Source organism: Hippocampus zosterae, chromosome 13, assembly GCF_025434085.1.
Source record: "Hippocampus zosterae strain Florida chromosome 13, ASM2543408v3, whole genome shotgun sequence".
Taxonomy (NCBI): Eukaryota; Metazoa; Chordata; class Actinopteri; order Syngnathiformes; family Syngnathidae; genus Hippocampus; species Hippocampus zosterae.
The window spans coordinates 12,572,130-12,627,500 of NC_067463.1; the positions used below are offsets into that span (position 1 = coordinate 12,572,130).

General features: G+C 41.8%; 1 protein-coding gene and 1 long non-coding RNA gene across 3 annotated transcripts; one reads left to right on the forward strand and one right to left on the reverse strand.

Moving 5' to 3' along the window:
- Positions 1-1,201: 1,201 nt before the first annotated feature.
- On the forward strand, positions 1,202-3,763 carry adra2a (adrenoceptor alpha 2A). Its single transcript, XM_052083550.1, has one exon. It carries the CDS (start codon positions 1,641-1,643, stop codon positions 2,904-2,906), a length of 1,266 nt encoding a protein of 421 aa, XP_051939510.1. The 5' UTR covers positions 1,202-1,640; the 3' UTR covers positions 2,907-3,763.
- A 24,343-nt stretch (positions 3,764-28,106) lies between these two features.
- Positions 28,107-28,559, reverse strand: LOC127612799 (uncharacterized). Of its 2 annotated transcripts, none has more exons than XR_007965947.1 (2): positions 28,446-28,559; positions 28,107-28,250 (listed from the first exon to the last, which is right to left on the reverse strand). It is a non-coding gene; the product is annotated as an uncharacterized LOC127612799 (long non-coding RNA). The 2 variants fall into 2 exon arrangements; XR_007965948.1 differs by having other exon boundaries at positions 28,435-28,516.
- Positions 28,560-55,371: the final 26,812 nt, after the last annotated feature.

A 55,371-nucleotide genomic window follows, 5' to 3' on the forward strand; every position in this document is an offset into this window, starting at 1 on the left:
TTCATTTGAACTGGAAAAAAATGAGAATAATGAAACTTACAATTGTCACTTGTCAAAAGAATAACAAGACATCTTTGACTGGTTATAGCTGCACTTTTTAGTGACCTCTTGGCAAAGCAAAAACACTCACAGGCAGCCGTGACAATTTCAGTCAATTTCTAGGTTCAATTTCTAGTTTCAACCATCAAAGCTAACCGAAGCTCCTCCCTAAAATACAGAAAGAAATCCTTGGCTTTACACAATCAGGATTTTGAAGTAGATAAGCGAGTTTTAAAATAAAAGTCAAGTAAAAAAATATTTAAAAATAAAATCTATAAATGCCTGTTAACATGATGATCAATTCCATCGCATTTCACTCATCACGGGGCCGTGACCAAATTTGGGAATCCTGTTGTTCACTTCTGGGGTGTCCTCAATTTGTGGTGACGGTCGGTCAAGTAAATGTTTGGCCGTGGACCGCTACAATCGAGGAACAAAAGCGCCATTAAGGCAATTACTTCCTTCCGCGTTTGCAGTCAGCTTCCAGGCAGCGGTGATAAAACAAATATTCTCATGGATCAGCTCGGGTTTTATTTTTTATTTTTCTGAGAGTTGGGGGGCGGGGGGGACCTCGGTGGCACACGTCAACGCGCCCGCACGTAGCGCGGAGCTGCGTGGCGGGTCACTTCTTACAGCGTGCGGGCTATAAAGCGAGGGAGTGGCGCCCGGCGAAGCGCACTTGGAGAACAAGAAGCCCACAGAACGCACACCGGAGCTCAGCAGCGGCCGCTTAGCGTAACAACGCAATAAGAACATGATTAGCGCTTTATTGGCTCCTCAAATGTTGGGCACGAGTACGTTCCGTACTCCCGTGGAAGGTAGTCCGGGCAGAGATGACTTTTTAGCCGCCTCCTGGATGGATCTTCTTCGCTTCGTCATGATCCGCTTCAAGAAGTTTCACGCCGACAGTTGTTAATGTCACTTGACCACCGGGAGGGTCACTCCTGCCTCAGGTAACGCTGTTTCCACTTTACATGCTCTTTCAAATAGGCGCTGACGTCATAGATTGGGAATCGTAGTTTGCATCATATAAATACGGAATATAAAACGTTTTGCGTATGTGTTCCTAATCATGATTTCAATCGCCGCACTTTTGAAGTAAATACATATCGTAAATATATATAGTTAAATATATGTATTAAATATATATATACATATGGAGAGAGATTTTTTTGAAAGAAAGACTCATAATGGAATATATTTATCTATTAAGAGTGTAGGATATGCTTGATATAGCTTTGCGGAAGCAGCAAATGAAATGGTGATGCTCGTGTGCTTCCTTGAGTGCCGTCAAGATTCCCTTGACCAATGCAATGATTCCCCCACAATTCAATTAAAGTCACACACCTTTTCATTATTAGGAAGGGGGAGGAGTGCCCTTGCCTTGATAATTCCCTGCGCATGTGTGGAACAGAACAATAATGAACACGGACTATTATAGTTTGATCAATTCAAGTTAATATCAATTTAAAAAAAACTGATTAAACTTCATGTTTTCAGGTGGAAAAAAAACACCTTCTCCGTGACCAGCCTGTCCCCAAAGGACTGATTCATTCCCTCCGTGTCCCATGTTGAACGTGTAGCTGTATGCATCCTTGCGGATGATAATTGTCAACCTGGCGTTTATCGCACGGGAAGCAGGACAATCCGCCAGCATGGAGTTCGACAACAACACCAACCAGACGCTCCCAGGGGTGATCCCGTTGAGCCTGCACAGTTCCCTGCCACTCATGGTGCTGGTGAGCATCATAATACTGCTCACTGTGTTTGGAAATGTACTGGTGGTCATCGCCGTATTCACAAGCCGGGCTCTGAGGGCTCCACAGAACCTCTTCCTCGTGTCTCTTGCGTCGGCGGACATTTTAGTGGCCACCCTGGTGATGCCCTTCTCCTTGGCTAATGAGATCATGGGATATTGGTACTTTGGGGAGATATGGTGCGAGATCTATCTGGCCCTAGATGTTCTTTTCTGCACCGCCTCCATTGCACACCTCTGTGCCATCAGTCTGGACCGCTACTGGTCCATCACGCAAGCCATCGAGTACAACCTGAAGAGGACGCCGCGCCGCATCAAGTGCATCATCTTCATCGTTTGGGTCATCGCAGCTGTTATCTCCTTCCCGCCGCTAATCACCATGGAGAAGGAAAACAGCAAGGAGGACCCCGTTTGCAAGATCAACAACAAAAAGTGGTACGTCATCTCCTCCTGCATCGGCTCCTTCTTCCTCCCCTGTGTCATCATGGTGCTGGTCTACATCCGCATCTACCAGATCGCCAAAAAGAGGACGCGGGCGCCCCCGGGGGACCGCAAGCGGATAGACAAGTCGAACACTGTCGCAACCTCCAACCAGAAGGCGAATGGGGTGGGCGCAGGTGAGGCAGAGAAGCTGAAGGAGCACGAGGACATCGAGCTGAAGGAAGGAGTCGGAGGCAAAGAAGGCGAGGTCAACGGTGTGGACATTGAGGAGTCGTCCTCTTCTGACCACAAAGTCAACAATCCCTGCTCCATGAAGAAGAAAGCCGCCAAGAGCAGAAGTAAAATCAAGCCGGGGGACGGCGAGGTGCAGAAGAAGCGCTCCAAAGGAAGCCGCTGGAAGGGTCGGCAGAACCGAGAGAAACGCTTCACTTTTGTCCTGGCGGTGGTCATCGGAGTCTTCGTCATCTGTTGGTTCCCCTTCTTCTTTACGTACATGCTGATGACGCTGTGCAACTCGTGCCCCATCCCAGACACCCTCTTCAAGTTCTTCTTCTGGTTCGGCTATTGCAACAGCGCGCTGAACCCCATCATCTACACCATCTTTAATAATGACTTCCGCAGATCCTTCAAGAAGATACTGTGCAAAAGGGATGCCAGACGATATGGATGATGGACTGCAGTTCTTGTAGATACCCCCCCCCCCACGCCCACACACACTTTCTGCACACATCTGATATATAAAAATGTGAATATGCTCCGGGTGTGACTATTGGGGAGAGGATTATTGTAGCGTTGGTAGCCAGCGTCCAGGAAAATCTTTGTGTTCCTATGACTCGGTTCGCTCCCATCAATCCAGCGCTGAGCCATTTGGGTTAACGTAATTGAAGCTAATGCTCCAGAAGTGGAGCCAAAATTTGTCCAGTGTTGGTATAATTTACAAAACACATTGGGTTGTTTGTGGCACTGCCCATCACTCTGTCCATTCATCAGTCTAAGAAAGAAAATGATTTTGGTTAGTGAGAATGCTGACCGGTATCGGAAATAATCTGATCTGTGCTACTTCCATGACGATGCAATGTATATTACAGTATTTTTTTTTTCCAAATATGGCCCCCAGCCCCACTAAATTTTTTTTTCACCCGAGGAGGCCACACCTTTCCCTCCACGCTGCGCCACTACCGAAGAGGCTTTAGCCAAATGGGCTGTACATGCACCATTAGCTTGATTTCTGTTGATTTGAAAAACATCTTCCGCAACAGCTTCAGCACAGAACTTGATAACACAAGGGAGCACTCAGCAGTAAATTCATTGTAAGTGTATTTGTTTTTTTTATTTTTATAAAGACATCCGAGTCAATGGCATGGTTTTATTTTGCTATTATTTGATGTCGAAAAGCTGTCTAAATATTGCTATGGATACTGTATTGTGCCATTTTGTACGATATGAAAACTGTCTGGTGTTCATGATGCTGATCAAAATATTGGGGAAATGGTGGCACTTGAATAAAACTCATTCCCTGAAACTGTTTCCGGGCTGCACATTAACTTGTGATATCAATTTGGTGATGTAATCTCGCATCAGCTGGTGTGTGTGTGTGTATGTGTGTGTGTGTATATATATATATATATATATATATATATACATACACACACATAGTCTGACATTTTTATTCCAAAAAATGATTCGACAGAACTCTGGAAATGAAAGCTGCGGTTTTATCTCAGTCATGCGATAAAGAAGTCCACTTTAATGAATGATTGTAAATTAGTGCCCATGACTGACCTTCCACCAAAATGTAAGAGGAAAAAGTAAACTAGCAGTGAGTCCGACCTTTACAAGCAATTAAAAAAGGAGCCTTTTTAATGCGCCTGAATTCAACATGTGTAAATATTCTCTGGGCCTGAATTAATCATGTCTGGGATTAGATAGAAGATGTTTTATTTCATATGGCCGATTCTCCACAGTAAATAACATTTCTCATTATCTGAGAGGCTTCAGGGTATACAGAGCTTATGAATCCAGTGCGTGCGCGAAGCACTGAGAAGCAAGAAATCACAGAGGTAATGGTTCGGTTTCACTTTTGTGTTGTGGTGTAGGTGTCATAAAGTAACAAGCTCGTCAAACCAGAATGTCTTTCCCTTTTCGCGCCTGGCTCTGTCAAGCGTAAAGAGACGGGTGGCGGGTGAAACAAAAGAGCCACGGTGAATCCACAGAACTCCGCTTTTCCCAGCAGAGGGAGCGTAAGTAAAAGTGTTCCGTCTACCAGGCGCAGGATTTTTAACAAGGCCCTCCTCAGGAAGATCAATTATGCTTCTGAGAGTTCCTCTGCTAATCCGTCTAGCGGCTGCTGTGTGCCCAGTTTCTTCCTGCGCGTCGACATCATTTCAGTGTGTGGGCCTGTGAGAAAGAGAGTGGGGTGGGTGAAAATGTGTATTTGAACATGTAAACAGTTGGCAGATGCTTCCCTGGCTTCACAAGTTCACCTTGTTACAGTAGCGGACTAAACTTTAAATTTAAAGGAGATCCCCCCCCCCCAACACACACAGTTTGGAATGGTTAATGCATGCATGTGACATGTGTTCCATCCGGACAAGCCGCAAGCAAGCTACTACTTGCCCGAGGGTCAAGAAAAAAAAGCAAATGCCCACATAAAGACAGCACGGGTTCCAATCTTATTTGATGGCGCATACAGCGGAGAGATTGCGCACAACACCTACCAGCACTGAGCCCATCGGCTATTTCATTGACCGGCGACTTCATTGATCGAACTTGTGGCACTTGACACACATCAGAATGTATAATAATATATAATATATATAGAATACATATGCTGATCACTGTGCAGCTCCGCTTAGCTTTTGGCTGATACGATCAGTGTAGTCCTTGATGATGGTGCTTCCTGGGGCAGAAGGAGCTCAGGCTGCAAGAAATTGGGCCACGGAGTCGGAGGTGACTAGTTGGAGTCCCAAAATTGAAAACATTTTTGGAGCGTGCACCTCCTTCACTCTGAATCTTTCCCTGCCTGCCTGCTTGCATATTTGTGATCTGGTTTTTCACGTGTGGTGTGTCACAAATTGCATACATTGGAATGTGAGGTGAATTTTCCCCTACTAGGCTATAATGACTCAAAGTGACTATATTAAATAAGAAAAACAAAACAAAATAATCTTCAGCAAGTCATGTAGGGAGAAACTCAGCGTGGGGGCTACATTCTAAAAATTAAGTGAGGGAGAGGGATGGGGGCAGTTGTCTCATAGATAACATGCGACAACTCATTTTTATGTACCTTTACTAGCAGTGCCAGCACCAGGTAATTAACAAAAACATGCAACAGATTCGACAGAACAAATACCTTAAATGAAGTGGATGGATAATACGAGCAACACAAAAACTGAGGTGTTTTGTAGAAATAACAAAAGTGAAGCCGCATTTTTATGTCACCATATTGGCGGCGCTCTCCTGAAATGCTCCACCATAAGTCACCACAGAGCAAATATCGTGTTGCTAGCTTGTGGCTTTAATACAGTATTAGCGTTACACGTCTGAGACGATTAGCTTCTTGATATGTCCGTCATAGATGAATGTAAGGGAGAGAATGCGGTCAATTTTCAAAATAAAATATTTTTTCTGCCTTGGATGCTGGATAAACCAGAAATATGGTGCGTTAAAAAAATAAAATAAATCAATTCTTTAATCTATACCAGGGGTCCCCAAACTACGGGGTGTTAAAAACGCCCCAAAAAAACCCTAAATGATAATTTTTTAACTTGAAATTTTATGACTTTTCCTAGATTGTCCCCAAGTGCAGAAAAATTGAAATGTTGTTTTTATTCACATTTCCATGGAAGCTGTACAAAAAAAAGTACAAAGGTGGTCTTCGGGGCAAAATGACCCATGACGCAAATAGGGTTCAAATCAAGGTCACAAAGTTATTTACACTCCATAGCATGTTTCAGTGTTTCAGTTGTGTCTCAGATCAAAGGAGACACAAGGACAATTAGTAGAACACGTGAACAAGACGGTAGCAGACATAAACAAGACAAGATAGGTGGCGTTCTCGTAGATGGCAGAACTTTTTTTTTTGTGGATTTCAAGGGGCTATTCAGGGAGAGAGTTGTTTAGTTATTATTTATTTCCTGTTTTTTTCTGTGAAGAACTCAGAGAGGGTTTTTCAGTTATTATTTATTTTATTAATAGTGTTATTATTTGTTTCCTGACTTTTTTTCTGTAAAGAACCTGGAAAGGGTTATTTGGTTATGTGTGGCTTTCTGGAAAACAATAAATTTTTTTAAGCTCCCCTACGATCGTTGATGTAACAAACTAACACCGGCCCCCCATCAGAGAAGGGAAAATTTATGTGGCCCTCACAGGAAAAAGTTTGGGGACCCCTGATCTATACAGACCTCCGCAGCCTGGTCAAAAAGTGTCCCGGTGGGTGGGGATCAGTGATCAAAATCACTTGTGGCACCAGTGTCGGCTTTTTTTGCTTGGGTCATCTTGGTCACCCACGTAGTTTATGCTTTTTCTAATATCTTTACCATATTGTCTAAGGGAAATTTGTATATTTTGCCTTTTGGATCTCTATCCAGTTCACTTCTATTAGCTTCATCAGCTGTTTTGCCTGCATCACGGCTGTTCCTGCCTCCGGTGCCCTTTCTTTTGCTTGGGGCAGAGAACTCACATCAAATATTCTCCTCATGTCGCGTGTCACCTTTGTGGCCAATTTTGCTGGAGTCACCCATGTAATCCATTTATGCTCCTACAATATGTTGCCCGCATTGCCCCGTCACCTAGAATGCCTATGTTTTCTATATATCACGGCACATCGCTTCGGAAGACTATTTCATCTCTTTGATTTTGGACTCCTTTCAGTGTGAGAAAGCCCGGCTGGGCAATTGACATTCATTGATGAATGTGTCCATTTTTGCTCGTCTTTGCTCCCACTATCTCTTTGCATCTTGGTAACCGATTCCTCACCAAGTAACAGTGATTACTTACCGAGAGCCTATTGGAGGAAGCCGGCTGATGAAGTCAGAAGATCCCCCCCGCCCCCGTACGCAGACACACACGCACGCGCACACACGTCGCCTCTGGGAATCGAATCGAAGCATGGATCATCATGTTAGAGTGCACATCTGTCACCAGAAGGCTGAGCTGGGTGGCTGAGCGGGGCTACAATTCAAAGAGACGTGGATAAAGTGTCAACAGGAGCCGGCAAACTTTGAGGACTGGCGCTCATTTGTACACGTGAATGAGACAAGGCAGAAAAAGTTGCATTTGTAACACATCTGAAAGCAAAGGCCGATTTCATTTCTTTTGCGCAAAGATGTGGGAGGATGGGTGTGTCGGCTGTGTGCAAACGCTACGTAGGTGTTGGGGTGAAAAGGACACGGTGATGATGAGTGTTAAGTGTGGCACCCACATACGACAAACCGGTGTGCATGTGTTTTGTAGAGTGACATCCACCCATTCGGGAGGATTTCAATATAACTATTTACAGAGTCACCGATGACTCACGCTTGTTTTTTTTTTCCCCCTACTTATTAGTCCCATTTGAATATGGCAATTTCACAGGGGTGTCTTTGCAGTCTATGTGACCAGCGTCATCCAGGAGTGTTTGAGAGCCAAGCGGCGTCATCGCTAGCTACTGGCTCATTTTTCAGACAAGACTTTCAAAAGTGTCTCACAGCTATCATTTCAAATGGGATTCCAGTCTCATTAAGAGGAGCTGATTAGCTGTCAAGCCTCTGGGTAAGATTGGAAACGCAAAACAATGCCGGGCCAGCAGATATTTCCCTGGAAAATAATTTGTCGAGACAAATTTATTTTCCAGGAGCTCATTATGATCGAGAGCAATCAGCTCAGATGGTCCCAGAGACCGCGCTGCACTATGCAACGTGTTTATTAGACCTGCCAGGCAATTCATTCTGGCCGAAGGAGGGACATGTTGCTGGCTTTCGTGTCCCTGTTTGAAAATGTTTTCCAAAGTTAGAAGATTGTAGGCAGGGGTGGGTGGGGAATGGTGGGGTCTGTTTTATGCCTGAAACAGTTTAGGGACAATATAGACGAGAAATGTATCATTAAAGCGCAGACATAAAGAGTTTCTCAATTGAATGCAGGCCACTCCCAGGGCAACGGCAATGGAAAACCCATCGGAGCATGAGGAGAGATCACAGACAGCCTCAGTCAGGAGCAGCAGAGTAAAGTTGTACCTCCTGTTTACTTTTATTCAATCAAATGATTTTTAACAGTCTCCATGGTAACTCGGTACGTCCACTGCATTCATGTCGCGTCCCTCTCCTTAGGATAGAGCCCAGCTACTTGATATCACCTGACTAAAGTGCGGAACGTCAAAGCTGGAATCCATTTATGCATTTGTAAATGAGACTCATCAGTATTTTTTTTTTTTGATTGAAGGAAGGCCTTTAAAAAAAGATGGAAATCCTGACATTAGATATGATGTACACAGATGAACAGCAATGAGTACACCCTGTTTGAAAAGCAAGCTTTTTAACCATTTCCCAGTGAACACAAATAATTTTCAAAATTTTCACTTATCTTGAATAATTATCTGGTTGTATGAAAATGTGTATTTTTTCTTGTTGTTTTCCCCAAACTGCCTTTTAGAAGTGTGCAGAAGGGAATGAAGATGCGCAAAAAAAAAAAAAAAAAACAAGAACAAAGAAAAGGCGACTTAGCTTATCAAAGAAGCCAATCACTTTTATGTAAAATATAGTTCAGAAAGCACAGTTCCCGAGAGAGTAGAAGAAATACACTTTGAGATTTTATGAAGCCGATGTGTTTATTTTTAGAAAATCACACGAAATATTTGTCAAATGTTATGGCCTACTTTGCAACAGTGATTTTTTTGCTCAGGATCATGGGAGGATGAAGGGGATTTATATCGGTCAAGGGACTGTTGCTCTTTTTGTAGTTTGACAATTTTAGATGCTATTAATAGCTCTTTATGTTAAACTGTTTGCTCTTGAGCCTGGGTCAAGGATAGTTCAAGGGTTTCCACTCTTCTGGAATGTACTTAAAAGCAAAACACATCGGTCCTCAAGACATTAAAAGTGCTCCGGTTTATTGAAAAGAAATGTTAGAATAGTTTTACTGGAACCATTTTGAATTGACAAGTTAAAGTCACCTCAAAATGCCATGATCATAAACGTTTTTGATTCAATTTTGTCTTTTAGGTTCATGTTTGACTGCAATCTATTTGGCAGCTTGATGAACTCTGAATGGCACACACACACACACACAATATGAAATGGAATATTTCTATGACTGTACTTATGTTTCTCATCCACCCAATTCCTAGCGCCACGAGGCTCCGTGTGAATTATTGGCTCGGCTTTCGGTATGAACCAGAACGGGCATAACTGGTAGCACAAGTCCAATTTCTATGATGGTTAAAGACTTAATGTGTGAACGCTTGTTGTTAAAGTTTAAAAGAGAAAATATTTCAATCCCGCTTCCTCCTCATGTAGCGGATGAAAAAGTAGCTTGCATAGTTAGCTACTTTTTTTTTTAACTCTGTCACTTTATACTGTGAGGCAATGCGCAATCTCAAAAGCTCCGAGGCGTTTGAGTACCTACAGAGTTAAAAAGTCGCGATTCGTTAAGATGTTTAGGTGATGCTTTCAAATGATGGTTTTCAGCCTTCTGTGTTCCTCATGCTCGAGTTGATGCTGAAAACTGTACCAATGTCATAATTCGGTTTAGGGACTAACAGGTGGCACTGTAGGGCTGCCCTGGCAGCTGCACACCTGTTGGTCATTTGGTAATTAGTGGTATAAAAGGACTCGGTGTCGGGTCATTGTTGCTTATTGCTATTGTCATGTGTGTTGCTGTTTGCTCTTGTTTTCTATCATGTTTAGTTCATTCAAGTTTTAGATTTAGTCATGGTTTTTGTTTGATACTTTGGACTTTGTGTGTTTTGGATTTAGTTTTCTTTGTTTTAAAATACACCCCGCTCCTCCCTCCTGCCTGCTTTTTGGGGTCCACCACCACCTTGCTACGTGACAACCAATTGTCTCCTCGTCTGGGGTTTATGTTCAAAGCATTGCTCTTGTAGCTACAGACTCAACTTTGTCTGGTTGTTCGTACAACTGCCAACAATTTCCTAATCTGTGCAAGACATTTTGAAACGCTATGGGGACTTATGATTGTTTTGAAAAGGAAAAAACAAATGTTCCACTCCTGGGCATGAAAGCGCTGTCACAAATTGCTCACGGCTATTTTCGATGTCTTGCAAGGAGTCACGTCCATATTTTTTTTCCTCTTCATTAGAGCCCTCAGGAATAAGGTGGATATATAGGCTTTAGCACATGTTGCCCTGCTAGCCCATACTCCCTTATTAAGCCTCCTTCGCCTGCTGGATGGTCCTTCAAAAAGAATCAGTCAAAACTGAAACATCCAAACAAAAATAAAAGACTTGAGTCATTCGTCAAATAATCAGTGGCGGGCATTTTACAAAATGTTGCCGGTCCATCATACGTCAATGGCTTGCATACCCATCTGTCATCATCAGTCTGTCATTTTTTTCAAGCCAAACTAAACTGTAATCTTCAGTCGGTCAGAACGTCATCTTATTTTTACCGCGGTTCTATCATTGTTTCCTTTGCTAAATTCAATTGGTCTGCCACTCAGTCCATCAGTCAGCAACTCCCATCATTGGTTGAGGTGTTCCGTGGAGGAATGAAAGCACGTAAATTGCGTATGTGATCTTGACGGAGACCCCTGACGGTCAAGTCAAAACCAAAACCTCTTAACTGTGTTTACGCCTTGGGAATCCTCATTCTGTCTATTTTCTCCAGATATATGACAGTTCTTTTGGCCCTTTGGCAGATTACAGTTCTTTAGTGCATACAGGCACCTACAGTACATGAAGTGTAAAGGAAACAAAATTAATATTTTGGTAGAGATTTTCACCCAAAATGAAACAGAACATTTAACAAGACGCTCAAGATATACACAGCCATCTTGTTACCTCTGCGTCCCGCGTCCTTGACGCATAATTCTTCCACGGGACGCACGGTTCCAAATAATGTGCGTTTTTGGAACGCAAGGAAACTTCTCCGTCAAAAAAACAAAACAAAACAAAAAAACTGCGGTACATCTTTTTTTCCAGCAACGATAGCAGTTTGACAATCGTCACCATTGTTGTTTTGATCTCGCGTTAAGTAATCTCGTGTGACGAGATTTCCGTTCTCGCGAGACGAGTTTGGCGGCAGACGATTGCCAAGTTGTGTAACGTTAAAACTAGTGTTGCGAACAAGTGTTGCGCAAGTTTATTGCGGAGATATCATAGAGGAAGCAGCTAAAGTTGGAGCATTTGTTTATAAGAAATAAACCTATGATCAATGTTGTTGTTTGTGTTATTATCAAATGCAATTGAATAAGTAGACCATTTCAGAATTCGACATTTGGGACTCTTTAAATGCATAACGGTACTCATACTTTTCTGATCAGCAAGTCCCTGGGACTCGCAGGGCTCAAACTGTAAAATTGTCACTGTATACATACTTCATTTGCTGTAGGGGGCTGCTTAAAATGATATGGCAAGCCCAATCTGGCCCCCGAGCCTTGAGTTTCACACCAGTGCTGTATTGTATTGTATTCAGCAACATGCATAGGAGAGTAGCGGGGGCTCAGTAAAAGTCTAATTTACCTTTGATTGTAATCAGTACAAATACAACAAAAAAAAGAAGTTGACAAGTTTACCTAATCAGTAAAAATACAACCAAAAAAAAAAGTTGACAAGTCTACCTATTTTTGGAGGGACACACACAAGACACACCAGTGCACTAATCAGGAGTCAAGGGCTGGTTGGGCTGCTGATGATGGGAGAGTAAAAATTCTATTCAGGAGCATGTGTGGCTCCATGGATAAAAGCTCTCTTTGACGACTCTGTCTGTCATCTCCACAGATGATGGACAGCCCGGATGAATAGAAGTTTGTCAGGGTGAGAGCAGCAGTGCCAGCGCGGAGGAGAGGGCAGCACAAGTGGGAAGCTCTCGTGTCTGTAATGGTTGTCTAGTGCGCGCTGATGGGCGGGCCGGTGGGCGTTTGAAGGAGTTTACATGTAAGCACTGCTCACTGCAGCTCTCGCCTCTTACTTCATGGACACGACTGTTTGGTAAATAGCTCGATGTTTGTCATGCATATGCTTGAAAGAATCATACGCACGATTATAATGTCTCCTACATCTGTTGGCTTCATGAATCTTTACTCCTTTTAATGAGAACTTTTGAACGATTGCACAGTGCATCCAGAAAGTTGCTTTACTTTTCCCACATTTTGTTTTGTTTAAACCTTGTTTCAAAATTGAGTCAACTACACTGGTCAAAAGCACATTTTAATCAGAGATGTCTTGATGTCTTCCTTAACGTATTTTTTCAACACTGATTTAAAAAATGTCCTTACTTTTTTTCCCTAGCAAATCTGACTTTTCATATAAGTGTTATTAGATACAGTATATCACAATATTATTGTTATTGTTATTATGTTAGCGTGATGAAAACCTGATCCACCAGAGAAAGAAAAATGAGTGCAAATTTTGAATCAGTGTAATAAAATTAATCTTGAATTTTTTTATTGCAACTCTGATTTTAAAAAAAAGTTTTAAAAGTGTTATTTTATTCCTCCAAATGCTAAACCCAACTTTTCACGTAGTTTTTGAAAAAAAAAAAAGAATAAATAAGTAAAGTTGTGGAACCTTTCTGGATGTGCCGTGTGCTCGCAACTATGCACCAACAGTTTGGTGTGGATCCTTTAATTTACCAGTGAACTGAACACACTCCAAAAAAAGCTGCTTTCATGAGTTTGGTGTGGAAGATATTCGTCAAAGTAAAATATTAACTGTTTAGAGTTGAAGGCCAATTTAACCCATTATTGGTGCTTCATTAAAAATGATTCCCTGAAAGTCCCTTTCAGTACACTTTACACAAACAGACAAAAACTGAACAAAAGTGCATTTGAGAGGATAATTCCACCCACTCCTTTCAGGCACATCAAACACAATTTATTTAACCCAAATGAACTAATGTCCTTTTCTTCTTGTGTTTTATTCTAATGTGTTATGATGTTAATATTTTATTCAAACTGACAAACCGCTTTTAGGAAACATGTATCGTCTAATATTCAGCACAGGACTCTGGGTCTTGCCTGATCAAATGGCATGATATTTATTTATTTTTATTTATTTTTGCATAGTCCCCACTCTAGTATGGCTTTCGGCTTCACTTCCGGAGGAAAAACAAAACAAAACAAAAAAACAATAACTCATAGTACCAGTAAAATAAAAAACAAAAAACTCAGTCAATATACCTGAAGGACCAAGAATTACAGCAACATTTTGACCCTCTGGTAACAGCCCTTTTAAGAAGAGCTGGGCTGTCTGTGTCATGCAAAAGAGCCTTTGCTCATCCTGCGGCCCCGAAATGGCCATACAGCCCAGCCCTCGCGCATGCTAAGCTGCATCCAACAGCACTGCAGCTCTGCTTAGCTGTTTGCTTTTCATCAATAGTGGTTCGGTATAGTCTGCTTTGCTTGTGGAAAAAAACCCAACCCAAAATGGCAGCTCGAGAGTACTCCCTGGTAGCTCAATCAAAATGTACTTGATTGTGTAATTTTGCATTGGATAAGTGGGGAGGCGCCCCAAAGACATAACTATTTGGGCAGAAGCAATTGAAAAGTCAATTTTCTCCCAGTATGTCCTCTCTAAGGAAACCATCCAACTATACCTGTGTCGATTTCTGCTGCTCCGTACAGAATCCTTTTTGTTTGCGCTGACTTGTTCTGCACGGGTCCCTCGCTAAGTGATGGGTTTGTCCAAATGGAGCCATTTCAAAGCAATGTAGCTATTGTGTGAACGATCACAAGCCATTATGTTGCTCAACAGCTTCCAGTAACTGTAATCTGATAGTGTTCTCCTTTCACAGCCCTTTCCCTTTAGATGCCCCACTGAAGCCTACTCCTTTTGCCTAATTCTCATGCTGTGCACACTAGTGTCCAAACTCGCCAAGCTAAAAGACACAGAAATTCTGACACACAAATCAGGCTTTTGTCATCACATTTGTCAATTTAGCCATTATGGACCATGTTAGTTCATGGTCCGTAAATGTTCAGCGTGGAGGAAGTGAAACGCGCCCAAAAGAATGATCGTCTATCGTCAGATTTTGGCCTCCTTAAATAAGGGATGTTGTGGCTATTTCGTCACCAGTAAATGAAAACCCCTCCTCATATACGGGCATTCGAGCAGTAAAAATGATCAGGTGTGAAATAACTTAATGTCTATCTATCTATCTATCTATCTATCTATCTATCTATCTATCTATCTATCTATCTATCTATCTATCTATCTATCTATCTATCTATCTATCTATCTATCTATCTATCTATCTATCTATCTATCTATCTATCTATCTATCTATCTATCTATCTATCTATCTATCTATCTATCTATCTATCTATCTATCTATCTATCTATCTATCTATCTATCTATCTATCTATCTATCTATCTATCTATCTATCTATCTATCTATCGTTCAATACTGTGGCAAAGATGTAAAACTAAATTACAATAATGAAAACAATTTGGGTGACACAGACAAACCCAAGCTTACAAAACCATTACACAAAACGAATAAAACCTAATCTTGCACTCTTAAACCCTCACCAAAAGGTTTGATTGACACAAAGCATTTAACAATTGCAAAATGGCATTTTGGAGTACCATTTTTTTTTTAAATGCAAGTCTTTACAAAATAGGTCTCGAAATGGAGGTTTTTAAAATGCCAGCATGATCATGCTCGTCCGAACACTTACTCAACGTAATGCTTGATTCAAAATGAGGACTTAAAAGCTAAAACCGGTCCATGTACAGAAAGATGGCTTTCAGATGTGTGAGAGCTGTGGATGTGGATGACACTGGGTAAGACCTCAGTTGAACAGGTTCCCCAAAGTGTGTGTAATCACGTGATTATCTCATGAAGTCCAACCACAGTTTGTTACACACCATCGAGTGCATAATGATGGCACGCAATTAAAACATAGCAAAGGTAGAGCGGTATATACAGTATATTGCCGTATTACAATACCGTGCTGTAATTCCACAAATGGTGGTCGGGGGCATTTATCTACTCACCTCCAGAGTTCAATTTTTAGTTGAAATGACAATTGTTACTTCTGTGTTACAATGAAGATTGGAATGTACGAGCGGCTCATGGTATCACAGTTCCTTTAATGGTGATTGGTATGAAAAATGTAGCGAAGGAGGTGGAACTAATTGATGCTGCTTCTGAACAATGCAAGAAGAAACGCCCCGGTGAATGTTATACACAAAGTCGAATCGCAATCCTCAGAACTGTGGGGGAGAAATGGCCCCTGCTCTACCTTTAAATATTCCCTTTGACTAATAATGTTGTTCGACAGCCGCACAATCAGAAACACTGCGAACCATCTAGATGTTTGTCCCTCAGACAATTATCAGGGAAAGAGAGAACACAATGAGCTGGCTCAGAATGCGTAGGTGTTCTCCTCCCATCCGTCCTGTCTGTACTAAACCGCCAGCCTCCAACACGAGCCAAAAAGGAGCAGTCTTGGAGAATGGGTAGCAAAGAAGTTGTACAATCTGATAATTTACTTGTTTACAGCTCTTGAAGTGTTACCCGCGATTGTTATAGTTGCTAGCATTAGCCAAAGTTTGAGAACAACCACGGGCCACCTGATTGACTAGCGATGTTCGTGCTCCCCCCATCACAGGAGGGCAAGCTCCTCCCCTTCTCTGTTGTGACTGAATAAAACGGCTACTGTATGTTTGTATCCCGCGGTCAGACGAGACACGCGGGGCAAAGGGACATTTCATCTTGGGTGTGAACGTAGCATACAGCAAGGGAGGACAGGAGACGGTAGCCAAGGCAGATGACAGCAGAGGGAGTGTGCATGACAAAGAGCAGCAGCAACAGAGGCAGCAAAGCACTCGGCCCTGATTCGATCTTGTGAAAGCAAAGCGCTAATTGAGAGCATCGCCAAAGGGGTTGAGGTGCACGGGCCGCAGGTGTGTTTTATGTAGTGGGCCAGCTTTAGAGTGAGTACACAAACTACTTTGGTGGGAACACAAAGTCCATCTCATTTATATGCTAAAGGCTTCCACCCCATTTTCACAACAAGATCGTGAAACCTCTTCACACTCGACCCCACTAATTCCTGAATACGTCACTTCCCACCCAAAATCCTCTAATCTAGAAGTGCGCTGACTATGCCCGCTGATGTGACTCCACCTCTTCCCATCAATAAGAATAATCAAATTTCCTTGGGACAAGAATCATCTTTCATATCAATGCCAGTGGTAAATTAGACCGAAGCCCAGCCTCAAAATGAACATGATGGTCAATATTTATGGCTAAAATGGGTTATGCGGCTTGCAAAAAACAAATGGAAGAAAACCACAAGAGTTCTCTCTGAAAATGCTCCCAGCCAATATGAACGCAGCAGACACGTTGATGAATCAGTGGAGCGGGTGGGAGCAAATGGCTTTTGGAAGCAGACAATAGCCCAACATTGTGCATAATTAAAAAATAACAGCTGCTCGTGGTGTGTCGCGCCAAGTGAGTGCCAGCGCATCTGCGCTTGCCTGACAGCCTTCATTTTTCTTCAATACCGAACCAAAGAGGATCACAAGCAACAATAACATCCTGAACGGCCTTTCTAAAGGATCACTGAATGTGTATTACCAATGAAAGATAATCGCTCTAGAGCAGGAGTGCCCAATATGTCGATCACGATTGACCGGTAGCTTGCGGACTGGTCCCAAGTCAATCGCGAGGGGCGTAGAGGGGAACCCCCCCCCCCCAACCCAAAACATTTGTGTCTATGTGCGTGTTGTTAATATTATATATTCTTATATTTGTGCACACTGCACCTCTAGCATCCTGTAAGTCTAACTTTCACCAAACCCCCCCCAAAAAAACATTAAATTAAAAAGCAGGTCATTTTTAACTTACGGTGGCGTGTGATCTGCCTCACCGGAAGATGTTAGCAGTCTGGAATTGAAGCTTGCGATCAGAGCTGTTGCGCAATATCTTTTATTGTTTATATTTATTCTCATTTGGAGTTTGTTTCATGCACAATTCACCGAGGGCACTGACAAAGAATAGGAACTTGGAGAGAAGCATTTTAAAACGGCACACGTGGGCTCCAATAGTTAACATGCTGCAAAAGGTAGGCAGTGATTGCTTTTCACAAACTTTAGTGTCTATTTATTTTTCAGTTTAGTTCATCTTAGGGGCCGTTATGGCTTTTGCTTAGTAGGGCATGCGTGTGCGCGCATGTGAGGTAACAGGTCGATCGCGGGAGGGTGGTTGCGAGAAAAGTAGATCTTGGGTCCAAAAGAGGTTGGACACCCCTGTCTCTAGAGCCCGACTCATAGGAAATAAATGACCTTGGTCCATCCAGGCTGTACTCCAAGCTACTCAAAAGAAGGAAATATCCTACTCAAAACTTTCCAAGGTCCAAAGTCAAAGCGATGGCTCAACATCACTTTTTCATATCCGATACCGATACTGCATCCTCGAGGATCATCTGATAACAATCCTGTACCGCAACGATTCTTTCTGTCACTGTAAAAGTTAAGAATAAATGGATGCAATGCGCTTGTTACTGGCATCTAAAAACACCACGTTCAGAAAAGAAAGAAGGAGGAAAACACATGCGGGTTGTCTTCTTTTTGCTACCATCAAACCCCCCACCTTCAGAGAATCCAGTATGACCCCCTCACATACGCGCTCCATTTCATGTTCGAGTGGCTTCTATCAGGTCACAGGCCGTGATGTCCACATTGTAGAACACTGCAGAGGAGGGCCACTCTGATTGCAACTAACTGAATGTACAGAGCACTTTACTGGACAGTAGCTGCAATATTCGAATTGCAGCTACTGCTTTTAATTTATTTATTTGTTTTTACATTGCTGCTCTTTACACCTTTTGAATATCCCCTTGTGGATTAATAGTGTTTTGAATTAAATTGAATATCAAAGAATGGTTGTATTTTAAAACATTTTCACTGCACAAGGGTTATAAGGCACATTATCTTTGTGAAGTATGAATGTGAAACAGTTTCTTCTCATTATATCGAATGCTTAATTGTTAGATTTAGCGCTCGTGCGCTAGATTCATACCGGACACAAAAAGTCGGCTAACGCCGAATGTCTCAATTGTTTTTTGTTCGCCATGCAATTACCCAGGGGTTGCTTCGAGAGGAGTAGAGGAAGGGATCCTCGGGGAGACCAAAAAAATGTGTGAACATCGCTTGTCTGGCAAGCGGTTGTTATTATTGTGCCAAATGCTAAATGATGTATTGGTTGACACTTGAATAGCTGTAAATAAGTCAATGCACACACCGTTTTTTTTCCTCTCTCATTATAGCATTGCAAACAAGCAGCCAGAAACGCTAAGCTTGAGTTTGTCTGCCCACAGCAACAGCGTAGTTGGACTACATTTCCCATAATTCTCGGATTCCACTGCAATATTTTTTGTTGTTGTCAGAAGCAAGAATTGGTTGTAGTTCCGGTACGATGAAACCACAAACGACTGTTAGCCTGTGCCGCTAGCATAGCGCGCAAAGTGGAGTTGAATGTGATATAGTTTGGGTAGACGGATTGGATTGGTTGTAATAAAAACATGACAACATTGTGGCCCGTATCAAACTCGATACCGATTCAGTGGATTGGATCAGACCATCCCTAAAATTCAGTGAGAGTTCTTTGTTTAGGTGAAGTCGGGATACAACAATTTGTGTAAAAAAAAAAAAAACACACCGTCATTCAAAGTAGCATTATAACAGCCACTCCAAATGGAATTTCATTCGGTCAACGTACCCGAATGTGTTTTTGAAATGATTTTGAAATGCTTTTTTTTCGAAAAATGAAAATGCTTTGCTTCAATCTTCTGGGGGAGGGGGGCAACATGTTCTCCTGGTCAATCCTTCCATTCGCTACTCTCAGCTTTTACCCTTTAGCTGTAACGAATTCAGCTTTTAATCTCTTTTCTTTACGCCCTTATATGGATTTTAAAGAGACTCTAAAAGCAGCAACACGCACGCAAAGAAAATCCTTTTAGGGAGTGATAAATTGAAACCTTCAAGAGGGAGAGTGAAAAAGTGTGGCTGCGTATGAGCAGCAGAGAGGTAGACGGTAGCCAGGAGAAGACCAGCTATTGAATACTGATGCTGTAATCATTTGTGTTTTTGCATGCAAAAATCCAAGCAGCACTGGACCGCCGAGTGAGAAAACAAAGTGCGAGCTGAGCTTTGGGGAAAACCAAACATCTGGCACAGTCACTCGCTCCCGTCACGTTTTTTTGGGTCCTTGCTTGTTTCTTGGGGAATTGTCGTGGCCATGTGGGAGTGATGTTAGGGAAATACAGACATCAATCTCTCTTGCGTGATGACGAACGAGTTGAGATGTTCCCAGAACACGGATGCGTATTTATCAACAATTACGTGCCATGACACTCAAACGCCCGGGCTAGGTCATGTGTGTGGATTTGTTTGCATGAAATAGCTCAAATCAAACCTGTCACGCAGGAGGTGTTTGATGCGAAAAGGGATTGTGACTGAGCTGTCTGGCTTGCAACAATTAGCCCCCTGCTGAGTTTGTCGACAGTGTGCGTGCGTGCGTGCGTGCGTGCATACGCGAGTGTGTCCGTCCACAAGGATCCTGGTTCCACAGTAGTCAGTTCCCACAGGATTTGAGCTTCCTCTGAGGGAATGAAAGCATAAACAGAAAAGCTTATTCTGGAGCTGTTCTCCCCCCGCTCATCCTCCTGGCCACGTCGCTTTCTCTTTCGTCATCATGACTTCCCTGCTCGCGCTCTTTCTTCCCCGATTATCACTTCTGCTCCCATCATCGCTCATGTCTATCCGTTATTGTTTTCGCTTTGCCTTTCACCTACTTCATTAAGTCCTCATTTCATTTACCCAAACTCTGCTTTCTCCTCCCCCATCTTTGTCCTTTCCTGACTAGTCATTAGCCTCCTGTCCTCATCTGTTTCCCCTCTTCCTCCCCCTGAATCTGGTGACCCCCTCGTGACCCGTTGATTATGTGGGAATCTGATATCGAAGTATAAAAACAGCCTGGCGATTGCCTTGTGATAATTGAAGTGCTTTTGCTCATACACCCACATGCACGCAGAAAGACACGCATTCACATTCCCGGAGCAGGTGCATTGAGCAGCAGAGGTGGCAAAAGTACACACACACACACATTCTGTGGTGTAGACGTAGCACAGATACTGTTTTAACTGTGATAGAATACCTGTTTTGATAACTATGGTACAGAAACATTTGTCTGCACACAAACAAGTTGTCTTTTCTTTAATTACATAGTGCCCATATTGAGAAGAAAAACATTTCCCTTTTTTGTTTTTAAACAAAAAAGTAGCCAGCATTGAGACTTCACTTTAATGCTATCAAAAAAAAGCGCCTCCATAGCTTTACTAACTTTGTAAGATGAGTAACAACAACAGCACCAACAAAAAGCTCAATTAACAAAAAGCTCAATTGAAATTGGGGGCGGGGGGGGGGGGGGTGATGGGGATATTACTTCCTTGGACTTAAAGGGTCTGCAAATAAATTTTTTCATGAAGTGAGATGAAGTCGAGCAGGCCACATGCGCCTAATATTGAAGAGAAAATGTCATTTTCGTTCAAAACAACAAACACGCCAACTAAAATAAAACAGCATTTCCATTTTAACATACATATATATACATACATATATATCTAAATAAATAATTGAATAAAAGAATACACGACTCCTGTCATGAGTCCAAAACTAATATATCGCAAAAGCAGTAACGGCTACCAGTTGTGTCCTGTGAGAGATATGATGATCAGATATGAAATGTGAAATTTTGGGGCCAAAAATGATTATTTATTGACTTTCAACGATGTATCTTTTTCAGGCAGAATGATGAAATGCTCTTCCAATTAACCTTCGTCTCCACCCATTCTTAGAATAGTGTTTTAAAGGACAGTAGAAAAAGTATTTGTATTTGGTTACTTTCCACCACCATGCCACATTCGGTGCATACAGACAAGAAATATACACACTCACACTCACACACACAGGCACATAAACAGAGGTGCCCTCACACTGCCCGAGCAGGTGCAACAGGCAGCTGGCAGGTAATGGTGTCAATGCATTTGCAGGACAGGAAACATGAGGTCACCTGAAGGGATTTCAATTGCAGGAAACCTTGTGTGCAATTTGAGGGTGCTCTCAAAGTTACTTCCTCCATACTTCCATCACGATGCAATTTTGCAGCGGGATGATGAGCGTAGCTTTCTGATGTGACATAGTATAGGAGCACTACTCAGAAACCTACCACGTAATGGCACAATTAAGATGAAAGTGCAAGTGGAAAATAGACAAATGATGATTCTGCTTGTTTTTAAGAGCAACTACGACTCCTAAATCATGGATTATGCATGTGCTATTTCAAACATAGCTGGGCGATGAGAATGTTTTCGCAGAGGGAGGCCTGTCAGTCATCAAATAATAGGCAATTGTTTTGCATACGTGTCTCTGAGGAGCACCGCCTGCATTTGCGTCATCAACAGTGCACGCGATGGTGAGTAAGTGGTACCTTCAAGTATAAACACCCCATATGACATATAATTTGGAGAAACACAAATATACTGTACATCAAAGTTCAAACTAATTTTAAGGTTCAAACCATCAAGTGTCATCGGCCTTTGTCAGCTTGTTTTCTTCCCACGGCACACCGGTTGGGAATACCTGATCTACGAAGATGCATCAGGTGTGATGTAACATGTTCCCGCTGTGTTCATGCTCACAACGGCGCAAACCACCTGTTTTTTACAGCGCCACACTGCGCACGTCATGAAAATACCAAAACTCAGTCTACTCTACCCCTTCGCAGATTTAGACGGCGCCTCACGCTTGACTTCCACTGGGAAAAATAGTGTTTGTCTGTCGATAAATACACAAATGTACTACTTGCAATTTGATGACTTGTACACTCACAAATCTTCCTTCCCAATGCCTTGGCATGGCAATCCTCATCAGTGTGAAATTAAGTTTAAAGGAAAAAAATATTTCTATTAAACTTTTACCAACTTGAATCTAAAAATACACTTATTTTCAATTCTCTTGACTGTCTGCAGCATTGAGATGTTTGTTCTTAAAAGAGAAATACAGTTTGCACCAAAAAAAGACAGAGGATGTAGACAAAGTTGTCAATACAGCAAAGTTCTTTGTGCTTTAATTTGATTTAGGAGAGTTGTAGATTTTTTGTTTAAAAAAAAAAATTAAGACGATTTTACTATTCTGTCACAGAACAGCTTGACATTAAAGAATAACAATGGTAGGAGAAAGACACTGGTGACTTCAGTCTATGAGAAGACATGTCTGCTTCACTTACATTCAATGAAGACTCAAATGTTAATTCCGCACGCATACAAATGAACAATTAAGGCAGCGCGACTGGTCACGCTCTCGCATCTATTACTACAGTGAATAGCAAATCTTTGCGTGTTGATTCAGGCAGCAGTTGAACACATACTGTATTCTTCATGCAGGCGATGTTTTTTGGTTAATGCGATTTGTGTCACAGAGATAGACAGTTGTTAAATGCATTTAGTAAATGTGTTGACAATATTATTTAACATGTTGCTCCGTGTTGTACCTCCACATTAGCCTTGATCTCTGGAGATTTCCAAAGCTAAGATTGGTAAAAAAAAATAAAAAAATGGACTGAATAAGTAATGACATAAAAGGACTCCAACATGTGACACCTGGGCTGCTGAAAAATCTGCTTGCACTTGATATATTGTGTTTCATGCATTGCTCCCAGTGGAGGATTTTACCCATTCGGTGTTTCCTCCAGCATTAACATCAGCCCAGCCCTCATTCTGCACACGAGGCGAATAGAACGCCTTTCATGTCAAATGGAACAAATGGAATAGTTGTCAGGATGCACAGAGTTTGAAATAGTACAAGATTCTCGCCTTTCTCTAATGGGGATAAGCAGCCATTTCATCAATGTGTGGCATTTTGCTCTTGACTGAAGAAAACACTGTGAAATGGAGAGTGGTAGAAGGGGATCTGCGGGATTTTTCACAAATCCGAATCCTGCTGGAATGGCATCATGTTCTTGTCTGCCAAAAAGAAAGAAAATGGCTCTTTGTATGTGTGAATAAATTTTACTTCGGCAAAAATTTGTAAAAAAAAACAGTGTCACCATATCCAACCAGAACATGCTTTTTGTCATCCACGTCATCCACTTTATCCACATGAAGACTTTTTTAAGTCCCTGAAAATTAAATAGAATGAGTTAATGGAGAAGAGAACAGACAAAACAACCCCAAAGCTCAAAAATGTTAAAAAGAAAAAAAAACATGCGAAAGTGTGGGTGCTAAATCTACAGTTACTGTATCACCAAGATAGCTGGACGATATCCAATTGGAAAAGAGCGTCACATCTCGAGGCGGCATATGATTAATTACCCTCAAATGCTGTTCACATGGGTCGTACATGTAAATCTTGGTACTTCCGTGCCATTTAAGCCAAATTATCCCAAAGGTTCCCGCACATATTTACACAGCACAAAACCAACCAATGTGAATTGTTGATAGCCTAAAATGATATTTTTCTATACATTTTGTATTAAATAATTTTCTGTTTTTATTTCAAGTCATAAATTAGGTTTGGAAAAGATTCAAACAAGCATGCTAATACTGTGTGCAATGCAGAGTAGCATTTTTCATTATTGCTTTTTTTTTTAAATAGGAAAAAAACAGCACATGGACACATTTTAGAAATTCATTCAGTTCAGTATGTCAATGTGGGAGCGTGTTATTGAAAAAATAAATTTGACTATTTTGGAATGGAATTAGATAAAGTATACACTTCAGAGTGCTCTAGTTTAAGTTTCAGACACACACAAAAATATTAAAATAGCACAGTTTCTTGAACAGCATTGATGCAAAGAGGATGTTGCTCTTGTTAACTTTTTCTTTTTCTGGCCAGCTGTCTTCTGTTGCTATGAACAGATGAAATGATGACTGGGTAGATACAAAAATAAGTTGTGAACATCGTGCGTCATAACTTTCAGCTTGTTTAGACACTTGATGTGCTTTTACGACTTGTTGCTATCCGTTAGGCTTTGGTACAGAGTACAGTGAGTGTGTGGTGGTGGCTCAATGAAGCATCAAAAACCAGCAGATGTGGGGACAGTGAGTTCACTCAGGGATGAGTTTGCAAGGATGACTGTGACTTTTCACTACTTTCCTTGACTTTTCACTGTTGTGTGTGAATGGCTATCGTGAAGATGTTTTAATTGCGGACGCAATAGAATTTTGCTCACAAATAAGAAGCTTTTATGAACAAGGACAGCATTAGTAGAAAACTATAAAGCTTCTCTTGTTTGTACAGTGAAACTCCTCTAAACGAAATCATGTAGCAGCGAAATCACTGTAGCAATTTTGATCTCGGATGTAAGCACACACATACCCACATACACACACACGCCCACACACACAAACATATGTGTACACGCACACACAAACGTATGTGTACTCTTTATTTTTATTTCAATAGTGCATAAGTATGAGCACACACTTATTTGACACTTCATATTGTCAGTGTAGAAAGAAAAAAAAGGAAAAATTGCGAAATTTACAATCAGCATTCACTTTCACTTACATCAGTTTCTTGGCTAGTGTCTTTTATTTTGCTTGCTCTGTCTTTCATTTTGATCACTTTTTGCCTCTCTTCCAGCATCAGCACTCCTTGTCTTCTCTCTTATTAGCGCTCCAGTTAGCGTAAGGCTTTTAGCCTTCGAGAGCTAACTATGGCCATCGAGGACTCCGAAACGTCCCGTGGCTGTTTTTAGCATGATAACAAGGAAAGCATTCGAGGAAACGTTCGTTTATTTAAATGTCCGAAGAGCCACGGTCGTTTTTTTCCGTCTAAAACACCTTACTATACATGGTGGTTTTTTTCGGCAAAAAAACCCTTACTATATACGGTCGTTTTTTGGGCTTAAAACGCCTTAATATACATGGTCATTTTTTTCGGCTAAAAACGCCTGACTATACATGGTCGTTTTGGGGGGGGGGGGGGGATTTGGCTAAAAACGCCTGATTATACATGGTCGTTTTTTTCGGCTAAAACGCTTTACAATAAATCAGCATGTATTGTATTGTATTGTACATGGTCGTTTTTTTCCGGCTAAAAACAGCATACTATACATGGTCGTTTTTTTCGGCTAAAAATGCCTTACGTTTTTTTCGTCTAAAAACGCCTTACTATCCTTGGTCGTTTTTTTTTTTTTTTCGGGTTAAAACGCTTTACTATACATGGCCGGGGTTTTTTTTCGGCTAAAAACGTCTTACATGGTCTTACTATACATGGTCGTTTTTTGTTGTTGTTGAAAAACGCCTTACTACACATGGTCATTTTTTTCTGGCTAAAAACGCCTTACCATACATGGTCGTTTTTTTGGGTCTAAAAACGCCTTACGAAGGTCGTTTTTTTTCGGCTAAAAACGCCTTACTATACATGGTCATTTTTTTCGTCTAAAACGCCTTACTATACATGATCGTTTTTTTGGGCTGAAAACGCCTTACTACACATGGTCGTTTTTTTCGGGTTAAACGCCTTACTATACATGGCCGTTTTTTTTTCGGCTAAAGACGCTTATACTATACATGGTCGGTTTTTTCGGCTAAAAACACCTTCCTATACATGGGCGTTTTTTCGGCTAAAAACGCTCATACTATAGAAGGTCGTTTTTTCAGCTAAAAACGCCTTACTATACATGGTAGTTTTTTTTCGTCTAAAAACGGCTTACTATCCCATGGTCGTTTTTTTCGAGTTAATATGCCTTACTATACATGGTCGGTTTTTTCGGCTAAAAACGCTCATACTATAGAAGGTCGTTTTTTTCAGCTAAAAACGCCTTACTATACATGGTAGTTTTTTTTCGTCTAAAAACGCCTTACTATCCCATGGTCGTTTTTTTCGAGTTAATATGCCTTACTATACATGATCGTTTATTTGGGCTAAAAACGCCTTACTACACATGGTCGTTTTTTTTCGGGTTAAACGCCTTACTATACATGGCTGTTTTTTTTCGGCTAAAAACGCTTATACTATACATGGTCGGTTTTTTTTCGTCTAAAAACGCCTTACTATCCCATGGTCGTTTTTTTCGAGTTAATATGCCTTACTATACATGATCGTTTATTTGGGCTAAAAACGCCTTACCTACACATGGTCGTTTTTTTTCGGGTTAAACGCCTTACTATACATGGCCGTTTTTTTTCGGCTAAAAACGCTTATACTATACATGGTCGGTTTTTTCGGCTAAAACGCTCATACTATAGAAGGTCGTTTTTTTCAGCTAAAAGCGCCTTACTATACATGGTAGTTTTTTTTCGTCGAAAAACGCCTAACGATACATGGTCGTTTTTTTCGGGTTAAAACGCCTGACAAGCCATGGTCGTTTTTTTTTAGTTAAACGCCTTACTATACATGGTCTTTTTTTCAGCTAAAAACGCTTATACTATAGATGGTCGTTTTTTTGGGGGGCTAAAAACGCCTTACTATACATGGCCGTTTTTTTTCGGCTAAAAACGTCTTACTATACATGGTCGTTTTTTTTGTTGTTGTTGAAAAACACATTACTACACATGGTCATTTTTTTTCTGGCTAAAAACGCCTTACCATACATAATAATAATAATAATAATGCTCTTGCGACGCGGGGGCCCAGTCTCATTCGGCTGGGTCGTCGCAGTGCGTAGAGCCGATCAGCTTCACCAGGGTCCGCCATACATACCATACATGGTCGTTTTTTTTGGGCTAAAAACGCCTTACGATGGTCGTTTTTTTCGGCTAAAAACGCTCATACTATAGAAGGTCGTTTTTTTCAGCTAAAAGCGCCTTACTATACATGGTAGTTTTTTTTTCGTCTAAAAACGCCTTACTATCCATGGTCGTTTTTTTTCGAGTTAATATGCCTTACTACACATGGTTGTTTTTTTCGTCTAAAAACGCCTAACGATACATGGTCGTTTTTTTCGGGTTAAAACGCCTGACAAGACATGGTCGTTTTTTTCGAGTTAAACGCCTTACTATACATGGTCTTTTTTTCAGCTAAAAACGCTTATACTATAGATGGTCGTTTTTTGGGGGGGCTAAAAACGCCTTCCCATACATGGTCATTTTTTTTGGGCTAAAAACGCCTTACGATGGTCGTTTTTTCCGGCTAATAACGCCTTACTATACATGGTCGTTTTTTTTCGGCTAAAAACGCCTTTCTACACAAGGTCATTTTTTTTCTTCTAAAAACCCCTAACTATACATGGCCGTTTTTTTGGGGTTTAAAACGCCTTCCTATAAATGGTCGTATTTTTCGTCTAAAAACACCTTACTATCAATGGTCGTTTTTTTTGGCTAAAAACGCCTTCCTACACATGGTCATTTTTTTTCGAGTTAAACACCTTACTATACATGGTCGTTTTTTTTCCCCGGCTAAAAACGCCATACTATACATGGTTATTCATCAGAGGTGTATAACATACAGCCGGAACCGGCCCGCAAGGAGGTTTGATCAGGCCAGCAGCATAATGTAAAAGTGAAAAAATGCACAAAAGACACGGAATGAATATTTTTAATAGGGTCCAATTTGTTGAATATACGCGAGGGAGAGACACTGTTTTGTTCAGAGGAGAAGACTTTTTTTTTTAACAAAGAAAAAGACAACAACAGCAAGCCTCAGTCTGTCACTTAGACAGACCCAACACAACAAGCCTCATTTCATTTTTCAGAGTTGATTGGAAGATTGTTCTTGGGTCCTCCGTGCCACAAGAGGGAGTCACCTGCTCACCGCCAGAGTCCACTTACGAGCACAGACCTGCAGGGAACACTTTTTGCTCTTCTTTCTGTTATTCGCAAGGTGCTGAAGTCAAACTTTGGGCCAGCCTGAAAAGTAGGAGACATTTACACTCGTTCAATGCACCATCATGACTACTTTTTGGAATTTTTTTTTTCTCCCCCAGGCAGCAGTAAACAAAATCGGCTTCCTGCTTTCGAAAGACCCAGTAGTCTATCTCCCTGGTAAGTTTCATGCCCAACACATCTTTGTCTGCACAAGAAATTGACTTACATGTTACTCACGGATGCCTTTCCTCTCAGGTCAACACCCCTGTCCCACGTTCTTCTCAAGAGCTGACCCCAACAACAAGCAGAGTGCCATCCAACTTGCAACTTTTTCCTCGGCTTTTGCGATTGTCTACTGCAAGAGAAATAAAGCTTGATTACAAAGAACACTTCAACTCAACTTCATTTTTAAACACATCACCACAATCTAACTGTAAAAAAAAAAAATTAAACAGAATTATTTTCAGAATTTTTTTTTCCAAAAATGTTTTTTCCTGGATTTTTTCCCCTGGGCAGAATAATCAAGGCAAGTGGGTGTGGCCTGGTTGGAATGAAGGCTGATGATTCGCTGATAGCTGTGAAAGTGGGTTGAGCATGACAATAAATGCTGTGATTGGTGAAAGGGGGTGGTTATACAAATTACAAGCAATCTGATTGGTCAGAACTCGGAAAGTAGGTGTTGTTATGCAAATTAGGATTCGGGTTATGCAAATGAGGGCCTTACCGCGATTGGTGGATGTAAATTGGGTGTGGTTTGTGGCGGGCATTGCAGTCCCACTTGAGTCTTGAGCTCACACTTGCACTTGGGTCACATCAGACAGTCTTTTCAATGTTCCCGTTGGTTTCACATGACCCAAAGTCTTTATTCCTGGAGTTTCAAGTCATGTGGTGTACATGGTCGATTTTTCCCGGTTAAAAACGCCTGACTAAACTTTGTTGTTTTTTTTGGGCCAAAAACGGCTTACTATATATGGTCGTTTTTTTCAGCTAAAAACGGCTTCCTTTACACGGTCGTTTTTTTCCGCTAAAAACGCCTGACTACACATGGTCGGTTTTTTTTCGTCTAAAAACGCCTTATTACACATGGTAGTTTTTTTTCGTCTAAAAACACCTTACGATACATGGTCTTTTTTTTTCAGCTAAAAAACCCAATACTATACATGGTCGTTTTTTCCGGCTAAAAACGAGTTACGATACATGGTCGTTTTTTTCGGCTAAAAACGCCTTACTATCCATGGTTGTTTTTTTTTCGGGTTAAAACGCCTTACTATACATGGTCGTTTTTTTTTCGTCTAAAAAAGGTTTACTATACATGGTCATTTTTCTGTTGAAAAACGCCTTACTACACATTGTCGTTTTTTTTTGGTCTAAAAACGCCTTACTATACATGGTCATTTTATTTTCGTCTAAAAATGCCTGTCTACACATATTCGGGTTTTTTTTTCGTTTAAAAACGCCTTACTATACATGGTCGTTTGTTCGGGTTAAAATGCCTTACGCCTTTTTTTCGTTTAAAAACGCCTTACTATACATGCTCGGGGTTTTTTTCGGCTAAAAACGCCTTACGATACATGCTCTTTTTTTTCAGCTAAAAATGCAATACTATACATGGTCGTTTTTTTCGTCTAAAAACGCCTTACTATCCATGGTCGTTCTTTCGGGTTAAAACGCCTTACTATACATGGTCGTTTTTTTCAGCAAAAAAAACCTTACTATATACGTTTTTTTTTCCGGCTCAAAACGCCTTACGATACATGATTCTTTTTTCCGTCTAAAAACGCCTTACTATACATGGTCGTTTTTTTTCGTCTAAAAAAGGCTTACTATACATGGTCGTTTTTCTGTTGAAAAACGCCTTAATACACATTGTCGGGTTTTTTTTGTCTAAAAACGCCTTACTATACATGGTCGTTTTATTTTCGTCTAAAAACGCCTGTCTACACATATTCGGGTTTTTTTCCTTTAAAAACGCCTTACTATACATGGTCGTTTGTTCGGGTGAAAATGCCTTACGCCTTTTTTTCGTTTAAAAACGCCTTACTATACATGGTTGGGGAGTTTTTTTTGGGTTAAAACGCCTTACTATACATGGTCGCATCCCGCTCTGGAAACAATGATTGTCAGGATGAGTGGCAGTTTGAAATGGCCGCTTACAGGCTTAAGTTCTGTTTACACTTCTACAAGCTAGCAGTCGCGCTAATTGATGGAGGAAATTTCTTTCACGCATGATTCTTTCCACCATTTGTGTTCGTCTTCTCTTGTTCCCAGGACTCCCCAAGAGGTTGCCTCTTTTGTTTCCCATTGATTTTCTGCCTCCGCTTGTGGGCTAATGGACAAGATCAGATTCATGAATGCTTTAAGGGTGGCCGTCCTTAACCTTCAGCGCCTTTGCCAGCAGCAGCTAATGGTATTTAGCGCAATTCATTTAAGCAAAGACAATAAGGGATTGGGATCAGCTCTCATTACATAAGACGGAGATGACATCTCCGCGTCCCACTGGCTGACACACTGCTCTAATTTGAATGCAGTCATGCTTACGGTGCAAGACATGTTCATAGTCTGTGTCTTTCGTGAGACAATTAATTTCTGCTCTCTGCTTCATTAAGCATTGCCCGTACAACCGAGAACTGGACCAAAAATATTTACAGTCACTTAATGCTGCACAATCAGTGACTGTAACGCTAATTAAAATAAACACTATGTCTGTTGCAACTAGAACTCCAGTCACCTCAAACCGCCCGTGAAGCAGAGAAAATGACAAAAGATATGAACTGATTTGGTTCATCTATAACAACGTAACACATGAACTCCTTGATGGGCTACAAATATGATGAGCATGTTATGGCACACGCGACACTCAAAAAGAGATGCTAAACTTACCCGTGAGGCATTGATAGATTGATAGATAGACATCAGTTGATTCTGCCCAGGAACAGCAACGGAGCCAGAGTGGCGTGGTGCTGCATGGGGAAATATAAAATCGGTATTAGAACGATGTCAACTTTCTATTACTTCCAGGTAATTGAAAGGCCACAAGAGGGCGCCAGCGGCTGGTATCGGTGACTGGTATCGACACCCTTTGTTAGTGGTCGATACCCTTAAATAAGGCCGCTATCGGATCGATACTTGTCCATCACTTTTAGAAACGATTGATACTTCGTCAGTCACACATCTGTCTGGGATTGGTTGTTTCTCCTCAGGCGTGATGGTCTGCTTTAAATCAAATTGGAGGCACTCACATCGGGGGCAGGACGCATTGCATTTTTTCACAGATGATTGTATTTATGGAGCAAAAACTGTCAGGTCAGACGGACCATTGGTTTTGGTTACATTTTGGTGTTGGTTGTTTTTATTTTTATTTTTCCAGAAAACTCCTTTTAATGCATGTGAAAACGTAGGCCAGCATTCAACAAATGCACTTCATTACGTCCCAAAAATATATTTTATTACATCTAAATGAATACAAAAAAGCTTGGTGTAATCAGGCTAATTGGCCATCTCTACGAGTGTAGACATAATCTTTCCACCGGAAGCTTGAAATAATTTGTAGACTGGAGAGATACTGAACAAGTGTAATTAGTGATTAGTGCATTGTCATTTTGTGTTTTTGAATTGTTCTGTCTTCAGGGGTGCGTGGCTACTCAGGTCATTTGCATTTATAATGTACATTTCCCTTTTTTCTATGCTTCGCTGAAACTTGGACCCCACGCAGTTGCTCAGTTCAGCCAGCTGTTTCGCTCATTCGTTAATTCTGTTTTTGTTCTCTGTTTGCGCTTCCTCCCCCGCGGAGGATTTTTATTGCTCTCTTATTTGAATTCCGTCGTTCTCAATATGAATAAGCCATGGCAGCCTTCAAAAGCCATCAAATAAATGACTTTCAACAGCACGCTTGAATGTTTTTATTTTTTATTTTTAATGATGAAATATTGAAATCACATTGTCGACTTGCCTGCAGGCAGGTGTTTTCAATCCCCAGTGTAGCATCGGGTCGTCGTTTCCGCTCTTCTAAGCTCCAGTTTCTGCCCGCATTCTGTAATTTTGTTTACCACATGAAATATTTAATCATATGCCAAGCTGCACCTTTGCAATTCCCTCATTCCTGCAGTAGTCGTGTAAGGCAGGAGAATGCCATTACTAAGCTGTGCCACAGGAGAATAGACGGAGATGATTGTCAAAGCGTGACGCACAATTGGTCGATTGGTTTAACACAAGAAAGATGTTGGTTCTGCATCTGATAGATGCGTACACTCATGCAGTGCTCCTCGATGACTGCAATGTACCATTGTATACAATCATTATTAGATTGCCTTCCTAATGGATGCTCCTGGAATGCATGAAATACAGGGTGTTCCTAAAAATGTAACACCAATTGAAAAGGATTGTCATATCTGAGTAGCGCAGTGGCGTGCAGTCGGGGCCTTCAAGGCCTTCTCTGCTGGTTTTAACCACTACTGTATCCATAGCACTGGGCTACATTTTTTTTTTACATTTATTTATTTCTACCAGTCTATTATCTTCATTTCGTTGCATGTGTCTTGGCGTCAGTAGCGTGTTGCTATGGTAGATTTTTTTTTTTAATTCACCCATGGCTTTCAGAATTTCAAATGCAGAGTGATGTCTGCATTATAATTTCAAGAGACTCGCGAGTGCAAAACAATCGGAATTGAGCTGCAGTGTGTACGCAGCCTTAAAAAGCAAGTCCGGAGTCAATTCAAGTGGCAAGATGCACTCGAGTCAAGTCATGTGACTCAATTCCCCCGTATTTGCCACGGACAAAATAATTAATTTTATTGATCACTATAAACAGCTATGCATATATTTTGAAGTCATTTTTCATTTGCATTCATTATTTTTGAAAAAGTAACTCAGCTGTGCGGGAGGGCGGTTCCCCCGCGCCCTCTATTGACGAGCCGCCACTGTTCAGAACATCTCTGACACAGTAGCTAAGCGCGGATCCTACAGGCACAGGAGTTGAGAACCAATGCGTTAGACTACAGGTGTCAAACTAAAAGCCCAGGGGCCAGATTTGGCTGCCCCCCACGTCAATTTATGTGGCTCGCGAAAGCAAATCATGTGTGTAAACTTGCATGATCCTTGCTAAAATGTGCACGGAAATGTCAAATTGTCATGTGCAACAAATAAGAAATGAGATTTTGTTTATAATTACTTTAACAATAATTGAACAAACTATTATCGGTGACTGAATTCAAAACTAGTAATTCATTAATTTGTTGTGGACAAACAATAATGCGATGAGACGATTAAAAATGTTTGCGAAGACGTAACTCTGACGTGGCCCGCGACAAAAACGAGTTTGACACCCCGACCTTAGACATTGCAGTAACAATGATAAAAAAAAAGAAAAAAAAGCAGCGAACTATTGGAATCCTTCAAACCTTGATTTTGACGTGACAAACAAGATAATAGAATATACTGAAAGACAAGGGAAAGCCATCGTTGAACAAAATACAACTTTGAAGCATTGCAAGGATTGCCCCCGCCCCCTCTTTGGTGCAGAATTAGGTTTCACACAGATGGTCGGCAGAGAAAAGCTGTTTTTACACATTGCCTCACCTTAACACGGGAGAAGGAAGCAGGGCTTTGCTGTGGGGTGGAGGGACCATTAAAAAAGCAAGTGGGAAGGTTTTCATCATGGGTAAGACTAGAAAAAAGAAAGAACTTTGTTGGAATGGGCCTCACATATGACTTGGTGACTTTGTCACAGTTGCCCCTGCAAGACACCAAATGGGCTCCTTTTTCTTTTCGTCTGTGTCTTACTCTTGAGTGAAGTCATGAATTTGTAATGTGTGGCCAGCGCAGGATGGGAGAACATCGACCGAATGTAAATGTGTATTGGATTAGACATCGTTTCAGTGCATTAACCTTGCTAGGTAACCATGCACACACTCAAACTGAGCCCAAATAAGGTTTGAGGATTCTAACAGTCAACACCTCAGCCACCCTCTGGGTAAAATGTGCTTGCAGTCTAAATTCATTGAAATGTGTTTGTTTTGACTGCTCCGCGATGATTTACATTTTGTCAAATTAATTTGGACCTTTCATTAGGCACACGTGTCTTAAGCCAATCACTCATCTTGTTTTCTTTGGTTTTTATTTGACTTGCGAGCACAAGCGTGAAGCCATGCAGGTCTAAGGGGGAGATTAATCGATATGTGGGGTCCGAGAAAAAAAAAAAAGACTTTCATGACGTCACTTACTTGAGAGGTTCTCTAGTTTGTTAAATAAAAGTATGATGCACACCACATGCTTGTTCGCACGGAAGTGTGGAACTGAGGAGGAATCATTTTGGACTGGCAAACTCCTTCAACGTATATGAAAAGGCAGTTTGAACCTTGAAGGTATGGATAAAATGTACATGAGGGGTGCCCAACCTTTTTTGGAGCCAAGCTCTTGTTTTAAAGCAGACGATTCCAGTTTATCAACACGTTCACGCACACATACACGCACGCATGCATATGCACGTCTGCACACACGCATGCCATGATGAGAAATAGCCATAACGGGCCCTAACATGAACGAAACTGAAAAATTAACCACATACAAGACAGGCACATCTCTATGTTTGGAAAAAGGAAATGATTGTCTCCTTTGTGGGAGACCTGCTTGCGTGTTCCATTTTGAAATACTGTTCCAGATTCCCTTTCTTTGCCATTGGTGAATTGCTGAGCAAACAAGTTATGAACGACAATTAGCAAAAAATTAATTTACGAGGTTGTCAACGGCTCTGATCGCTAGCGACAAGCGACTGCAGACCCCTAAAACGGTCCTCTGCTGTCGGTCATGTGTCATCACAGGCTAAAGGTGATCTACTTTTTATTTTTTAAATACTTTTTTATGGACGTGAGACTGATAGAGTTCATAGGCTGTAACACATTATAAAATAATAATAACACAAAAAAAGGAAAGAGGCCTTATGATGCTAAATCAACTTATTGTAAGCTTTTGGCAATGTTAAAACACTAATTTTTCACCAAGAACATCCACAAAGTTTTCCAGCATGATTTCAGTGGAAGGTTTTGGCTTTTGAGGAATGAAATCATCTTGTATCGAAAGGCACTGCGAAACAATGTGAGCTGTTTGAAATTTCTTTTCATTTTTTTAATAAGACAACAAAAGTATGAGACACTGCTCTGAGTTTGATGTAGTGCAATTCTACGCCACAACAAACAACAATAACAAGCACATTTTGATGATCAAAACTTTGAGGATCAACGCAAAATTCACAGATTATTGACTGACATCAGCAAACCCGATGGAAAATCAAATATGCTTGTTGTAGTTCCCTGTTGAAGCCATTCATCAAATATTCATATTTGAGTTATTATCACATATATTATTACATCGTCGAACACAGTGCTGAATATAATGTTGCTGCTCGTCCGCTTGAAGAAGTGAGCAACTTTCCGAGACAATACTTGAGCATAGCGCTTGAGGCCTCTAGTAATGGCTACGAATGCCAGCTAATGCAGGTCTAATTTGAATTTTGTGAGCCTCATTATTATATTTCTATGGCTTAGCTGTAAAAAAAAAAAATAATAAAAAATTCACCACAAGCCTCTGATGTCATTACCACACTCTGGATTATTCATTGCTGATTATTGCCAGGGGTACGTCTGTCTCGTTGGTAATGTTGTGCCACTAAATGGATGCAATCACTCAAAGCACAGAAGTTACTTGTCATGCCGAAGAATCATTCTGGATGAAAATGTTTTAAAGGCGCTTTGCGAGGCCGCTTCCTTTTTGCTTGATGCTGTGGTGTTTTAGAAATAAGTACTTGCAGTTTGATTGCATGTTTAGACAACCACCAATATGAATCCAAACAAAAAGGAAGTAAAACACTTCCAAAATAAAACGATGAAGATAATTTTTAACTCCAGCTCTACTCAGTCGAATTGGGGTCCAGATGGCACACCCATGGAAATAGGATGGGTTGTGTCATGGAAAGCATCCGGTTTTAAAACAAACCCTGCGAGTGACTTGCTGTGGCAAACCCTGACAGGAGAAAGTTGCATCATCTTCTTCAAAGATTTTGCTCAATAAATTTGTATTATTTTGAACAAAATCTTAACCTAACGTGCTGGGTCAAATCCTCAGCTCAATGTGCTGGGTATAAATAACCTCGCATTGGATCTGTCCCTTTTGGATGCGGCTCTGGGTTCGCTATTTTACCCAGCTTGGGTTATTTTTGATCCTGTAATTCTAAGAGTGTGATTGTGGCAAAGAGAGCTGCGCGAAGATCTAGTTACTGCTCAGGCCGCTCTGCACCAATTTCATATTTTGAAGCATGCAAGGTTAATCTCATCCTTATAAAAAAAAAAAAAGGTTGTTTCGAAAAAAAAAAACCCTAAAAGAATCTGCCTTATTTAATAAAAGCCAGCAGGGTAACATTATTACTCAAGTCTTACATGAGCTTGTGACAATGTATTTTTCTATCACTGAGGTATGAGCAGTAACTAACGCTGATGCAGCAAAGACTGTGCTAGAGGTCAATGTTCACAGTGATGCCCACATATCCCGAGAGGTGTCCTGGCTGGTCTTCTTGACCGCCAAGTGTAGAGCACACATAGAGACAGACAACTATTAACTCTCCCATTCACACCGATAGACATTTTAGAGCACAGGTGTGAAAGTCAAGGTCCAGGGGCAAGATCCGGCTCACCACATCATTTTATGTTCCCAACTAAAATCAATCGTGTCTACTTCATTTTATGTTTTTTTTTTGACAAATGCATTTGTTCTTTTCTTATAGGAAGAAAATCGGTGTCAACATTGCAAATCTTTACTTTTAATAGATTGTACAAGTATTTCTATTTTTTCCCCATTTCTAACAATAGTAAAATTAATGGTAACATTTCAAAGCAAATTGTTTATATGGAATTTACATTTAAACAAATGACAGCTCCCTAACATGCCGGTTTTAGGGATATGGCAAAACATGCAAAAACCTCAAACAGGAAGTAAAATTTGAAACCCAAACCATAGAAATGCGAGGCAGACGTGCTAAACAGGTAGTCCATCGTGACACCACATTAAACCTTAATATGATCGTTGACAGGCAAGCAGTCCAGTCGTGCAGCAGTTTGGTATGCCAGGATTTTCAATTTCCATTCAGGACTAAGGAGATCACAAAGATGGAGCTCCATACATTGCTGTCTGTTGACTGGTGCAGAGAAAATATCTAAAAATGTCTTATATCAATGTTATACTTTCGGAAAAACCCAGAATGTTTGATGAGATTCATGTTTCTATGAACCACTCGAAATATTTTATACCCAAATCGTCGCCATTTCCAATTGTGACTTTCTGTTGGACAGTCAACAGGTCACATCTTCAGTATCGTCTCGTGGGCCGTAGGGTGTGATGAAGTGTGATTGAGACACACCTGAGGGTCTGACTGGCATCCTCTAAGTTCAGATCAGTTCTTCTCTTCTCCTGCCTTTGAACGACAGTCCTTGCTGCAGCGTCCTTTAACGTCTAATCCTTATGCAAGTTCAAGACTGGATCTGTGGAAAAGGACACGGGCCAAAGGTTAATGAGCGTAAATGTGGTAGATGACCAAACCTTCGTGACTCTTTATATTCCCATGCAGCAAATCAGATGAGGGCTGCATAATATCATGTCCAAGTGGTCTGTGGCATTGTTAACCTTGGACCTTTGGGGTGTGTTAAAACACAAATGTTCTAACCTCTTTCTCAATGGCTCTTTGGCCCATGGGAAAATCACTTTTTTTATTAATATGATATCTCTAAAGTGAAATGCTATCAACAAATATTCTGTGGATCTATTTCTTTGTTGGCTGTGCTTCTCACCGATTCAATCAAGTTGTAGCACGAAAACAATCGGTCTCTGCTCCTCTCACAGCTTGAAAATTGATTTTGGAAGACCAAAAAGGCCTGAACGTTCAGATGAATTAAAGTTAGATTCGGAGTGCGTGCACAAAGAGGCTTTCACTGGCAGGAGGAGCATTTCCATACCTTTTTGCGACGTTTATGCGAGACGGTTTCCATAACAATGACACCCTTGTGAAAGAAGCTTGAATGCCAACTTTTCCTCAGCCTCCCGTCAATAAACACCTCTTGATTGCTCGGAAACTACACGGAGAGTTGGATTTGAGGCATTCTGAGGGGCTAACGGGCTCATTTGAAGAGAAAATTGATATTCATCTCACTGTTCTTTGGATTGAGTTATTTATCATTCCCTTTCACGCGGCTATTTGAAATGAGGAGCAGAGTGCAAGGATGCCCCCTGATTTAACAGTTTCCTGTTATGGTATTTTTTTTATTATTATACACGGTACAATTATACACAGCATTTGCCGAGAGAAAAGAAATTCAGCAACACACTGTTCGCGGAGTGAAGATGAAAACAATTAAATTTTAAAAAATCTGGCTATTTTGCCTCGCTGTTCATCATTAATTCGTAAAGTTAACTTAAAATCATTCTTTCACGACAGTCTCTAATTTTTGACACAAATACACATTTGATAACATTCAAACAGTTTTGTTTGCCTTTAGAAACAACGTAGCCAGTGGCCTATTTTGTTCCAGCTGGAATCCGGAAGGCCCGTTTTATTTGATGCTCCATCCAAGCAGACGCTCAATGTTCACATCTGGCAGACAGCTCTCATTGTAATTCATGTATGAAAAATATAAACCCACTTAGCATGTTTATGAAGCAGCTGTTCAACCACTCCACCCTGTCTAACCGTCAAACACGGCACGCATCACATGCTCATCCTCATACCGGTGAAGTGATAGCAAATGAAATCATGTACCTCCAAATTACATTTATGTAAAAACAAAACCCCCCCCAAAAAGTAAAGAAAAACAGGAGAGAGTGATGTAGCTGCTGTTTTTTTTGTTGTTGTTGTTTTTTTTTTTTTTTACACCATCTGCTTGGAGGTTTATGGACATGCTTGCAGCGCTTGTGCGAGCAGATGGATTGTGTGCTTTGCCGGTTAATTCAGTAGCACTTAGTGCTTCATATTCGCATGTGCGGAGGGCTTTCATTGAGCTCATCAAAACAGAACGTGCCTTCATTGCGTAAAGAAAACTGTGGCCTTAAAAGTTATCACCGCATTTAAATCACAACACTATGACTCATATACCGAGTACTGCTCTCGCTTGACACTTGTCACTAAATATTACATCTATGGACACCAAACAATATTTTAAGAGCCAAGGTGATAACTTCTCCTTGTAAAATTCCACTCTTGGCAGTTATTGTCAAGTCATGTCATGTTTTGATTTTCATGATGTAACACATTACTGTACTCCAGTTATCCTCACCAGGGTCGCGCGCGGAGGGGGGTAGAACTTGTCTCAGCCGTCTTTGGACATCAGGCGAGGGACACCCTGAACTGGCTGCCAGCCAATCGCAGGGCACACAGAATCTAATACCATTCATGCTCAACATCACATGTTTATCACAATTTAGAGCGTTCAATCAACCTACCATGCATGTTTTTGGAATGTGGGAGGAAACCGGAAACCCACGCAGGGTAAACATGTTAATTCCACACGGGAAGGCCGGGGCGAGATTCGCACCCGTGACTTCTGCACTATGAGGCGGAGGAGGAGGTGTGAACCAGTCGACCACAGTGATGTCTATTATTATTGTTTGTTTTTTTTTTTAATGTAAACCCATTTATTTATATATTTATAAAATCCCTGTAATACTCCATGCTTGGAATCAGAAAGGCAGAAAGTAAAAGGCAGTCTGAGAAATGAGAAAGTGCCCCCCCCTCCTCTCTCACCACCCCTGAACCTCTGCCATCTCGCCCCCAAAACAGTAAGTTTATGGAGAAGGATGAAAAAAAGAGAACGTGACACATCTCTTCACTGTGCCACCAGCTGCAATTTCTGTCGCCTGCTGGAACTGTCAAGAGACCACAGGGAAAATGAATAGCTTGAACCTGAGAGAAGAAAGGAACGTGTTGAAAAAAAAAATGTTCTACTCGTATGTGAGAGAAGCTGCAGAAGAAAAGGCCCCAATTACAAAGTGAAAAAGACGCACTTAGACACACAAACACCGGAATGTGCTGGAAGAGAAATGGAGTCAAATCCTGCAGAGTAATAGCACATTAAACAGCCAACATCCTTGCTGGCCAGCCTCCATGGGTTAAACAAAGTAAACACGATAAGATAAATGGCGCAAAGAAGCACACACTGCCAGGCGCGGGATGGCGGTGACACAGTGGCCACTGTGTTAATGAAGAAGTTATCAATGTTTGGCAACATGGACACCGTGTCACTGAACCGCGCTTGCACTATGTTCAACGGTCTTACTGCCGCCTCGTTAGGATCACACAGTACAGAGCAAACCGAGAAAGTTCCGGCATGTACACACAAAAGCCACCGCATTAGCTGTCCTAGAACAATCTATCCATCCATTTCCAGGGTTGCGGGTAAGTGATTTGGACTCCCAGCTGACTTGGGTATGACTGACGGCAGATGGCACCTGAGACTGGCTGCCAGCCAGTCTACGAGCAGTACATGTGGATCAAAAAGTATTCACATCAAATTTCACAAGTATTGGCAATTCAGAATCGTCAATGGATTTCATAAATATGCATGTTTTGAGAATGCGGGCGAAGCAAGGACATTCTAATTCCACAAAAAGACGGTCCAGTGGAGATTGATCGAAACCCCAGTTTCCAAACTGTGAGGCTGACATGTGACTAAATAAAGTGCCCCCCCATATTTGGAACAGCATTCACAAAGAAGCAGGGCCGCTCTACACCACAGCTAAAATATAAACAATGCCGTTCTTGTATTAGCTTGCGTCAATCGAAACTGATGAATAATGTTTGTGTGACAATGTTTGTTTGGTTGGTGGTTTTAACCCTTTGAGGCACAGCGGTGGACAGCTTATCGTGTTATCAGGGTACATGAAGGGGTTAAACAGTGTTACCTTGAATTTTGCATGAAAAATGCATCATTTCGACCCAAATCTTGGTTCAAACCGTCATGTTGTGTACCGGTATTTGCGATGTTGGAAGAGAAGGGATCCTGAATGAAGATGTTGACTGCTAAATTAGCTTGTGACGATAGCTCTTAGCCAGCCATATGCTATAGCCTGCCAATGCATTTGGGAGGGGTTAAAAAAACAAAAAAGCCTCAACAGCGTGGATTTTCACATAATTCGATTGGGTCAGGTACATATCGCCAGCAATAAACACGGGAGTTCACAATAAAACAAGTGACTCACTCCCGGAAGCACGCCAGTGCAGCATACATGCTCCTAGTCAAAGTGAGAAGGAGACAACTCCCACGGGAATACATCAAGTCAACCAAGGAGCCACGACCATTCAATGTAATTGTCAAGATGTCCACCTCCAACTCATTATATTGACCTCATCCATCCAGGAAGCGAGATGAGCATGCATGTCACTTACCCAGCACGTTGTCACTATCTAGGCCGGGGAACCCCTCAAATTTGCGATACTCTTGACAATTTATTACTGCACCTGTTTTTCGTATCTATACAGTATTCAAATGAAGCTTTGAAAAGCATCTCTTTCCTAGGAGACAATGAATCAATGTTTTATAGTGTATTGTAATGATCCGCAATGGTCTGTTTACAGAAATAAAATCCAGCAGCTGTCTGCCCTGAGACACACTGAAGGACACGGAGGCCTCTCCATGGTTACCTATATCGGTACAAGTGGGGAAGCGTCACTGCACAGCGGACCAAGGAAGGCTGGATTATTGGGATAACGCCTAATGAGGCAGAACGGGGCTAATTCTATTTGAACTTCTCCTCTTGAGTCAACTTTGCGGACACGATTAGCTCGCTGACACGAGAGACGGGAACAGAGGGGTTGTGGGAAGGCGACGGCAGCAGGGAAAAAAAATCAATTTCCTCCCTGGGCAGTTCAAAACAAATGTTATGAAATTAATATCCTGCCTTTTACTGTATTTGACCCACTACTCGTCTGTGTATCATCACGAGGGAAACAAATTGACTTCAAGTTGTTGCGACTTCATATTTTAGCAGTTTGCGCGAGAGTGAATCATGCAAGCTATTTGAACCAATAACATCAAGAATTGAAGGAATCATTCATGTTTACGTGGACTCTGGACACAAACAGTGGAAATTGGATTCCAACTCCAGATTTGTATACATTGCGGCTCTGTGGAATCTCATGAGAATTGCAGGAGGAACACGATGCACTATGTCGTGTCCGTAACTGGACATCCTGTTCAGAAACACACCACACAAGCTCATACTGAATTCTGGAGCTTTTTATCATTCCACATTGGTTCGGGTTGGTGTATATAATTTGATTTTACCTACCATGCATGCATTTCCTATAGCGCTTTCTCATTACGGTTGCAGGTGGGCTGGAGTCTATCCCAGCTGGCTTTGGGGAGCCTTACACCCCTGGACGAGTCGCCAGCCAATTACAGAGCACACAAATAATCATTCATTCTCACTCACATTCACTCCTTTGGACAATTTAAAGCAGGGGTGGGAAAAGTCGGGAGACTGGATTAAGTTTAGCAGATGGACAAGTTGAGTCACGCCTCGTTGCTCACAAACCAATTTCAACATTCAGCATGTGACGACTTTTTTTTTTTTAGGAGAAAGACTCCATTAAATGCATATTATGAAGGTAAGAGCAACATGGCAGTAGTGGTTCGCCATTTATGTAAAAAAAAAAAAAGAAAAAAAAAAAGAAAAAGGTTGTCTGTGATGAAAATAAATTATTACACGTCATCTGATCCTCTGGAACATGGGGTCACTTGGTGGTCAGTAAGGAAGGAGAAGTCAAGAAAGCGTTTTGACGTACTTAAATTTTAAAGTGCTTTTTAAAGTGCTTTTTAAAGTGCTTTTTAAAAAATTTCAATATTTTAAATTGGGAAGACAAATAAAGTTCTTATCTTCTTCTTTATTAACAATGAACACTATTTTTTTATTGCGTAAAGTAGCCTGAACCTGAGCAGAGTTTATAGGCCATTAAAAAGTGCTTTAAATGAAAGAAAAATGCGTATTTAAACACTTTGAACAATTATGAAACACTTAATAGCCAGAACTTGAGCATATAGACCCGGCCGACTGTATTGTTAAATGTAACAGCTTTGGACAACTTTACTTTAAGAGGAAGGAAAAAAATATTAAAGTCTCAATAGATGGAATTACAGAAAACCACAGAAAATGTTCTCTGGCAAACTTTACATTTTGCTTTATAGTCTTCCCCACTGACACTGTCAAGCCAAGGGTGTGCCTCTTCCCACTCTCGTATATACATACACACATATATATATCTATATATATATATAGATATATATATAAAATCCTCGTCTCACCCCTCGGGTGGTGTCCGTCCCTCATTCAGCTCGGGTCCTCTACCAGAAGCCAGGAAGCTTGAGGGTTCTGCGCAGTATCCTTGCTGTTCCCAGCACTGCACATTTCTGGACTGAGATGTCCGATGTTGTTCCCGGGATCTGTTTGGGGGTCACTCATCTAGTTTGGGGGTCACTGCCCCGAGTGCTCCGACCACCACAGGCACGACTGTCACCTTTACCTTCCAGGCTCTCTCCAGCTCCTCTCTGAGCGCTTGGTATTTCTCGAGTTTCTTGTGTTCCTTCTTCCTGATGTTTCCATCACTTCGGACCGCTACGTCCACTACAACGGCTTTCCTCTGCCCTTTATCTATGATCACGATATCTGGTTGGTTCGCCATTACCATCTTGTCAGTCTGGATCTGGAAGTCCCACAGGATCTTCGCTCTGTCATTCTCCACCACCTTCGGAGGTGTTTCCCCATTTTGACCTTGGGGATTCCAGTCCATACTCCGCACAGATGTTTCGGTAGACTATGCCAGCCACCTGGTTATGGCGTTCCATGTAGGCTTTCCCTGCCAGCATCTTACACCCTGCAGTTATGTGTTGGATCGTCTCAGGTGCCTCTTTGCACAACCTACACCTTGGGTCTTGTCTGGTGTGGTATATCTGGGCCTCGATGGCTCTGGTGCTCAAGGCCTGCTCCTGAGCAGCCAGGATGAGTGCCTCTGTGCTGTCCTTCAGGCCAGCCCTCTCTAGCCACTGATAGGACTTCTTGAGTTCAGCCACTGCAGTTATGGTCCGGTGGTACATCCCGTGTAGGGGCTATTCCTGCAGGGGTCCTGCATCAGATAGCCTGCAGGAATATATATATATATATATATATTAGTGTATATACAGTATATGTATATATATGTATATTGCCGTTTCCTCTTTTGAGTACGGGTAGAGTCTCACGTGTATCCGCCTGTAGTCAACATTTTTAAAACCCGTGGCACAGCCTGGTGTTTAGTGTGCAGTGAACGAGTTCCTAGGCAACGATCACGACGGGCAGCGGCAGCAAGGGGTTGGGCTGCCTGCGTGCAGGCAGACAGACAGAGGATTTGGCACAGAGCAGACGTCAGTAGCGTAAAACGAACAGGGGTTCAGCCCCTGCTAAAGTTTTTGACAAAGTAGCCAAGAATGTGAAAGCGGGAACGTCTATTTGCACCCTGCTGCGACCTGGACAAATGGAATGTAGAGTTAAGTGGAGAGGTTGGGAAATGGATTATGGAGGCGCGAGGGAGGAAGAAGATGATTGATGTTGAGACTGAAAGTTGATGTTGACAGGCACACCATGAAGCATCCTGTTTTAAGAGGAATCATCTTTCATGTTTTCTTTCAGGGCACACAAAATATTCTCAGGCTAAAAGAAAAGCTCGTATGCGTAGGATTGGCCTTGATGTGGAACTGTGTTTCATAAATGAGTACGGAGGTATTTGAGCAAATGACTGATTTCAATCAGTACAGACATATTATTTTGGCTTATTAGCTTAACCCAGGAAGGGTAGATGTGAGCCTGGATGGGGGGGCGGGGGTCTCCTGAGGGGAGGAGGGGAAAAAGTGGGGTAGCTCTGTGGCACATTTTTACAGGCTTTTTAATCAGAGATGCAAGTAAACTTTTCAAGATTATTTTTTTTTTCATTGATTCAGAATCTGCTCGTGTTTTTCCCCCCAAGCATATCAGATTCTCATCACAACAGCAACAACAATACTACTACGACTATGAATAATAATGTTTTATGCAAACATCTTTGCAAATATTTATGATGGAAGGTGGATTTTCTTTCCTGAAATGTCATATAGCTATAAATTACAACACATGGTAAAATCCGCATTGTGCAAGCTTTTATAGGTCAAACTTATCCACAAAAATAAAAATATCTCAAAACCATGATGTGCGAGAAAAAAGTAAAGACATTTCTAAAATCAGCACTGAATATATGTTCAGGGGCATATCGAGCCATTTCTGGTCAAGTGTTATTAAAAGGAACAAGAGTCTTTTGGGTACACATTTTATTTTTATTTTTGCATTCATGTAACATTATTTCATCCATTTTTCATACTGCTTATTGTCACTATGTTCACGCATATGCTGGAACCTTTCCCAGCTGACTTTTGGCAAGAGGTGGGCTTTTGGAATGTGGGAGGAAACTGGAGTAGCTGGAGATGATGATAAACTATTGTTTTATTATTAGGCACTTTCATTCATTCATTCATTCGTCTTCCGAACCGCTTGATCCTCACTAGGGTCGCGGGGGGTGCTGGAGCCTATCCCAGCTGTCTCCGAGCAGTAGGCCGGGGACACCCTGAATCGGTTGCCAGCCAATCGCAGGGCACACAGAGATGAACAACCATCCACGCTCACACTCACACCTAGGGACAATTTAGAGTGTTCAATCAGCCTGCCACGCATGTTTTTGGAATGTGGGAGGAAACCGGAGCACCCGGAGAAAACCCACGCAGGCCCGGGGAGAACATGCAAACTCCACACAGGGAGGCCGGAGCTGGAATCGAACCCGGTTCCTCTGCACTGTAAAGCCGACGTGCTAACCACTGGACTTATTAGGCACTTTGTAAAACTATTTTCTATCATTTACACATTCACATTAAAAAAATAATAATAATAAATCTGATCTACAAGACGGCCAGAGCAAATATACCAACCCAGAACCTCTCAACTGTGAGGCAGACATGCAAACTACTTATCCAGCATGTTTTCCCAATGTTTCATTCTTAAAAGGCATGAAGATTTCGCAAACAAACTGTCAAGGCTAAATATGATCAGTTTCGGAGGGAGAAAAGACTTTCAAAACAGTTATTAAAACGTGTTCTTGAGTGGAAAAAAAAAACCCCGACATCAGTAATTGGTATATTAAATAAGGTGAGGCACTCCTCAAAGGTTTCCATCATATCACTACTCAATGCAGTAGCGGCCTTGTAATCCATCCTCCGGAAGAGTTTTACTCTTTAGAAAATACAAGCTATGAATCAAAACTGTGTTCTCCAAAGCGAGCTGCCTTTCCCGGCGAGGGCATCAATCAGAAAATTCACAATCTGCTCGGGAAAATGGCCAGCAATAATGTTAAATGTGCAATTTTCTCTTTCCAAAGTGGGCAAGATAACGTTGGAAACAGAGCAATCACAGAGTGCATTTGCATCACAATTTAGTCAGTGTCCGAGAAAATAAAGTTCGAGCACAAATTTGCCGTTATAGAAGACGAGATAGTGGCACTGCGCCGAATGACACAGCGTGCGACTGCAGCGGGTCAAAGGTGAAAATTATTCTGCCCCAATCATCCATCGGTACATGTGACATTTGCTGTCATATTTGCGTGGAGCAGAGGTGCTGTTTCGACTGTGCACCTCTCACTTCCATCGTATTTCTGAACAAGGCTGCTTTCAGAGACAGAAAATGGCACATAATTATATTTACCGTCAGTCTCTCACAATACTGCCCGTCTCCCATGTTTGACCCTTGCCTTTCTCGACAAAATATGCCCTCGATAGTTTCTCTCTTATATGAGCCAGATGCCTCAATGCTTGGTTACTGTCACCTGGAAACAGACAAGGGAGTGTGGAGGGACTTTTGAACCATTATTTAGTGTGCGCCGTTGCTTTTAGACAGTCACATTACAGCCGCACTCGCGCCGCTGTCTTGTTGATGTATTATTCGCAACAAACAAGCCCCTGAGAGCAGCATGATTTCCATTTGGGCTATTAGAAAACTTGCTCTCATGCAAGCCCGAGCGGCAATCTTTTTTTCATCACAGACCGCAACACACATCATCGACAGATTTTGCGCATCTTTGAAAAAAATCAAACAAGCCAGCGTAGGGAATTTGAATGCATTTCACACAGATTTGTTTGTGTAAAGCAAAAAAAAAAAAGAGCCCAAAGACGACTTTTTCCGTAACCTTCATGTTTTGAGTGTGGAAGCATGAAAAGTTCATTACATCGAGCTTAAATGGTTTAAACTCCTAAATCACCTTTAACAACATGCAAAAGTTCTTTTGCAATCTCAGGAAGCCAATCAAATGGGTTCATTCGAGTGGCTTGAAGTCATCAACATTCAATGAAGCATTCTTGTTTCATTCATCAACACCGATCCAATGTTTCATGGAGCAATGAAAATGGGGCTTCGACCTTGACGGACGGACCAGTGATTTCGAGCTCACGAGTCATGGATGTTTTCTCTAGTAAAACAGAAAACTCGACTATCACAGGCTATTACATCATTGTTGCTTTCGGGTTCAATGGCTTGTCATCGCACCGAATTTAAGATCATTGCATTGGTTCCCTGTGTGTCTCAGGTTGAATTTAAGGTTCTTTTTACTACCTGGGCCATCGTATCAAACTGAAGTGTGTTTATTATATCAATCCTCGTTGGGCCCTGAGGTCCTCCTCTGGCACTGTATTTTTAATTGTTCCCAAATCTAGAACGAAAACCTACCGAGAAGCTGCTCCCGGAACAGCCTGCCAGAAGCCATCAGAGCCTATTGATGCGTTTTTTTTAATCCTGCCATATGACCTTTTCTGGCTGGTGACCGAAGACAGCTGGGATAGGCTCCAGCACGACCGTGCACTTTGTGAGGTTAAGCGGATTAGAGAATGGATGGATGGATATGATCTTTTAGTCTTTTTACTCAGATGATGAGGATAGTAGTCATTGATGACTGAAGCTTGCGCTGGCTCATTTTTTTTGTTTTTGTTTTGCTGCCACTGGCCTGAACTGCTGGGTAGGATCTCCCTTGATTCACAGAGCTTGCCTTTCTCCTCCCTTGACTTTTCTCCATCTTTCTCACCTCATCATCGTGTAGTATCTTACTAACCTGCTCCTCTTTGTCTTTGCCCTATGGTCGATGGTGAGGCCGGGACAGTGGTATCGGGAGCAGATCAGTATCATCGTTGTTGCTGACATCATGGGACTATTACTGTTGATACGGCTCACTCTGTCACTCCATCTGAAACCGAGGCAGATGGTTGCCCCACGGAGCCTGGGCTCTGTTCAAGTTTTCTTCCTTCGAGTTTTTCCTTGCCTCTCTTACCAGCTGCTTGCTCATGTGGGGTTTAGTTGGTTACATTATTGAAAAAACATGTTATGTAACGCATGAGGATTTTGGTTCTTGACCTGCTCGGTGTGTAAAACTGCTTTGGGATAACTTCTGCTGTGAATTGGCACCGTATTAATGAAAGTGAGTTTTCTTGACATTTAACTTTTTCATGTGTGAACATAACTTTCTGGACTTGGAGCTGTACAATAACAAGTTCCATCAGAGTGCGTCTGGTGGGAGATGGGGGAGATGGGGAATTTCTATTGTAGGCTTGTTTGCAACCTTGGATACTTGGATACAGTGTAAGTAGGCCAGTACGCAGTGGTAAGGAGTACCAGCACATGTCAGTTTTATACTTTAGCATATTGTACCAGAACATGCAAACTCCACACAGGAAGACTGAACCCACGACATCTGCACTGTCAGGGCGACGCACTAACCACTGGCCCACCGGGCCGCCCGCTCATCTATATGTCATCTGTAATTCTTTATGTCTATCTACTGTAGGTTGAACAATAGTCCGGCATTGACTTGTGGCATGCTGTCACATGAGCAGTTATGAATGCAGACGTGCAGTACTTGACCTTAGGATATATCCAGCCTGGATCGGGTCATAAGTTTTTCTACCTTGAAACCACTTTGGCAGCAATGAGAGCAAATTGGCCGGTGAATGTCACAACCTATTACCTGGTGGACCTCAGCACTATAAAAGTGTCGGACTGAGAAAAAGCTCACATCCTGACAGTCGTTCGTTCTTTAGATTGTCGAGTATGTACGGTTGAGATGCAGCGAAGCTCATTACCTGTTCCTGTTTTGCCAAGGTGATCAGTGTAAGGCCAAGGCGGAAACATTTCCAATACCTTGACAGCAATCTATTGAAAAAGACTGTGGCGGCCCTGACAAGAAGGCACTTCCCAGTAGGTCTGATTGTAAGCATCTGTCAAAGTTGACCGCCTCCTTCTTTCTCTCCTTCCTCGTGCCAGCTAACAAACACACGGCTGCTGATGAAACGGGCGGTCATGTCCTAGCCTCTTATTCTTTCAAAGCAAAACAGCACCATCTGTGCCTGGTTCAAGAGAGTCCGCTTAAATGCTTGGCACTGGGCTGCCAAGTTTCATCATCAAGCATCTGTAACCAGCACGTCGGTCACTTCTAAGAGAGTACTCCATCTGGGTCGTGGTGGCAACTTTAGATTGGGCGCGCATGGAGCTTTTCGCCGCGAGGCTGTCACTTTTTACGTGGTAGAAACAGCCAGGACTCCCCAATTATATGTCGGAAAAATTATAATTGTGTCGAGACAGGCACCCTCAAGACACATTCAAGTATTTGACATTGGAAAAGAAAACCGTCATAAAATTAAATATTGCTGCGTCGGGTCCAAATATGGCACCTCCAAAATAGTCACTATTCAGGAGACCCCCAAAACGGCATCAACCATTTAAAATTGCGTCATCAAATCCAGAGCAAGTCATGTTCGCATGAAAAGTTGAAGTGATAAAACCACCGATTTGTTGACATTATCGTTGGTACTGGAGTCATGATTTACTGACTTGTGTTTGTGCCGCAACTGTTTGGTAGAATTTGGTGAAGCTGCCCAAGTTAACGCCTAAAAGACTGACAGTCAAATTTCATAAATTATTTTAGTGTAATCCTGACCTATAAAACCAAACTTGAACGAATAATATATTTGTTTATTGATTAATTTATGTTTGTGTTTGTTTAAAAAAAAATGCATGGTAAGAGGCCCTTGGAAAGAAATAATCGCATATTAAATGGCTACTGCAATAGTGAGAACCCCCCCCCCCCCCCCCCATCAAATATTGGCTACTAGACTATTTTTCAAAATCGTTCAGCTCTAGTGTATTAGTGAAACCGACCCACATTATTGTGCGCAGCATCAGGTTGTCCCCTAAATAGTGTCTGTTTCCTGGTTGGCCTTTGTCTTTGTTTACTTTTCAGGGTTGGGTGTGATCAGGTGTGCTGAGCTCGTCACGCAACTGGCTTCATCACCCTCAGCTATTTAGACACCCGTCAGACTTCTACTCTTGAGCAGAACGGCTTTTTACAATTCACGGTACGATACTGTTAAGAACCTCCACTGTGCTTATGCTCGTTGAATAACTCGCTGCTATTTAGGAACCACTTGTTGCCAAATTTGTCATTCTGGTGTACCCAATGAGTGTTTTACATAAACATATGAAATTATTAACTAGCACTTTTATCTTCTCAGTCGTGTAGCAGCTGGTATTAGCAGTACAGTGAAACTCCTCTACAATGAAACCTACAAAGGCGAAAATACCCCCTAACGTGAAAAATGTTCATGCATGAAAGCCCTTCACACTTTTCTGTTCCCTACAACGAAAAATACCCCTGTTCAATTATACGAAATCTTTTTCTCTGCTCTTGCCTCACAAAGAGATTCACAAAAATGAAAACAAGCCTTCTGCAAAAGTCTAATCCATCAGCGACCTCTACTGCTTCGTTCAGAAACGGCAAGAGCAACCACCACACTGGTTGACGCATGCACAGAAGTCCAGGAAGTACTTTACATCTGAGATCAAATTTTCCCACAGTGAAATAACCCCTGTTGTGAATTTTTTTCACAACCCCTGTTGTGAAAATTCCTCTACAAACATGATTTCGTTGTAGAGGAGTTTCAATGTATTATATTTGAAAAATTTTGTGCAAACAATGGTTTGCATCGATGCCCGACTCTCAAGTTGGGGGTTACAGGTGTTGACATACCTGTCAACTTGTACGTTCTCCCCGTATTTTATACATCTTTTAATCATTTCAAATCATGTAAGGCGTATTACAATTTTTACACGAAAAAAAACCTAACAATTGTGAAACAATCTCACAAAGACCATTTTGGCTCAAATCCAGATCATCTAACCTGCTGGTAGCCAACGACAATGCCGTCGTCGATCGCTACTACTGTCACGGCAAACCAGCAAAAATAATCATCAATCATACTTTTTTTATCGCTGCGTACAGTCGGACTGATAAAGCAGGATGTGCGCATGCGCGGTAAGCCGCTGTACGGGTTTTTGTTGCTTTGTAAGGGGAATCGTAATCATTTATAAGGGCAGCTATTAGCCGAGGTTGACACGTTTGTCAACCTCCTGCTTGGCAACCAATAAGGTTGTTGATTGGACTGTCCAAACAGCAAGCTCATCATAGCTCAAGTGATCAGGGCACCGAAGAGTCATCGAAAGAAAAAAGGAAGCGTGGAATTCCCTGGGAGAGTGCTCTTGCCTTGCTGTCTGCAGCCAAAAATCAACGTTCTATTTATGCATAGACATGAATGGCCCCTTTGCCATTCTGACAACCATGACAACAAAGGATCTCTCGCCATCAACATCCATCCATCCATTTTCTGATCCTTTTATCCTCACAAGGGTCGCGGCGGCCATTAACATCTGGCTGCAATTTGAATCTCTCTCAAACGATTTGGCAATCTGACCAGACCTTTAAGACATTTTAATTCTTGGTGATGACAGCCAGAAACAAATTAATCACAATGATTTATTTGTTTTTCAAACTCTATAACACATTGAGTAGTGGATTTTCATCACATAGCAATAAATATTGAGCGTTCTAGTGATGCACCATTGGGCCATATTCTCCCATGTCCATAATTGCCGATGCAGATTCTCACATTCACTGAACGTGAAGTCAACGCAAACATTTTTTTTACAATAATAACCATGACATTCATGTTGTTATTGTATTTGTGGAATATGAATTAAGCAGCAAAACACACCCCTTTTTATCCATTTCATGGGCCAGCCACTTGCCACTCCCTTTTGACTGAAAATGACATCACAGTGCCCAAGGTTGGCACCTGGATGGATTTTGCGGCTTAATTCATCTTCCACAAACACAATATTCATCAGAACACAATGTTTAGACTAGTGTGTCTGCAAAGAACATTTTATTGGAAGAACATTTTTGACTTGATTTTCCCTTTAACAAATTCTTGAAACATATTCCTCGTATGTCTGTACTCAAGCACCACAGAAGACACAAAATTTAATTTCCACATGCCATTGTTGGGCAAGAAAAAAATGTGACTTACCCAAATTGCAGATTTCATGCAGGTGCCCGACATTGAGTTGAAGTTGCCCGGTCCAGTGGTGGCTGGATGGAGCGGTGGGGAGGGGTTGGCGCAATCCTTTGCGGTGAACAAGCAGAAATCGTTTATCTCTTTTTGTCCACTTTTACATTTTATTGTTTCCAATAAAGTGTCAAAATGCTGTCATTTCTATTTGTTTTCATATTCTGCAGCAAAGTCCTGAAACATGAGCTCAAATGTACAGTAACGTCACACGCGCACCTCTACGATGTCACGTAATTCAGTGTAATGGAGGTGGCCGTTCTTAACCCGAGCTCACCTCCCCATTAACACGTTCACTCAGGTAGCTGTTTGCGCATCGGCACTGCATGACCAAAACATACAAGTTCACACCAAAACACGACTTAAAACGGCTGTGTGGTAAATAATGAGTAGCTAATGGGGAGTGGAGGGTGGAAGGGGTGGGGGGCACTGATGGGCTAGCTCCATTGGAGCAGGATTCTTTCCTGGAGGTTGAGGTATCATGCGAATGAGACTCCATTTGTATTCCTGATGGGTTATGATCTACTTAGCGGCAAGGTTGCACCTGAAAGGGACAGAGGTGTTGGGGTGCAGACTGATGCTTCTAATTGCTACTTACATGGGGTATTAACTCACCATGCCATGCCCTACAACAGTGGTGGTCAACCCACGGTTCGCGGGCCGCATGCTGCTCTTTGGCTCGTTCAATGCGGCTCCCGGGCTTTCACACGACAATTGTCAAAAACGCCTCGGCGATGGCGCTGCCATGAAAGCAACGGTGCTTGATACATAGAACGTACTACGTCAGCCTATCATCAATCCCGTTACTTGATTGACATAGAGGGCAACCAATCAGATGACTGATTCGCCGCTCATGCGCAGAAAACGGTGCTAAGTGCTAAGCTAATCAGTGAATGACCTCTGTTTTTAAGGTAGGGGTGCCCAATACGTCGCTCACAATCGACCAAGAGCCAGCAGACTGGTCCCAAGTCGACTGCGAGTGGTGGGAGGAGAAAATGGGGGAAAAAAAATGTGTGTTTGTGTCTTTAGGTTTCATTTATGTTCGGACATTCAGGCTGTTGCTCGTGGCTCGTGGCGTGGATGCATATGTGCGCGAGTGCATGGTCTTGTGTGTGTGTGTGTTTGTGTGTGTACGCATGCTAGGTTAATTGAAGAGTCAAAATTGCCCACGGTTGTGAATTTGAATGTTCACGGCTGCTTGTCTACATACTCTTGCCCAAAGTGAGCTGGGAAGGGCTCCAACTCACCCATCACCCGAATGTGGACAAATACTCTTGAAAATGGATGGACAGATAATTATGCTATAATTAATGGGGACTTCATATGATATGGGATTAGCGAAAACATATATGGAATGCTAAATAAACGGCTGATCGAGGTTGTTTAAATCCTGTGAGAATGAATCCGTGCAATCAGTATTACTATGTAATGGTGGCTGCACATAATCAAAACGTCCAAAACTTCATTACCAAGATATTTCACAGGAGACCGACCGACTTGGCTCCATTAAATGAGTGGCGAAGCAGCTGTTTGCGTTGCTAAGACCAGCTAAAACCTTATTCTCCCACATGAACAAAAGCTTCCAAATACACTCGCTCAAAGCAAATAAACATGCACTGGTTTTGCAGCATTGACATAATGAGATGTGGCCTGACGGATGTCAGGCCGGATCTGTCGTTACCGGAGTGTGAAGTCACTTTTCACTGCATGAAAATACATACATCAACAGAAGATACATGTGTTGTCTACACGTGAACCCATACCACACAGACTCATGACGATCGATGCCTGCACAGCCTCGTTTTATTTTTTATTTTTTGTTAGAGAGGAGCCACCAAACGGAGGCAAATGTCTTGGCTGTGTGCCTTGAATAATGAATGCAACAGGAGGCGTGTTGTGTTCGAAGAAGCATTTTAGGAATTGCGCTGACTCCTTTTTGAATTGCATCTTATTTTTAGTGCTCACATGATGGCTTCCAAAGTGTTGCCATAATCCTTTGAAATGGCTGATCAAGAGAGTTTTGTTCATATGTTGGCCATGTTGCTTCACGAGTCACCTTTTTAAAAACAATTAAAGACAAAATGCACACAGCCATGACATGCTCAACTATGAAAAACCTGTTAGTGTGCTCTTACTGGTACAGTCGTGAGTGGGTTGTACGTGTACTTCACACTTCGCAGGTTTGGAGTTCAAATCTCGACTCTGGCCTTCCTGTGGGGAGTTTCAATGTTTTCTCCGTGCATAAGCATATAAGCACACGCGCTATGCCCACATGGTATGAGTGTAAATGGTGGTTTGTCAGTTACAGTGCTTACTGCTAAATTGTGGTTCGTCGCATAGTACGCGTTTGCAAAGGCTCATTTTATTTATCGGGTTATTGAAGTATACAGGTAAACGTCTTCAGCGGAGTCTTTTGCTTTTAGGGGCGGGGTGACCATCGGGAATCTTTCGGCACGTGACTGCCACATGCCATCCCCGACTACATTTCGGCGCATGGGGTACGTCGATGACAACTTTTGAAAGTATGACAGTAGCGCGCCCCGCCCCCCCCTACCCCCAACCCTGCTTGTTGATTACTTTTCAGTAAGTGAGGGCCGCTGTCGATGACTATTCCCAGGCTGAATTTTGTTCCTAGCACGTCC

Excerpts from the sequence above, each read along its gene's own strand:
- adra2a (XM_052083550.1), top strand. The coding sequence starts at position 1,641 with ATGATAATTGTCAACCTGGCGTTTATCGCACGGGAAGCAGGACAATCC.